Source organism: Callorhinus ursinus, unplaced genomic scaffold (genome assembly GCF_003265705.2).
Source record: "Callorhinus ursinus isolate GAN/ISIS: 27379988/994484 unplaced genomic scaffold, GSC_fseal_2.0 scaffold6, whole genome shotgun sequence".
Lineage (NCBI taxonomy): Eukaryota > Metazoa > Chordata > Mammalia > Carnivora > Otariidae > Callorhinus > Callorhinus ursinus.
This window is the reverse complement of record NW_027397068.1, coordinates 26,837,876-26,909,964: the sequence shown is the minus strand read 5'-3', so window position 1 is coordinate 26,909,964 and position 72,089 is coordinate 26,837,876. Positions and strand designations below refer to the sequence as shown.

At 42.4% G+C, this 72,089-nt stretch overlaps 1 pseudogene; it reads left to right on the top strand.

Annotated features, from left to right (window-relative positions):
• Positions 1–57,327: 57,327 nt before the first annotated feature.
• On the top strand, positions 57,328–71,357 carry LOC112816704 (prothymosin alpha pseudogene; annotated as a pseudogene).
• Positions 71,358–72,089: the final 732 nt, after the last annotated feature.

Genomic DNA, 72,089 nt, shown 5'->3' with positions numbered 1-72,089 from the left:
GGTAACTGTAGGCGGGCAGGGCATGCTACCGAAGAGAGTCGTGGAGGAGTCTTCCAAGGTGTTTGACATGTTCCATTTTTTACGCTGGGCTTGGGCCCAAGAATGTTCATTTTATTATTATTCCTCAAACTGCTTTTATCTTTAAACTTTATATTAAAAAATACTTTAGAAAGGGAAAGAAACACTGAATGATAATTTATGCTTTCATTACAGGAAGGCTTTCATGGAGCACTCTTATTTCATTGTGTCTCTGAGTAGTTGCAGTTTTATAACTACCAAAATATGACCTTCCACTTTTCTCACTTCAGCACGGTCATTGAATTCCCCTCCCCCACCAAGGTCACGTGTCCATATTCCTGTAATTGTTTCATAGGACCCACTGCATTGCACACAGAAACTATCCAGCTACAGGGTGCTTGGGTGGCTTAGTTGGTTAAGTGGCTGACTTACTCTCAGCTCAGGTCTTGATCTCATGGTCGTGAGTTGAGGCCTCCATGCTGGGTGGGGAGTCTACATTAAAAAAAAAAAAAAAAAAAAGGCTATCCAGCCAGGAAGACATATCAGAAACTTGGGAGGCTTTAGAAAATTCACTGCCCCTCCCCCACACCCTTCATTTGATAAGCTTCTCTGGGAGGAACAGAAAGGGACATGCCCTCCTGCTTTCTCATCCACCCTGGCAGAGAATCACTGCAGTGTGCTGAGGGGTGACCATTGTATTAGCTCTGTGTGAAAAAAAGAAAGTGTTGAAAGTGTTGAGGACCGGTGATCTAAAAGAAAGGATGACATTCTTTTCCCCTAAAGGTTTTCTTTTCTCTAACGGATTTTAGTTTGGAGCTGAGTCACAACCCTGCTGTAGAGAAATTTGATGTAGAACTTGAGGGCAGTTTCTCAGCCTGGAATATGAGAAGGGTTATGAGTCAATGCCCACAGGCAGAATCAGATAACGCATGGGGAGAAGAGGTTACTTTCCCTGTGGAGAAATCTCACAGTGTGTGGAGACAGGTGCACTAGAAGGGGCCGCTGGAGACTTTGTCTAGTGACCTGATGTCTGGATATTGCTTTGACTGCTCATAAGCAAGAGCTCCCCAAACACAGACAGTTCAAAACCCTTGTGTCCCTGTAGCAGCAATGATTCTATTCACAGCCAAGCACTCAGAGTCAACCGCATTGCCAGTGAGGCCATTAAAATATTGGAAAATAAATGCTAGCATTTATGGAATCTCTAGCCCAATCCCCAATATTATGTATTTCCTCCAGTTTGAAAATCCAACATTTTAAAAATGAAAACAAAACCAAGTACAGAAACATAAAAAAAACTCTATATTTTTATACTTAAACTTTATATAAAACCAAGGGTTTTTTTTTCTTTTTGCACCAAGACATAAATATTTTTTAGATTTAATCATGAGAATGGAAGATTGTTCAATTGTAGGGCGGCGTTGAGGAATGAATGGAATTTATTGAATTTATCTTCTGTATTATACTTTTATGCTGCTAGGTAAAGAACTGACAGGTTGAGAAAGTTATTAACTTCTCGTGTGTATTAAAACAACACTTGAAGGCAACTGACTTTAGATAAGACAGAAATAATCATTATAGCCTGTGATGTTACTTTAGTTTAAATCCAGGCTGCCCTGAAGCTCAAATAGAGATAAAGAGCAAGGGAAGGATGAATGTTTTCATTGAAGTCGTAACTTCAAATATTGAGAGGCTCTTGGGAGGTCATCCAGTCTATTCTCAGTCTTTGACAGGATTATAGTTAAATCAGCTCAAGCAGATGGCAATCCATCTTATTTCTAAAATTGCCCACTCAAGAAACTCCACATGATTCTCTCCATGGTTCTTTCTATAACCTTCCTTTTCTTTTGCTTTTTTAAATCATCCGTCACCATACAAAGCTAATGCAATATTACTGACTATATTGTCCATACTGAACATTATATACCCTTGATGTATTTATTTTATAACTGCAAGATTGTACTTCTTGCTCCCTTTCACCCCTGTTGCCCACCCTCCAACCCCTTGCCTCCTAAGGGCAGCAACCAATCTTTTCTCTGTTTGTATGGGTCTGGGTTTTGTTTTATTTGTTTTGTCAAATGCTTTTTCTGCATCTACTGAGATGAGCATATGGTATTTATCCTTCATTCTGTTAACGTGGTATATCACATTGATTGATTTGCGAATGTTGAGCCATCCTTGCATCCCCAGAATAAATCCCATTTGATCATTGTATATGATCGTTTTAATGTATTGTTGAATTCAGTTTGCTAATATTTTGTTGGGGATTTTTGCATTTATGTGGTTCAAGGATATTGACCTGTAGTTTCCTTTTTTTGTGGTATCCTTTTCTTATTGGTATCAGAGTAATGCTGGCCTCATAAAATGTGTTTGGAAGTACTCCCTTCTCTTCAGTTTTTTGGAAGTGTTTGAGGGTAGGTATTAAATCTTTGATGTTTGGTAGAATTCACCAGTGAAGTCATCTGGTCCTGGACTTTTTTGTTTGTTGGGAAAGTTAATCTCCTTACTAGTAATTGGTGTATTCAGATTTTCTATTTCTTCATAACTCAGTCTTAGAAGATTATAAGTTTCTAGGAATTTATCAATTTCTTCTAGGTTGTTTTCCGTTTATTGTCAGGTGCTTGTTTGTAGTCTCTTATGATCCTTGTATTTCTGTGTATCAGTTGTAACTTCTCTTTCATTCTGATTTTATTTCTTTGAGCTTTCTCTCTCTCTCTCCTTCTTTTCAAAGAACCTACTCTTAGTTTTATTGATCTTTTCTATTGTCTTTTTAGTCTCTATTTCATTTATTTCTGCTCTGATCTTTGTTATTTCCTTCCTTATACTAACATTAGGCTTTATTTGTTTTTCTTTTTCTAGTTCCTGTAGGTGTAAAGTTAGATCATTTATTTGAGATTTCTCTTATTTCTTCAGGTAAGCCTGTATTGCTATGAACTTTGCTCTCACAACCACTTTCACTGCATCCATAGATTTTGGTCTGTCATATTTCTGTTTTCATTGTCTCTAGGTATTTTTTAATTTCTCTTTTGATTTTTCTATGACTCAGTAGTTGTTCAATAATATGTTGTTTAATTTCCATGTATTTGTGGTTTTTCCGGTTTTCTTCTTGTGATTGATTTCTAGTTTTATACCATGGTGGTCAGAAAAGATGCCTGGTATGAAAGAAAATAAAAGAAAAGGAAAGAAAAGATGTTTGGTATGATTTTAGTCTTCCTGGGTTTATTGAGACTTATTTTGTGGCTCAACATGTGATCTATCCTGGAGAATGTTCCATATGCACTTGAGAAGAATGTGTATTCTGCTGCTTTTGTATGAAATGTTCTGTATATATCTATTAAGTCCATCAGGTCTAATGTATTGTTTAAGGCTGATGTTTCTTTATCGATTTTCTGTCTGGATAATCTATTCATTGATGCAAGTGGGGTATTAAAGTCCTCTAGTATTATTATATTGCTGTCAACTTCTCCCTTTAGGTCTGTTAATATTCGCTTTATAAATTTTGGTGCTCCTATGTTGGATACATAAATATTTATAAATGTTATCTCTTTTTGCTGTATTGACCCCTTTGCCATTGTGTAATGCCCATCTTTGTCTCTTATTACAGTCTTTTTTTTTTTTGAAGTCTATTTTGTCTGATACGAGTACTGCCACCCCATCTTTCTTTTGGTTTCCATTTGCATGACCCATCTTTTTCCATCCCTTCATTTTCAGTTTGTGTGTCCTTACTTCTGAAGTGAGTCTTTTGTAGGCAGCATATAAGTGGGTCTTGTTTTTTTTTTATCCCAACTTACTTTTCTTTTAGTCCTCAGGGGATAGGTGCGTATAATAAGGGAACATATAAGGCAGCATGCATATGTCCCCCACCACCACCATCACAAAGGGGACAGAATTATCTTTTGCTATCTGTGATGATTTGTAAACAATACCAAATCATATACCAATCCCTTGTTCTTCTGCATCCAACCTCACAAACATTCTGCCTGTCTAAGCAAACTCTTATCCCTGTTTCCCTCAATTGCTTCCTTTCCCTCCCATTCAGAATTTCCCAGGAGGGTTTGTAGAAGACTTTAATGCCTTGGGAATAGGAAAAGCAACCCTGCCTCAGCTCAGCCCATTGGGATTTGTCAGCACCACGGACAGTAACTCATAAAGCAAGCCTTTTAGTGAGGATACATCTTACCAGGTGAGCAACATCTTTGAAAGACTTTCTCAACATATTCTCCTTCTTTTCCTAGCCTTCTACTTTTTAAGGTCAATCACTTTAATTTCTTCAACGTCAGTAGAAGCAGAGGAATCCACAGCTCAGTCGTCTATGAGACTTACACGCCGAGGCTGACAAGAGATAGACTGATCTAGGCTCGCTCAGGTCAGGTCATCACTTGGCCCTTGGGTTCAGGGAACAAGTACAAAAGAAGCAGTGCAGAAGGACGGAGTAGGCAAGAAAGGTAACTCCTCCATTTTGTCTCTTGCAGATGCCTCTATTAATTATATTTCACAAGGGGTTAGTGTTCCCCCAAATATGCCATTCCTCATGGTTCCTGTTTTCTGGTTAGCAAACATTTGTTTTATCTTTAGATCTATCAAAAATTAGCTCTGCAGTCTTGGCTACGTCACCTAAAATTTTTTTTTTAAAGATTTTATTTATTTATTTGAGAGACAGAGAGAATGAGAGAGAAAGCACATGAGATGGGGGGAGGGTCAGAGGGAGAAGCAGACTCCCTGCTGAGCAGGGAGCCCGATGCGGGACTCGATCCAGGGACTCCAGGATCATGACCTGAGCCGAAGGCAGTCGCTTAACCAACTGAGCCACCCAGGCGCCCCGTCACCTAAAATTTCTGTCTAATCTTATGGATTTCACAATACTTCTCAAATTTTTAAATGCATGCCAACACGGAAATTATCCAACAGATATATTTGCACATGTGTGAATGACACATACATAAGGTTACTCATTAAAAACAGATTGGAAACAACATAAAAATCCATCACTACAAGGCTGTTCAAATAAATTATACATTTATACAATCAGATATTATGAAAATGTAAGAAAGAGGAAGTTCACTACATACTGGTATGAAAGATCTCCAGAATATATCATGAAATGAAAAAAAGGTTAGGTTCAGAACAACGTATTTGTGTAAAAAGGAAGAAAACTGTGTGTAGCTATGTATGCTTGTATAATCATACAATCTCTCCAGGGGGATATTATAGGAAACAGGGCAGTTGCCTCCAGGAAAGGAAACTGGGTAGCTGGGGGTGAGGGATGGAGGGGGGTTGCTTTCTGTGTACCTCTATGTGCCTTAAAAAAAATTTTTTTTAAGTAAACCCTATATGCCCAACATAAGTTTTGAACTCATGACCTTGAGATCAAGAATCACAGTCTCTACCAACTGAATCAGCCAGGCACCCTGCTTTATGTGCCTTTTGAATTGTGAGTAATATGAATATTTTAGCTATGTAGAAAAGAATACATTTAATAAAAATGAAACAAATTACCCATGACTCTGTTTCCTCATTTATGAAACGGACATAGCCATAGCCGTTTGATTGTACTGAGAATCAAATAGAATGATGTACGTAAAGGTGCTTTGAAAAATACAAATGTTCTTCACATATAATCTTTATTTTGAGTATTTTAATAATATATGGACACTTTAAATTCTCCATGTGCTTCTTAGATTTTGGAGTGCAGAACTGGACATAATACTGAAATAATGATGATATAAAGTAAATTAAATATTTGTGAAGCATTTTAGAGTTTATTAGTGTAGTACAGCTATTATATAAAAGGAACCTTATCCTCGGCTTCCTACTGCACTTTTTCTCTTCCTGCAGGTCAGGATAATTTTTGCCTGTATAATTGGTACTTCCGAGCTGCTTCAGCAGAGGGTGGAACAGCTCGGGTGGCTGGCAAGGTCCTAATGAGATCAGTGAGGAGCAGGTAGAAAACTGCCTCGTCGGAGAAAAGAAGGGAAACAGCTGGAGCATTAAAAAGCCCATGTAACCCACTGAGACACTGGACTGGAAATTCCGTTGTTTAATATTTAGAAGGAAGAAACACTATACGTTACTTTCTGGGAAAAAACATCCCCTGGGTCCTGTACAACACATTTTAAAAAGTAATAATAAAAGCCATTTTAGAGGGGTTTCTTGTCCGTCTTATAAAAAAGGAGATTTGAAAGGGGGGTAGCATATAGTATCCCAAAGAGATGTGTTAGAAAAGGAACCCCAGCTTTCCACATTCCAAAGGGGTCCCCTGAGACCTTCTACACCTTATTAAATATGTGAACAAGCACGAGACTCAGAACCTCTGTAGGGCCTCCTGGCCTTGACGGGGAGAAAAAAACGATGAGAGATTTGTAGGTCTTTGTGAAGTGGACCACAGTTTAACAGAAAATCAAAATAAAGCTCCTTGGGTGCTACCGAGGGAGAAGACTGTAAAAGAGGAAAATGAACCTCACACTTTCCGTTCAATTTTTTTCTCCTTGGGAATATATGTATATATTTTTTTCTGCAGTTTATGCCAAAACAGTTCATTTATTTTCCGAATGTCTCCTCTGTTTTTCATTCTTCTCTTCCTCTACTGTCTCTTCTTCTACCCCTACTTCTCTTCTTCCTCTTCCTCTTCTCCTTGTCCTGCTTCTGTACTAGGAGTTGGCATACTTTTTTTGGAAAGGGTCAGAAAGTTAAGTATTTTGGGCTTTGTGGGCCATGCAGGCTCTGTGTCAACTACCCAACTGACGTGGTCATGTGACAGTGGCCACGGACGATTCAGAAATGAATGGGTGCAGCTTTCATTGGGAATGGTGTTCTGTCACCCTTTCTTTACAAAAACCATAGGTTGTAGCTTCTCTGCCCCTGTTATGTGTTGTGATAGTTTAAATAAAGCTCACAGAAGACAGATGGTCATCAATACGTGTTTGGGACAACAGGAAGCTATCTGGAAGGAAATAAATAGGTATCCTTGCCTCACACTTCTTGAAAAAGATCAAAGATTTAAATGCTAAATAATACACAACACCAATAGTAGAAAAGAACGTGGGAAAATTATTTTAACACCTCAAAATAGGAAGGGTGAAAGCTTTCTAACTATTAAATAAAATTACTTTAAAATGATAGATTCAACTACATTAACATGTTTGCATAAAAACTACTATGAGTGAAGTCATAAGACAAGCTGGGAAAATATTTGCAACTCATGTCACAGACAATGGGATAATGTTCTTAACATATTGATTTCTACAAATCAATAAGAAAAATAAACAACCATCCACTAGAAAGATGGGGAAATGCTATCACTAGAATCCACAGAGAAGGTAACACAAAGAGTTGTTAAATATTTTTAAAGAGATGTTCTACATTATTCATAATAGAAGACACACAAATTCAAATTATACTTACATATGACTTCTCACATATCAGATAGGCAAATGTCCTTATATGTGATAAAAAATTGTGTTGGTAAGGCGTCTTTATATGGTTTGTGATAAATTAATACAACATCTGTAGAGGGCAATTTGGCAATAGCTGGCAAAATATGAAATGAATATATATATATATTTAAAAGATTTTATTTATTTATTTGTCAGAGAGAGAGAGAGAGAGAGAGAGAGCACAAGCAGGGGGAGTGGGAGAGAGAAGCAGGCTCCCCACTGAGCAGGGAGCCTGATGTGGGACTTGATCCCAGGACCCTGGGATCATGACCTGAGCCGAAGGCAGTCGCTTAACCGACTGAGCCACCCAGGCGCCCTAAATGAATATATTTTTTTAACACAACAATTCATTTAAAAGAGTTTAACCAATAGATATGCCTGGGCATATGCAAAATGATGTCTATACAATGTTAGTTATTGTTGTACTTCTTGTGACAGCAAGAAAAGGAAATGACCTATATGTTCACCCATAGGGGCCTTCCTAAATCTGTTATGGCATATCCAGAAGTGGTAGCTTTATAGCTACTATGGAGCTATAAAGATAAGAAACTCCTGGGGTACCTGACTGGTTCAACTGATAAAACATGTGACTCTTGATCTCAAGGTCACGAGTTCAAGCCCCACATTGGGTGTAGAGTTTACTTAAAAAAAAAAAAAAGAAACTATGTTCTGGTATGGACAAATCTAATAATATATTAGAAAAAAGAAAGCTGCAGGACAGTGTGCATGGTGTGCTTCTAATTGTATAAAAGGAGGGCAGGAATACATATTTGTATCTGTTTGCATAAAAAGTCTCTGGAAGGATACAGAAGAAACTAGTAATGGTGGCTCCCTGTTTGAAAGGGAGGTGGGGATACTCCGATGGATGAGCGAGGTAAAGAAGACTTTTCACTGTATGCCTTTTTATTCTTTCTGACTTTTAAACTATTCGACATCATTATTCTTTTTAACTTTTAAGATTTTATTTATTTATTTATTTGAGAGAGAGTGAGAGTGAGAGAGCACAAGCAGGGGGAGTGGCAGAGGGCGAGGGAGAAGCAGGCCCCCTGCCGAGCTGGGAGCCCAATGCGGGGCTCGATCCCAGGACCCTGGGACCCTGACCTGAGCCGCAGGGAGACGATTAACCAAATGAGACACCCAGGTGCCCCATTTGACATCATTATTAACATTAAAAGAAATAAAGTCAGTAAGAATCACCCAAATAACTTGGCTTACACACACACACACACACACACACACACACACACACACACACACACACACCTTCGTTACCAGTTTTAGATTCATAGTTACTTTGGTATTTTGGGTGTGCTAATAATAAAACCTGTAAGTAGTTAGTAAATCTTGAAAAAATTTTCTACTCATGTTAGAAAGATGATTAACCAGCAGGATAAACTGTTTTATTATATGGTCCCTAGCTAATCAATGAGAGTAGACACAAGAAGATATATTTATTTGTTAGCCTGGTATTAAGAGGGACTTGGCTGACTGGGGAAGCAGTGAGTTCCCCACCTCTGGGCTTGTTCAAACACGCACGGCGCAACAAGCTGGGGGCCTACCGTAGGAAGGGGAAAACTCTAAGTCACTTTCCTATTTCAATCCTGAGATTCTACAATCAGAAGAAAAAGAGTGATGTGAACACCATACATTTCTTCCTAAGTGGTAGCGTTCTTTGGAAGGCAGCTAGACTCACCACTATACCACCAACACAGTGCTGATATTCTTTGAAAAAAATAAATAAATAAAAAATAAAACAAACAAAAAAACCACCTTAGGGATTTATGCATTTTAGAAACTAGTTTGAGGATTACAAAGGCGAGCCCAGGATAGTCGGGGATGGAGTAGGCAGTGAGCCAAGCCAGGTTAGGACAGCCCAGTGCCAGGGACATGCAGAAATTCACATGAAGCTAAGTAGCCCTGGTCTTTGAGGGGGACTCAGGCAGCATTTCGCTGGCAGAACAGGGCACACCACAATGCACCACTTTCCAGAACACTATGCAATGTGCAGATGGGAAGTAATTTTTTTTAGGAAATGGCTAGAAATTATTGACATTGATTTTTCAAATCATTCCTGTTTGTTCAGCTGGTGAAACACCTGGTAGCTAATGCTTTGGAGCACTCTAATTATAAGTGTGCTTCAGCTGATGTTCATGCCCTAGCTGGATGTAGCATCTAATACAGTACAAGACAGTAAATTTTTGATGAGAATAATGCTGGATGAAATGCAGTGCTCTTACAGGGAGCATTTGGAAAGATGACAGAAGTATGGCAAATGAGTGCTTTGTAGCCCCTCCCCCACCTTCTTTCCTTTTCCTACTCCCATCTCTTTCCCCTTTTTAAAAAGTTGTATCTGTAGGCCTCCTGAAGAACAGACTGACCGGTCTGGGGAAAGTAATGCAATAGTAGTACTTAAAATTTTTTTAAAACTTCATATCGCTATATGTGTTGTTTCTTCCTTCTGCTCTCAGTGTGAGAAGAGTAATGGTATCCTTTACTCTGTTGATGCTGAGGGGCAAGCTGATAATCAGAGATGTTAAAGTTCCTTGCAGAGTTGCAAGTAGGTACCAGGTGCATTCCATGTAGTCAGGGGGCTAAAAGAGATTTTGAGGGGTTAATGTTATAATTAATTTTTTTATGTCAGCTTGGCTGGGCCATGGTGCCCAGATATTTGCTTGAACTTTATTCTGGATGATTCTGGGATGATGTTTTTGGGATAAGATTAATACTTAAATCAGTGGACTTTGAGTAGATTGCCCTCCATAATGTGGATGGGCCTCATCCAACCAGTGGAGGGCCTGAAGAAACAAAGACTGACCTCCCCCTGAGCAAGAAGGAATTCTGTCGGCTGATGGCCTTTGGAGTGAACTTGCAACATCAGCTCTTCCCTGGGTCTCCAGCTTGCCAGGCTGCTCTGCAGATTTTGGACATGCCAGCCTCCATAATCATGGGAGCCAATTCCTTAAAATAGATCTCTCTCTACATACACTTCCTATTGGTTCTGTTTCTCTGGAAAACCCTGACTAACACATTAATCATGCTCCTTTTTATTTTGGCATAAATATCAGTTGAAATTATATAATATCTTGCAAGTGAAACACTTAATGACTTAATTCTGTATTGGGAGAAGTTAGTCTGTGTTAGTGTCTGTTTCAATTTCCTCAGCTGTAAAATTATTAGCCACCCACTGAAATCCATTCTCTCCTTCTTTGTGGGCCTGTTATCCTACATTTCCCAGCTTCCTGGCAGTCAAGGTGGCCACGTGTCTGTGTTCTTTCTGAGGGAATGTGAGTGAAAGGGATGTGTGCCACTTTGGGCTTAGTTCTCAAAAGAGTGGGTGTGCTTCACCTGTGCCGCCTTCCCCTTTCTGCCAGGATGGATCTTTGGCCACTCACTTTGACCGTAAAAATGCCTGAAGGAGTGGGAGAGCTATACAACGGAAGGAATCAGAATCTCTGAATGACTATGTGGAGCAGAATTGTACCACCAATCTGCCCCGTTCACCTCAACACTGTCATGTGAATGCATTTCTTTAGACTTTAAGCCACTGTATTGTTAGTCTCTTAGTAATAGTAGCTTGGCCTTTGCCCTAAGTAACACACGACGTTTGTAGCAACTGTCTTACCTATTTCATGGGATTTTTGTATCATACGAAAGAAAATGGTAACACTTGGCACAAATATCTATCACTCTATCTTTACTTGATTATCAACATTAAGCTTCCTCTAGACCTTCATAGCATCTCTGTAAAAGGGGGGACACTCGACTCAATGGTATCTAGAAACTGCCCTGCAACTTCCCTGACTGGAAAGAGACTGCCTTGGGACAAGGAATTGCACGAGAAATACAGAATGCCTAGCAGATTTTGTTAATTACCACCAACCATATCTGGATCCTATTTAGGAACTAACGGCTAATACTAACAGTGGGAAATGAGTGGCTATTGAAAGCATCTGACACATCAGATAAACCTTAATTTTATAACCATTTCACAAGCTGGTGATGATTCCTGAAGTGCCTATGGGAGCTACAATATGTTAAGTGTCATGAGTTGTCTAGACTGTGCCAGAAAACCCGTTCAGAGTGACAGGATTATGGTTTCATACTCCTGTGAGGGCACAAAATCCACTAGACCACATTAGTCTGGTAAGAGCCAAGTATTACTCTTAGTGATTCTTACTTTACACAAAAACACTCCCATTTCCAAAGTATAATAAATCAATGTATACACATATAAAAATGTCTTCATAAGAGAACAAGTCCACATTTGAAATAGATATGAGCAGACGTTAAAAAGAAAAGTCACGGAAAGAAAATCATCAGTGGCTTTAAATGATGACTACATATGGCTCAGAACTTTTATTCAATTCCTTTGGGTTGAGAAAATGGGATCTTGCCTGCCCCTTCATTACAGGCAGCGCTAGGTCTGATGTGTCAGATGAAGTGGCTTATGAGGCCTTTGAAAAGAACTATTTTCATAATCTTATTGACACTGCTTTCATTTGGTTATCAAGACTTGGTTGGAAAGAGGGGCGCCTGGGCGGCTCAGTCAGTTAAGCGTCTGCCTTCGGCGCAAGCCGTGATCTCAGGTCCTGAGTCTGCTTCTCCCTTTCCCTTTCCCTCTCCCCCCCCCCCCCCCCGCTCATGCTCGTTCTCTTTCACTCTCTCTCTCCCTCTAAAAAAAAAAAGAAAGAAAAAAATGACTTAGTTGGAAAGAAAAACCACTGGGTTTTTTTAGTTCCCGTTAGGAAAAGCGATCCATTAGGAAAAACCCCAAGAGACACCTTCAGATTTGAACAGTGCCCTGGACTAAAATCCAGCGGTGAGTGTAGAATGATGAGACAGGGCATCTTGGAAAAATATGTAAAAATGTATGACTTGTAGCAGCTGAGCGTAATGCAAAGGCGTTTCTCTGGAATCACACACACTACCTATTGACTTCATTGAGCAAGTTCCAGGGCCTGTTTGTATTTGACCCTGGCAGCTGCTTCTCCAAGCAATGGCTTAACAGAAAACCAACAAGAATCATTTTGACAGGAAAGAAGGATCGTCTTAGGTGCTTAATGAGAGAAAAGATCGGAGCCTGTTTGTAACAAGAAGTACATATTAGCGGTTCAGAGCCTATTTGGGAATTTTCATCATGCTAATAAATGTCAAAGAGAAACATTCTTCCTTTATTATTAGACCTTAGACTAATTTACCCAAATACAAAGTTGTCTTTGTCCAATGAGAAAGAGAAAAATAAAACTAAATGAAGTGAGTAATTAAACAGAGGAAAGAAGAAGAAACTGTATTTTACATATGGCTCATGAGGTTCTCTTTGGGCCGAGGAGGATTAACTGTTAGGAAGATTTTACGCTGTGGGAGCTGATGGGATGGATTTGTGACAGAGGAGAGAAATGGAGATGAACATGTAGCTCATTCAAATGTTTCCAGTGTCTTGTTCACCATCTTGCTGAAGATGAGCGCATAAGGTAAGATATCATAGCAGAACTGAATCCCATAGCTCTGTATGAGAATCACAAAGTCTGTGATGAAATATACTTTCTTTTTTCTTAAAGACTATTTTAGAGAGAAGGAAAGCGAGCGCGTACACACATGTAAGTAGGATGGGGGGGTGAGTGCAAAGGGAGAGGGAGAGAGAAGGAATCCTCAAACTCCCCATGGAGCCCAATATGGGGCCTGATCCCGGGACCCTGAGATCATGACCTGCGCAGAAATCAAGAACCAGCTGCTTAACCAACTGAGCCACCCAGGCACCCCTGAAAAAGACCTTCATTTGGTCTTGCTTTGTGTTGATTTGATTTTTGCACATTTGAGTCCTTGTTTTAGTCAGGGTTCTCCAGAGAAACAGAAACCCACAGAGTGTGTGTGTGGGTGTGGGTATAGATATGTGGGTGTCTGGTATATGTGTGTGTGTATTGTTAAAAACCACAAGACCAAAATGGCATCACTTAGGCCAAGTCACCAAACCCGGGCTTAATACCTAACCTAATTGTATTTCAACCTTCTCCAGAAATGTAAGTCTTAACTGGTCAGTCAAGAATTTTCTGATCAGTAACTGAGATAATCTGTCACATGGGTTCTAAACATCTCCCAAAGGAAGATGAGGTAATACACCTAATAAGTCCCTTTGCCCTTCCACCTGAGGGAAGGTGACCTTGCCTGGAACAATTCTCTCTTTTCTTTTGCTAGTAACTTTCTGCCCCATTCTTCTTATGAAAACCTTTCTTTTTGTACAATTCCTTGGAGCTCCCCTTTACTTGCTAGATGGGATGCTATTCAATTTGTGGATCACTTAATAAGTCTAATTAGATTTTCAAATTTATTCAGTTGAATTTTTGTCCTTTAACAGCATGTATGTATTATAAGGAATTAGTTCACACAATTATGGGGTTGAGAAGTGCCAAGATCTACACGCTGGAAACCCAGATAGTCAATGGTTTAGTTCGTGCCTGTGTCTGAGTCTAGAGTCTGAAGGCAGAAGGAGACCAACGTCCCATGTAAAAGACAGGCAGAAAAAGTGAATTCTTTCTTACTCTGCCTCGGTGAATTGGAGGAGGCCCACCCACACCGAGGAAGGCCATCTGCTTTACTCAGTTCATGGATTCAATGCTAATCTTACCTGGAAATTCTTTCGAAGGCATACCCAGGATCATGTTTAAGCAAATATCTGGGCCCCGCATGGCCTGGTCAAGCTGACACATAAAATTAACCATTATAGTCACATTATGAAAAATTGAATGTAATATAATTTTAAGAACTCAGAACATGCTCTGTTGATGACATACGGCCTTCCATTTGCCCCTAAAACACTCCTTTGTGACATTAGCGTCGTTATATGACAAGGAGAAATAATGGCAGTTGTGGACAGATCAGACTTTTCACTTACCTGTACTCCTGGAATTGAAATATTTGATGGATTCTGCCTGAATAGTAAACTGCTTTATATCATGTGATTCTTTTTTCTGAACCCTCGCCACAGCTGATGGGACCAGGGTAGCAAGCAAATCCATAGGTTGACCAGCCATCTATGAGCTGGCGTGTTAAGATGTGTTGAGCCAATCAGAATAGAGCATGTGAAACAAGAACTACTGAAAAGCCTTGCCAAAGTAGCTGCGGAGGGCGAGGTGATGCTCTAAGGTAGGGCCAAGGTCAAGCACACAAAGGCATGTGAAAGAGCTTAACAGAGTAAAGGGGCCAGCCTATAAAAAGGAATAAGTCTGATATCTGCAGGCAGAAGCAGAGATACTGAGAGGGTCCTGTTCTCAGAGGTTCTGTGCTTTCTGGGATTTCCAATTCCAGTTCCTGGCCATGTGGGTCCTTACATTAATCCATTTCTCTTGAGGCCAGTCAGGTAGGTCTCTTTTATTTTGCACAGATGAGTTCTCTTCTATTTTACATTGTTTGTATGAGAGTCTGTATAAGGATTTCAATCAACTATGTTTGCTCACCTTTCCTTTTGCAAATTCAGAAACTGAAATACAGAAAAATCATTTGGCCTCAAAGGCCGTGGTAATGGCCGGGAACAAGCTTGACTCTATTAGTCACAACTTATTGCATATTCAGCGATGTATTCTTTTCAAGTTGGGCATAGGAATTACTTTTGATAAAGTCCATTTTCTTTTTCTTTTATGACCAGTGCTTTTGTATCCTATTTAAAAAATCTTTGCCTAACCCAAAGATACAAAGATTTTATCCTACATTTTCCTCTATTTCTTCTAGATGTTTTATAGTTGTAGCTCTTGCATTTTGGTCTATGATTCATTTTGAAATTTTATTTTGTTGTTTTTATATGTGGTTTGAAGGTTCATTTTTTTCTCTCATATGATTGTCCAATTGTTCTCATACCATTCATTGACAAGATGATCTTTTCTCCATTTAAATACATTGGCACCTTTGTGAAAGTCAAGAGGCTTTATACCTGTTGGTCTATTTCTGTTCTACTTATGTTCCATTGGTCTATATTGGGTTGACAAACTATGGCCTGAGGGCCAAATCTGGTTCACTATCTGTTTTGTAAATAAAGTTTTACTGGAACTCCGTCAGGCCCATGTATTCCTTTAAGTATTGTCTATTACTGTTTTCGTGCTATAAAGGCAGAGTTCAAACAGATTACAAAACCTAAAATATTTACAGTCTAGCCTTTTACAGAAAGTTTGCTGACTCCTGATCTACATGTTTATCCTTGTGCAATATCACACCATCTTGATTACTATAACTCTCCATAAGTCGTGAAATCAGGGTGTGTTTTCCAACTCTGTACTTTTTGGAAACTGTTTGGCTATTCTGTTTTGTTTTGTTTTGTTTTGTATTTCCAGACGAGTTTCAAATCAGCTTTTCAACAAAAAAGTCTTCTGGAATATTACTTGGGATTGCTTTGAATCTGTCGATTGATTTGGGGAGAATTAAAATCTTAACAATATTGAATCTTCTAATCCATGACATGGAATGTCTCTCCATTTATTTAGGTCATCCTTAATTTCTCACAGAAATGTTTTGAACTTTCAGTTTACATGTTTGCCATATTTTTGTTAAAGGTATCCATAGTATTTCACATTTTTGATGCTTTTTTACTTTATTGCTTTTTAATTTCATTTTCAATAGTTTATTACTATTATATAGAAATAGTTAATTTTTATGTATAAATCTTGTGTCTACCATCTTTGCTATATTTACTAATAGGTATGGGAAAAATCAGTCTCTTAGGATTTTCTACATAGATAATCATGTCATCTGCAATAAAGGCAGTGTTATTTTTTCCTTTCCAATCTCGATACATTTTATTTCTTTTTTCTTGCATTATTCCACTGGCAAGGACCTCCAATACAATGTTGAATATAAGTGATGAGAATGGACATTCTTGCCTTATTCCTGATCTTTGCAGTAAAGCATATTTAGTCTTTCATCCTTAAGTATGATGTTAGCTGTAGGTTTTTCTTAGATGCCCTTTGTCAGGTTGAGAAAGTTTACTTCTAATCCTAATTTGCTGAGAGATTTTGTCATGAATGGATGTTGAATTTTGTCAAATGTTTTCTCAGATCTATTGAGATGATCATTTGGTCCCTGCTCCCATGAGCTTTTTGTCTGTTGGTAAAGATAGACACCAAATAAGTGAAAACAAAGAAAAATGTGATGTGTGAAAGATAAGGAAAATCCAGGAGCCTAGCCCAGCCCAGGGCCAGAGAAAGTCTTTTTCAAGAAGTGAGGTTTAAATTGAGACTGAAAGAGGAGTAGGAAATTGGTAGGTGAAACGGGATAAAGAGCAAAACAGGAGTTGACATCCCGTGACCCAAGCTCCAAATCTGGTTCTGCTGTTTTCTGGTTAGGTGAGGGGGAGAGGATTCCTGCTGAAATGTTATCTGTAGGCTTTGCTTTGGAGTCATTTCTCCCAGCATGTGTAAGGAACACTCTGAGTTTTCCTCTAGATGATGATGTAGAGGTGGTGTCACAGTATCACTCTTGCCCCACTCCATGAAGCACCGTAGGAAAAAACCCACAAGAACTTGACCTCAGCAACTGCTTGTTTGCTTCTCTTCTCATGGACAATGACAATCAGGTAATCCATCTGATTTCCCTTTCCTCTCCAGGAGTCTGGGAACGCAGAGATGGTTCTAAGCCTGCCCTTAAGTAACTGAGTAGAACCTTATGTAGACATGTTCTGATTTTTCTCAGAGTCATGACTGCTTTTAAAAATTTACATTTTCTTGCTCCTCTCCTTATACTTTATTGCATATTTTCTATATCCTATTAGTTACTTAAATATTTTATGGAACAAAGTAGGTTACAAACAAACAAAAAATGTACAATGACACAAAAATAATGCTTTCAAGAAACCAGTCTTTTATTACTAAGGTTCTGGGACATCTAACAGCCCAAGCTGCTGTCCCCTGGTCCTTCTAGATAGCCACCTGCCCTCCCCCAAACTGCTCCACTCACCTTGTTCCTTCAGATTTCCTTCCTCTCTCAGGCTGCCTCACTCTGTGATCAACCGTTGCTCTCCCAGCAAACACAGTTTTGCTTTAAAGGTTTTAAAATTTGTGCTAATGGTAAGGATAACAGAAAGGTAAGAGAAGAAGCAAAGGTGAGGAAATTATTAAAGTTCTGGAAAGTTTCCAAGGTCTTACTAGTGCCTGGCCCCTGACCTATGCTTTCTTGACTTCTTTTCAGCATGTCATTTGGAAGTCCCTTCTGTTCAGTGTTTTCATTTCCTGGTGTGACACTTATAACTCTTCCCCATTAGAGAAACATAACCCCTGTGCAAGCTCGTCTTCCACCCCAGAGACCCAGAAGGACAGTCAGGGAAATACAGGGGGTGCCTCCCATTTTCATAGTAATCTGCTTTGATCAAGGCCTGAGGACTTGGGCTGCCCACACAGGAATGAACCCCACTGGGCATCTTCTAGCATCCTATACCTCTCCCTGTAACCTCTTTTCCTCCCCAGAGTCAAGGCCCTAGACTATAGGGGCAAAATGATTGTAGTTTTGTTGTGATGGCCTCTGAAAGCTCTGTCATCAGCAATGTAGCAGTAGTAGATGCTGGAGAGGTGAGCTGAAGTAGAACATCAGGTGGGGAGAATGATGCCTGCACTGCTGGGGCAGGTGAGCCCAGGGCCATGGTGCATATTTATATAGAGGATCTCTTCTACCAAGAATTCAGTGCCATGGGTGGAGTGGCTCTTTCTGGCCGGCCCCCTTTGCCTAGGACATGAGAGACTGTTCTTTGCCTGGGTCCCCTTCCCCAAATTAACCTGTACCTTTAAAGTAGCTTTAAAGCAGAAGTTTTATCCCAGACTTCCACGGATATATGACCAGTGACTCTACCCAAAGAAAGCAGATAGTCTTTCTCTGACAAATCTTCTTCACAGAACCTTATGTTTGCCCTTGAGTACCCCATCTCTGGAACACTAAATCTTTCCCATCATTTTCTTTCTTTCTTTTTTTTTTTTTAAGGATTTAAAAATTTATTTTAGAGAAGTGGGGGAGGAACAGATGGGGAGGGAGAGGGACAAGCAGACTCTGTGCTGAGCGCTAGTCAATTTGGGGCTCGATCTTATAACCCTGAGATCATGACCTGAGCTGAAACCAGAGTCCGATGCTCAACCAATTGAGCCACCCAGGTGCTCCTATCCTGTCAATTTTTAGATAATCTTTGTACTGCACGACACTTTAAATAAATAGAATATATTGCCAGTGGAAGTGAATTCCCCAGGGGAAGTCTGACTTTGCTATTCTATATGCTATGTTTCATTTTTTAAAAGACACCCAGTTCCTTTTCCTTGCCAACAAGTTCCCATCCCTTGTTTTTCAATAATGACCAAAGTTGAAACAAACTGGAGGGTCTGCCGCAGAGAAACCTTGTGGGTAAGATTCTCATTATATTAAGGTACCTTCCTTGCAGTCCCTCATTGAATATTTGTTGAGTACCGAATCACTAAGAAGGAGCATGTGTACCTTGGATTAGCAGCATCTGGTCTCTATTTACTTCCCTAAGATGTAGCTAGAGGGACTGGGGCCTCCTGGGGAGGGTGCAGTGCCCAAGACGAGTCATCCATGAGTGCCCTGGCTTCATATTTGTGTTCAAATGAAATTTGGTTAGAGTGAACACTTGGGGGGGGGGGGGGGGGGACGTTTTAAGAAGAAAAAAATGGAGATGTGACAAAAGCTCAATGGGCAGGCTTTTTCAGGGCGAAAAAAGGCCAGGTGATTTCCTTTCTTTTTGGCTATTGGTATTTATTTAAATACGAGGAAATGATGAAACAGGATTGTAAAATATTTACATTTAGCAGAGGAATGTTTTCACACATACAAACACCCTGCTGTATGTATAGTTTCATTTGACAACAGTGCCAAAAGCAGAACTGCATGGATGTGAGGTCAGGCAACCCTGCCTCCCCTTCTCTCCCCTCCCCCACCTCCTCATGCTGGCATCACCATAGAAGACTCTAGAAGGAGGACAGGGAGGATTTGGTGCAGTTTGGTTGCCTGGAAACCACACTATGGGTATAATCCAGATCCTCCCTCTCTCCTACCCCCACCTCAGCAGATTTCGTTTTTAACTTAGTTTTTTGAATAGGTAACAGATTCACATGTTTCAAACATTGAAAACTACAAAAAGCTATAAAACAAAAGACTCTCTCCTACCTTATCCCTCTTCATCTAGTTCCCATCCTCCTCAACAAATAAACACTATTTCTTTCTTGTTTATCCTTCCATATATATATATATATAATTAAAAAAAATTTTTTTTTGAGAGAGAGCAAGAGGGAGGAGGGAGAGGAATCTTAAGCAGGCTCCATGCCAGTGCTGAGCCCAACTCAGGGCTCCATCTCACAACCCTGAGATCATGATCTGAGCTGAAATCAGGAGTCAGATGCTTAACTGACTGAGTCACCCAGGTGCCCCCTCCTTCCAGATATTTTCTATGCATAAGTAAGTCATATAAACATATTTTACTCTCTGCGACCTTTTTTTTTTTACACGCATGACAGCCTGCTTTACACACAGGTATGGTGTGTGCATTTGTAGTTTTCTGTATGATTTTTCCATCTTGATTCATTAAGGGCTTCATCCTTTTCTACAGCTAAAGAATATTCCATTGCATAGATTTACCATAGCTGATTAATCAGCTTCCTTTTGATGAACATTTAGGTGGCTTCCAAGCTTTGGCTATTACAATGCGTCATACAAAACTCTTGTACAAGGTGTTATTTCCCATGTGTGAGCGTATCTGGAAGATAAATTCCCAGGGTCAAAGGGTATATATATTTTTAATTTGGACAGATACAAATTTCTCATCATAGAAATCAATCCCGCCAACAATGTATGAGATCAAGTTTTTGCTAGTCTGATTGGTGAAAAATGGTATTTCATTGTAATTTTAGTTTTCACTTCCTTTACAATGAGCATTATAAAAAAAATTTAAGAGCTACTCTTTATTTTCCTTCAACAAACTCTGCTAAGACATTTGCAACTTTTTCTGTTGGGTTGCGGATATTTCTTACTGATTTGTCGGGGGCATCTACTATATAATTTAGAGTGACACAAATTGTGAGTATTTTCCCCAATCTTTTGTCATTTATCTTCTGACTTTGTTTATGATCTTTTTTGGAGAGGAATGCACCTTTTTAACAAATTTTAATTTTTAGATAGTCACATATATCAGTCTTTTAAGGTTTTTGGATTTTGTGCAATACTTAGACCAAATCTATTATGAAAAATTCTTCCATATTCTATCCTAACATTCTTATAAATTCATATTTATATTGATATTATAGAGAAGGAAAACTACTTTTTCCTTTACCCTTCTGAATTCTTGGCTGAGACTCCTGTAGTAAAAAAAGATTAACAAGAGAAAAGCAAACGGAAGTTTATTAACATGTATATGTCATGTGTACATGGGAAAAATGAGCAACTCCCCAAAGTGGCTTAGAATTCAGAATTAAATATCATCTTAATAAGGGTGCCTGGGTGGCTCAGTCGTTAAGCGTCTGCCTTCGGCTCAGGTCATGATCCCGGGGTCCTGGGATCGAGCCCCGCATTGGGCTCCCTGCTCCGCGGGAAGCCTGCTTCTCCCTCTCCCTCTCCCACTCCCCCTGCTTGTGTTCCCTCTCTCGCTGTGTCTCTCTCTGTCAAATAAATAAATAAAATCTTTTTTTAAAAAATAAATATCATCTTAATAGGGAAAGAGTATATGGAATGTAGGCCTCTCAGGAGAGAGTAAGTGATTCTTAGGAAAGATAAATAGGCCCTCAGGAGAACAGATGGGAGGTATGACAGTTCGTGACAAAGTTTGGGTACAATGTCAATGTCTGTTCTCTCTTCTGACAAATGTCAATCTTCCAGGTTGATGAAACTCCTGGGAGGGGATGCAGGACAATGGAGTTCGTTTTGGAGGACCTGTCTTTAGACAGATAAGGGGAATTCAGAGAAAGCCTCTCCCTGCATTTGCTGTTTTTCAAGTGTCTACAGTTCAAAATAATTAAATAGCAAAGTGTTGTATTTTAACAAAACAGCATATTTGGGGTAGACTGTCCTAAACTCCTATAGTTTAGGGTAGCATCTTCTGCTGCCCTTCAGTGTTTTTAGTGACAGGGAGTTTGTTTATTCTGTGTCAGTTTGTTTCCAGATGGCTATCCAGTTGTCCTCAACCTTGACACCATGAGTTGATGAGTCCCTGTTTTTCCTTTAAGTGTCAGGGACACTTCCTCACCCATGCTGGCAATCTCGTTCCTGAGCAATGTGGGGGTGGGGGTGGAGTACCAAGCCTAGGTCCCAGGGCAATCTTCCCCTTTGCTGTGATAGCAGAGAGACTTCTCCCAGGTATGAAGGCCACTGGGACGCAGAGACCATCTATTGTTTAGGGATGTGCTCACAGGGAATCCTGAGTTGCCACCCAGCCCCCCACCCTCCCCCACCCGCCCAAATAGGGAGTGCAGCAGCTCAGAACCACTGCACTCAGGGGTGGAATTAGGCTTTGGGCCTGAATAAATAATTAGAAATTGGCTGCTGAGAGAATGTCCCTGGTGATTGCTTGCTCTGGAATTTTGCTGGGTGGCACAGAGAGTTTTATTACCCAATTAAAATACAGCAGATTAAATCGTGCAAAAGGAAGATGGAGTGAGCAATAAATCTGCTGTGGAATGGGCTGTGGAAGGCCCACCCCGAAAGGCTTGAAATGATGGTTCAGAGAGAACTGAGAAAAAGAGTAGTCTGGTTTTGCCAAAAGGAATCACTAGCCAAGCATATTCTTGAAAGGAGACAGAGTGTTTGCCTTGGGGAGGATGGGTGGTAGGTTTGGAAGCGTGGGCACTGGGCAAAGAGAGGTAAGTGTTTCGAGTTCCCAGGTTAGACCTTGGAAGGGAGGGAAATGGAGGGCGGGCGAAGGCAGCCAAAGGTAACACAAACAATCCTTCGCTGAGGTGACATTTTTTTTTTTTTTGTAACGTACAAACACTGGAGGAGATATTAGTGATACCGTGGCGTCCATTGCCCAGCACAACATAATGAATGATCAGGTTGTAACAAGTTCTGAAATGTTAGCAAAGTAAGAAGAGGCAGGATTATCGTATCCATTACACACTGAAATAGACATTTCTCGTGGTATTAGTTTGCTCGCACTGTGGTAATGAGGAACCACAACCCTGTGGCTTCAACAAGAGAAATCTACCGTCCCACAGTTCTGGAGGCTGGAAGTCTGACATCAGTGTGTCGGCAGGGCTGCTTCCCTCTGAACGAGACAAGGCAAGAATCTGTTCCAGGCCTGTCTCCTTGTTTTGTAGGTGGCCATCTTCTCCCTAGGCTTCTTCACATCGCCCTTCCTCCATGCATGTCTTGGGAGCAGGTTTCCCGTATGCAAGAACACCAGTCCTATTGGATGAGGGCCCACCCTAATGACTCATTTTAACTTGATTCCCTCTGCAAAGACCTTACCTCTAAATAAGGTTACATTCTGAGGTAGTGGGGGTTAGGACTTCAACATCTGAATTTTGGGCCCACGCACTTTAACCCATAGCACTTGACTATCTTGAAAAATAGCAATGTTCTTTATGCATATAGTGCCCCCTTCTTCCCAGCCCCAGGGCTTATTGATACATTTTTTTTCACGGTTCTCATGGAGCTGATTTGCAGTGCTGGCTTTCAGCTCGCTGGTGAAGCCCTGTAACTGCAGTACTAGGTACATTTGCTTCTGTTTGGCACTCGGTGAAGGGGGCAGACATTGCCTGTTCTTATCTTGATGGTGAGTGGGAAAACATTTCTCCTTGGGAAAGATGAAGAGACCTGTGAGTCTCCTGGCTAGCCTTTCTTTCCACCTTGCTTAGGGCTGCCAGATGTTGCATTTGAGACCAACTGGATAAAGTGTATCTGTACATGACTGACTGTACTATGACTCAAGATGTTAGTTGAAACCATCCAGCTGCCCTCATCTGGCCTGGAGCTTGGGCCTGCTACATGTCTGGCCATTGGATAAAATGACACATAGACCTGTAAGAATTGTCTTCACATTGTGTCAACATTAGCGTCCTTGCCTTTGTCTTGCTGCAAAGCAGACTGATAACAAAGATGAGAGTCTAAGTGCCAGAGAGCTGGGTGCCCTGGATGTTGACTTCTCACCCCAGCCTGTACCTGTCAGTAGGGGCAATTCTTGCTCCTCACTTCTAGCTCGTGAGGGCTGTGCCTGGCACTGGTAGGTGCCCATGTCTAGAGCTACCCTTGAATGCTTGTTGGTGTAAAGTTATTCCATTCAGTCATTCAGCAAACACTTATTGAATAGCTGTTCTGCACTAGTCACTTTTCCAGGTAATAGCGATAAAGTAGGGATACAAATAAAGACACCCATCCTCATGGACTCATGGAGTTTATAATCTGGTTAGGCTGAACATTTAGCAGCATAGATAAGGTGTTATATGCTAAAAACAATAAAGCAGGGTAAAAGGATCAGGAATGTGGGGCTCAAGACAACTGTAGTTTTGGAAAGGAGTAGGTCTCAGTAAGAAGGTGACATCTGAGGGGCACCTGGGTGGCTCAGTCGGTTAAGCATTTGTCAGTTAAGCATCTGACTCTTGATTTCGGCTCAGGGTCATGTGATCGAGCCCCACATCAGGCTCCCTACTCAGCGGGAAGCCTGCTTCTTCCTCTCCCTCTGCCTGCCACTCTCCCCGCTTAAGCTCTCTCTCTCTCTTAAATTAAAAAAAAAAAAATCTTAAAAAAAAAAGGTGACACCTGAGCTACGCCTTGAAGGAGGGTAGGAAGGTAGCCTTGTGGCTATGGAGTGAGTTTCAGCAGAGGGAGCAGCCAGGGTCCCTAAACTCCTAAGCTGGAGCGTGCCCAGTGAATGTGCAGAAGAGCAAGGAGGCCATTGTGGCTGAGGGGGAGTTATCCAAAGAAAGAATAGCAGATGAAGTGGGGTGGATGGGGCAGAACACATCCTCCTAGGCCTTTTAAAGGACTTTGGCTTTTATCTTAAGAAGAAAGCCATTGCAGCATTTTAAGCATAGGAAATAAATAAGCTGAATCCTTTTGTACCGTATTAGAAGGTGGATAAAGATCATTCTGGTTGCTCTGTTGAGAATAGATTGTAGGAAGGAAGGGTAGAAGCTGGGAGACAAGTGGGGAGGCCATTGCTGTAATTCCAGATAATGGATGCTCAAATTGGGAGGAGCAATGGTGGTGATAAGTGGTCAGATTCTGGATGTACTTGGAAAGTCAAGCCTAGAGGAGTTCTTGATGAGTTGGATGCTGGAATGAGAGGAAAGGAGTCATGGAGGACACCAAGGGTTTGGCCTGAGTGTCTGGAAGGATGGAGTTGCCATCAGCTAAGGAGTGCATTGTGGGTAGAGCAGATTGTGAGAAAAGGATAAGGAGTTCAGTGCTAGACATAGTGAGATGCCCATCAGTTCTCATCAGGACCAAGAAGAGGTGTCTGGGTATGCTGTGGCCTCATCATTCAGTCCAGGAATGGTGTCACATTTAAATAAGTATAGTTCCAAAAGGCGAAGTAGACAGATGTCTACTTCCTCCTTCTTTGGCTTCCGCATCACACCATGTCCAGGAAGAAATGTGGCCGGGGTGGCTTGTCCTCAGACTGGGGTACAGCTGGGGAGAAAAAAATTGGACCAGAAATGTTGGGATCCTCACTGGCAGATTAAGAGAGATATGTGCATGTGTGGCTGCGTGGCAGCCCTTGGCCTGGTGAGGCAGTCTCTGTGTCTGGGCCATCTCAGGCCACCATTTTTTATAGCCACATCTGGATAAGATCAGGAGAAGCACTCATAATGTTACATAATGTGAACTATTTTATGTACTTGCACTTAACAAATAATAGCTTTAAGCTCTCTAACTTCTACTCTCCACCAGAGATGAGTAATAATTCTCATTAATTCATCATTCCTTAGATTCATAGTTGAGTCCCATGGACCCTCATACAAGGCAAGGACGTGCAGTCCTGTTGCTATCAGCAAACAGTTCACTCACCAATTATTAAATTTATTAAATGGGCCAGGCCCTCAGCTAGACACCAAGACAACTAAGTGAATTGGACCTATTATCTCAGTTCTTGGGGTGGAGGTAGTGGGGACCAGATCACATCAATATTCCATAGTAAGGGCTATAATGGAAGGGTTCCATCCACAGCTGGAGGCTGTGCTCTTCCAGTCAAAGGATGGATCAGTAAGACTCACCTGGGAATTTGCATCTAAAAAATATAACCTCTGGTGCAGCCACTGTGGAAAACAGTATGGAGGTTCCTCAAGAAGTTAAAACTAGAACTACCCTATGCTCCAGCAATCGCATTACTAGGTATTTACCCAAAGAATACAAAAACACTGATCCAAAGAGAAAGAGAAAAACCAAGAAACAGTCTCTTAATTATGCAGAACAAACTGATGGTTACCAGACGGGAAGTGGGTGAGGGGATGGGTTAAATAGGTGATGGGGATTAAGCAGTGCCCCCTTGCTGTGATGAGCACAGGGTGTTGTATGGAAGTGTTGAAGCATTATATCGTACACCTGAAGCTTATGTTACACTGTAGGCTAACTGGAATTTAAATAAAAACTTAAAATATATAAGCTCATCAGGAGCTCTAAATAAGCTCATCAGGCCTTTGTCCAAAGAGGCCATCCACTACTCCCAGCTGCCCCTGTCTCTGATCTCAGGTTCCATGACTCCCCTAGTATAATCGCTCCTGACGGCCTGTTTCATTGCTGCCATTCCCCACAGCTTGCTAGCTTTAGAATGGCAAGGATGAGTTTGTCTTATTCATGAATGCTTGCCTAAGACCTCAGGGGGCTCAGGAATTGGATGCCTTGCTGAATGAATAGGTGGAGAGACAGATGAGTCCTCTATTAACAGAAACTACATGATTGTTTTGAGTTCATCTACAAGTTTTAAAAGTGCTACATAATCACTACTGAAAGTTTTCTTATTTAACTTTTTTAAAAACTTTAAAAAAAAGAATAATCTCTCGGGGCGCCTGGGTGGCCCAGTCATTAAGCGTCTGTCTTCAGCTCAGGTCATGATCCCAGGGTCCTGGGATCGAGCTCCTCGTTGGGCTCCCTGCTCCGCGGGAAGCCTGCTTCTCCCTCTCCCACTCCTCCTACTTGTGTTCCCTCTCTGGCTGTCTCTCTGTCAAATAAATAAAATCCTTAAAAAATAAAAATAAATAAAAATAAAAAATAAAAATAATCTCTCTGCCCAATGTGGGGCTCAAACTCATCACCCCAAGATCAAGTTGCATGCTCTACTGACTGAACCAGCCAGGAGCCCCCTTATTCAACCTTTTAATTTTTTTGTATTTTGTATTTTTATTATTTTATTATTTTTAAATATTTTTTTTATTCAACTTTTTAAAAGATCAGTTTAGTGAATAGATTTTTTTCAGGGGGACCACATCATTAATCTTATAGTGAGAGTTGATAGGAAATCAGATTTGCATTAGAAAAATATTTGTTTCCTTTTGTTTTTAGAGAAATATTTCTTACAGCTATTTTTGGGGAAAAGTGTTAAGCCAGGGCTACCTATTTTCACCTTGATCTAAAGATATGTAAAGTTTTTTTTTTTTTTTGAGATTTATTTATTTAGAGAGAGAGCATGGGGTTGAGGGGCAGAGGGAGAGAGAACTTAAGCTGACTTCCCACTGAGCACAGAGCCCAACGTGGGGCTCAATCCCACAGTCCTGAGATCCATGAGCCTGAGATCACGACCTAAGCTGTAACCAAGAGTCAGATGCTTAACCGACCACCCACCAGGGTGCCCAATAAAGATATGTATAAGATTTTTTAAAAAGAATGATAATGTTCTCTGTTCATTTAACAAAGTAATTACATTTCCCACTATGAATAATATAAAAATTCATGTAGAAAATCAAAAAGAAAAAACAGATTTTGATGCATTTTCTTCCAAAAATTTTTCCATGTCTGGTGTTTTTTTTTAATTTAAAAATTTTTTTACAACCATGCTCATTTTAAATAAAATTCTGAAGTGTGAAGAGTAACATCTTGGGAACCAGACTGATTGCCTTCTTAAGATTTTGAAAGATTTATCCAAATAAGAAAGTTAGGCTATATAATTAAATGGGCACAGTAACTGGGTCGATGCAGGGTGATAAAATCCTCCGCACAGTGAAAATAAAGCCTAAAGTGATACTCAACAAATAGAACATAAACTCAGGCAGTTATGGCTGATACAGAGAGGTGAAGAAGAACCTAGAAACCCCACTGGGCCTTTAAAGTGTATCAAAACCAAGAGCCACCCTTGCTAATCTGTGATAGTCAGCAAGATGCCCAGGCAATAAAGGGAAGCATCAGAGGAACAAAGGTATGGTGAAGGAGTTAATGATGTCTTTGCATCAAATTAATACATGAAAGTGAATTAGAATGAATTCTTGAGACTGGCAGCATTTATCTCTGTGTCAGTAAGGAATTGGGGAGCCAAGGATCTACATTGTTCCTCAAATTAAGTCATTTGTCATGGAAAACAGACTATGTTTATAAAAATGATCAGTTCTACACCTTCCTTTGTCAGCTGGTGTTGAGAATAAGCCAAGTAAGTGTATGGCTGCAGATCTGCTGGAAAAAAAAAAGGAAAATTCTGTTTTGGTGGCAGTAATCTTTAGAACCCTGCCTTCCCTCCCCCAGTGGACATTATTAGGGCTGCACAGGAGGCAAAACTTTTCCTTTACCCTCTTAGGAACTCTGCCTGGATCTGAGAATTAAGTTGACATAAGACAGATTAATAAAAGCAACAAATTTTATTTTTAGAAGTACATGAGAGCCTTCACAGGAAAATGAATACCCAAAAAGTAGAAGGCCCAAGTTTTTATATACTAGATTGAACAAAGGGTAGTAATTATGAAAAAGTAGCTAAAATGTCTGAGGAGACTAAAGGAAGATAAGGGTAACTTCTACCAAGTTTGTACAAATTCTTCCTGGCCTTGACTCCTTTTCTCTGGTGATGAGAATGTTCTTTTCCTCCAGGTACAGAGAGGGCCTGTTACATATGGGAGTTTTATCTCCTCTTTTCAGGAAGAAAAGGGGGAGTCAGAGCGCCTTTCTTATACCTGTTGTTTTTCAAGTGCCTTAGTTCAAAATAGTCAATATGTTAAACTGGCATATTTTGGGGTGGCATGATCTGAGCCCACTCACTAAGTCCTGCATTACCCTCAGTCTCACTCTGGGGAACCCAGGTGGGCTTTAGAGTGGCTGTATAAGGTGATGGTAGTGACCTGCTGTGGGACATGAGGAAGTCAAAATGTGCATAAGAATAAAACCCACTCAAAGCTCTATCCTTTGCACTGATGGTTGCCAGAGGGGAAGTGGGTGGGGGGATAGATGAAACAGGTGATGGGGGTTAAGAGCACACTTATGATGAGCCCTGAGTAATGTATGGAATTGTGGAATCACTATAGTGTACACCTGAAACTAATATAACCCTGTATGTTATCAATACTGGAATTAAAATTAAATACTTAATAAAAATAAATAAGTAAATAAGTAAGTAAGTAAATAAATAATATCTCCACCCTTTGCTCCTCTCCTGATTGGTTTGCCACAGGTGCCTCAAACACCTGACCTTCAGGCATCTGAGCCTGGAGGAAGTTCCCCTGGGCTCCACCAACTCTGGCTTCTATTGACAGGCATGACTATAGCCTTGATATATGTGGCCAACATCACCCAACCTTCCATTACATATAACTTGCCCATTCCCCCTTGTAAGAGAATACAAACTTTATTTACTTCACAACTTTAAAAAAGGGGGGAAAAAAGACTCCTGTAGATGTCATGGCAAAAGTGTTCAGAGAAGCCAATTTTTCTCCTGAAAAACAAGGATACTCCTTTGTAACCATAATATAACCATCAAAATCAGGAAATTCACAGTTGATATGTTATGCTGGGGGGTGCATTTTCTTCTATCATTTTACATTTGAAGAGGGGGAGCTGTGAATTAACTGACAATAGATTAACAGGAGATAGGTTTGTTTATGCATGTGGAAGGTTTCAGATGAAGAGGTAACTTGGGGATACCTGGGTGGCTCAGTCAGTTAAGCATCTGCCTTTGGCTCAGGTCGTGATCCCAGGGTCCTGTGATCGAGTTCCATGTTGGGCTCCTTGCTCAGGAGGGAGCCTGCTTCTCTCTCTGCCTGCCACTCCCCCAGCTTGTTCTCTCTCTCTGAAAAATGAATAAATAAAATCTTTATTAAAAAAAAGGAGTAACCTGACAGCTCAAGGTAGGGGTTTATACATCAACTTAATAAGGGGGCGGGTAGTTGTGTTTAGGGCTTTAAAGGATGGAAGGTTGGGATAAAGCTTGTTTACACAATTTTTTGGAATGTCCTGGTGCTCAAGATCAGGCCTCCCTGATTGGAGACTTCTCTGGAGGGGGCTGTAAGAGCTGACTCTCACAAAGCTTTGCTTTAGTCAGATAAGGGAAGTTCACATAGGAGTTCTTTGGGAATTTGCTATAGCTCAGATGTTTCCACTTTGAAGTGATCTGCATATCATTCATGTGTGCTATCAGTCCCATCATCAGTCACCTAATCCATTGTCTCCCTTCATGCTTTGTCAACTGCTCCACTAGCATCCTTTAGAGCAAAAGGATCCAATCCAGGGTCACCACTGCATTTAGTTGTCCTATCTCTTTGGTTTTCTTCAGTCTAGAAGAGTTCCTTAGGAACTCTTTCAGGATCTTGACGTCTTTGAAGATGATAGGCCAGTTATTTTGGCAAAATATATTACATTTGTTTTTATCTACCCATTCATTCATCTGTAAGGGAGGAAAAAAAATCCTTGCCCCTCTAGTCTTCTAAGTTCTTGGTTGGGACCTTTGTAACAAAAAGCAGATTAACAGAAGAAAAACAAACAAAAGCTCATTACCATGTACCTCTCATTTATACATGGGAGAAACTCAGAGTAACTCAAGGATGTGCTTTAGAACTCTGGCTTATGTAGCATCTTCCACAAAGAACAATAAATTTGTAGAGAAATGACAGGATAAAAGGAGGTGGTTTTAGGTTTCCAAGGGTGGCAAACTGTGGGAAGCTAAATATATGGCAGGAAACTAATGGAATAAGGTTTGTTTATGGATTCCTTCAGTGTCACCTGATAAGAGTCTGTCTTCAAAGAAGGAGAATTTATATCCTGCCTTTAGGCAGGGTAGGAGGAGGGCAGAGAGACCTTTCCTGCATTTGCTACTTTTTTTTTTTTTAAGATTTTATTTATTTATTTGAGAGAGCACATGAGAGGGGGGAGGGTCCGAGGGAGAAGCAGACTCCCTGCTGAGCAGGGAGCCTGATGCGGGACTCGATCCAGGGACTCCAGGATCATGACCTGAGCCGAAGGCAGTCGCTTAACCAACTGAGCCACCCAGGCGCCCCTGTATTTGCTACTTCTTAATTGCTTTCAGCACAAAATAATTTTTATGTCAAAAAGGCATATTTTGGGGTAACAAATTCTGGTTTTCTTCAACCCATTATTTAATTTGGGATAAGTAATTGATCAGCTACTATGGGCTGAGCCCTGTTGAGCACTGGGATACATATAGGGCACTAGATGGATGTGGATCTTTCCTTGGGAGAGGTCCTTTAGCCGCTATAGTAGTTAAGAAGACAGATTTTGAATTCAGGATTTCTGGGTCAGGTCCATCTCTATTACTTACTCCCATTAGAATCTTGGGTTTGTTACTTAAACTTTACACGCCTCACAGAAAGAGGGAAGGTGAATACAAATACCTACCCCATAAGATAGACATTTGTATGAAATGAGTTAATACTGGCATCTCTGTATATATCAGTAATCTGCATCTAAAAATTAGATTTTCTGTGTGAATATGCTCACTGGGTTCTATTTCACATTATTTTAAAAGGAAAAAAATATAATACATTACATATCAATCCAAAATCCCAACCAATTTCCTAAAGCACAACTAAAGTACACCAACTGAAGGGATCAGGGTATGCCACCCCAAAATATGCCACTTTGGCATAAGAATTATTTTGAACAATGGCATCTGAGATCCTAAGCAGTCTTAACTGCCTAAAAGCTGAGCCTTACAAAAGAGCTCAATAGTTATAAATACCATCCCTGGGAGCAACTCTAATATTCTCTTCTTGGAGATCAAAAGTCAGAAGTTGCATGACACCCAGATAGACATTGTCACAGACTGTCATATCTTCCATCTATTTTTCTAAAGGCATATTTATTTTTCAAAAAGGCATTTGCATGAGTGTCCTTTCTCCCCTCTTTCTAAGAAGTCATTTGTTCTCCCAATAGTGCTGCTCTGTTCCTCCCCATCCCCTATTAAGATGATATATAAACTCTAAATTCTGTCCCCTTGAGTCTCATTTTTCAGTGAACTCCCATATATATACATATATATGAATAAAAATTTGTCTTTTGTTAGTTTTTAATTTTTTAAAAATTTTAAAAAGATTTTATTTATTTATTTGAAAGAGAGAGAGACAGAGATAGCAACAGAGCTAGCGAGAGAGAGCAAGAGTGGGGAGGAGAGGGAGAAGCAGGCTCCCCACCGAGCAAGGAGTCCAACATGGGGCTGGATCCCAGGAGCCTGGGATCATGACCTGACCTGAAGGTAGGCACCCAATCAACTGAGCCACCCAAGCACCTGGCACTTGTCATTTTATTTTGTCATTTATTGTCATTTTATTTTGCAGTTTCCCAAGACATAACCTAAGAGCGTAGAGAAAGGTTTTTTCCCCCCTTAACACATCTATGTATTAGTAACAATGGTCACACTATGATGCAAAATGTTTAAAATATTATCACTAAAGAATTAAAACAGTTGCTTTATGTACAGTAACATCTCTTCTATTGTAATTACTATTTTTATTCCTTTAATTTCTTATCTACCCTTCTCTTCAAAACTTTCTGAACTTTTCTGGTACTCATTGTACAGCTCTCAGCAAAAACAATGGCTCAATATGGAAAGCACTGGTAAACGCATTCAGGACAAGTGCCAGTGACAGAGCATGACTCACTCTGAGCATGACACTCTGAGGTCACTCTGAGCATCAGCAACATCTAAAGACTACACGCCCTCTGTGGATACTCCCTGCGCTTTTCAAAATGTCTATGATTGTTGCTGCTGTTCTACCACTTGAATTTGGAAGGTAACTGGAAAACTTTACTTCTCATTGTTTTTGCTAAACCATATTGAACTTTTGGAGATACAAATTATGAAATTTTCCATCAGCTTAAAACAAACTCTGTATTGAGAGATACATTCTGTGAAATTTGGGTATTAAAAAAACAAAAGGTGTTGTTTCTGGGAGATATTTGGCAGACAGTGCGTGCCTATATAAAGCACTTAAGGTAGAGCCTGGCACAAAGAAATTATTAGCTATTATTATTTACCTCTATGAACACAACATTCTAGTGGGGATGGCAGGCAAGCAAACACAGGATGAATAAGATTTCTGCAGACTGTGGTATGGTTTCTGAGTAGATTGAATAACATGCTAGAGAATAACGGGGGAAAGACCTACTTCGTGAAGGTGATCAGGGTAGCCTCCCTGGGGTGATGAAAACTAAAAATAAACCTGAGGGATGAAAAGAAGCCAGCCATGAAGGCAGCCAGGGTGAAGCATTCCAGGTAGAGGCAAGAGCAAATCCCAAGGCAAAGGTGAGATAGAGCTGCCAGAAGGACTCTCAGTGGAGCTGGGACAAGTCTATGAGATGAGGCTAGAGAGATGGGCAGGCACAGGTCATGTAGAATCTTGGAGACCATAGAACAGAGTTTGGATCCTATTCTAAGTACAATAAGAAACTATTATGAATTTTAAGTGAAAGGATGAAATGATCTGATTTATGTTTTTAGATCACCTTGCTGAGGAGATTGGGGTAATAGAAGTTTCAGGTGGAAGCTGGGAGACCAAGTTAAGAAGATACTCATTAATTCAGGTAAGAGATGAGATGACATTGAAGATGGATAGGAGAGGTCAGAGATGAGGATTATTTTGGAGGAAGAATTATTGGACTTGCTGTCGGGTGAAGGAAACAGATGACTCAGGAATGACTCTCAGATTTCTGGCTTTGATAACTGGGTAGGCAGTGATGTTACTGACAGAGGGAGGGAAGACTAGCTATAAGAATGTTTGCAAAGTTATCTCTAAAGTTTGGGCATGTCCACACACAGACACATGGAAAATGATATACCCCATGTCTCTTGGGATGCACTGTTATCTACGAATGGCAGCATGCTGCAAAATAGACAAGATGGCATAAAGGTTCCATATGACATGGCATAGGAGAAGCCTGAATTATGATTTGCTTCAGTTCCTTTTGATAGCATCTGGTGACTTCTGCTTTGGTACTTCCTTACAGTACTTGTTTTAATATATGGCTTTTTGTTTGTTTTGCCTTATTGGGTGGAAGCATGAAACTTGTAGCTATTCTGGTTGTATAAACTAAACATCAGAAAGGTCTGCTGTTGCTCCCCAGTGGGAATCTCTACCTCTTCTTGTACATTAAACAGAGTTATGGTGATTAATTACATATGACCTTTCTGAAAAGGTAAAGTGTAGGATAATTGCTGATGAATGGTCCAGTAAAAATTGTAGACCACTACTGAAGGGTAGCAGACTATGTCACCCCAAAATGTACCACTTTGGAATTAGAATTATTTGAGCTGAAGGCAATTGAGAAAAGGCAGATACAGAGAAGAGCTCTCTGCCCTCCCCGTATTACCTAAAAGCAGGACATAAATTTGAGAGGTGTCCCCTGCTCCCCTCTCTATCAGGAAGGACAGAAGATAACCACTGGAGACAACTCTAGACCCTTATTAGCCCAAAGATGGCACCAGAGGCATCTACATAACAAATTGTACTAATTAGCCTTTATCTTCCACTAGTTTCTCAGTGTTTGCCTTCCCATGATTTGCTGCCCTAGCAACTTAAAGTCCTTTTCCTTTGTCTTGCCCCTTCTCTAAAAATTCTTTGTTCTTTTGCTAAGATGGTCTATAAGCCCAAGTTCTAACTACCTCTTTGAGTTACTCCTCTCTAAGTGCTCCCATGTGTATGCACAATGCACATATTAAAAAACTCCTGTTTTTTTTTCCTCTTGTTTATTTGTCTTTTGTCAGTCTAACTTAAAAGACTCCAGTCAGGGATCCAAGGAGGGTGGAGGGAAAAAGGTTTTTTCCACTTCCTACACAACAAAGAACAGAAAGTGTATACTGAGAGCCCCAGGAACAGGGTATTTCTGGTAGGGAGAGGACAGAGAGCTGGCTGCCTCATTTACCAGTTATGCTTGCTTAGCCAGACCACAGGCTTCAGTGAGCCCTGGTTTCTCCATCTGTGAAATGTTGTTTTGGGAGATGGGGGAGTAGAACAAGAATGAAATAAGGTGGAATATGGGGGCACCTGGGTGGCTTAGTCGGTTAAGCAGCTGCCTTTGGCTCAGGTCATGATCACAGGGTCCTGGGATTGAGTCCAGCATCAGGCTCCCTGCTCAGTGGGGAGTCTGCTTCTCCTTCTCCCTCTGTCTCTCTCCCCGCCCATGGTCCCCCACCTTTCAAATAAATAAATAAATAAATAAATAAATAAATAAATAAATAAATAAAATCTTCAAAAGAAAAGGTAGAACATGGTAATGGAATATCCTGGATTATGTTATAAAAACAGCTCTTGAAACTCTATGGCTTTGTGGCTTAGCACAATCAAAGTAGATTCAGATGTTGGTCATCAGGGGTTTTCTTTCTGGAGACTCTGGGATCCATAGTTCTATCATTTTGTGATGTAGCCTCCAAGAGTGTTGAAAAAAGGGAAGAGAGGATATAAAACTGCAGGATATATTTTAATGTTCAGACCTGGTAGTGACTTATGTCAGTTTTACCCATCCCCCACTAGCCAGTACTGAGTCATATGGTCCCAATAAAACTGCAAGGTAAGCTGAAAAATGTAGTGCCCAGTAAGAGAAAAATAAAATAAAATTTGGTGAAATAATGGCATTGTCTCTATCACATTTAGGTGAATGTGTTTTATAAAATATTATCTCCAGCTTTTCTCTGGTAATGATGCTTGAAATGACTTAAACAGGAAAAGAAGTTAGTAAGTAAAGGGTATAAATGAGCCACAGATGGATACGCCCCTCTGAATAACAGGGAGATTATTGCCCTTTTTTGAGGGGACAGAAAAGGGGCCTGAGGAGTAAGAGAGTGGCAGTGGAAGGTGGCTGCATGAGGGACTGGGGCTTGCAAAGAGGAAATGTCTTAGTTGGTAAAGTTCTTAATTGGGATGAATGTATGGCTGGAGAAGAAAATTTTATGCCCGAATCAAAAACAAATGTCATTTTTAAGAGTCAACAGTTTGGTAGACAACAGAAAGGTAAAGTTTACAACGTTCATCTGAGGGCAGGAAGTTCCAAAATGATCTTTTATGCAAATAAGAAGGAAGAACTATCACTGGAAAGCATTTCCAAGTTAAATGTTAAGATAGGAGGTGGCAATAAATGGAAATTTGTACGGTGATTTATGCAAGTTAGAAAAATTAAACCATGTCTCATCTTCTGATGTTCAAAGACATGGGACAAGCACTCTGGGGAACAGGGCTCTGCTGAGAGACGTGTCATCTTTCCAAGATAAAACCCGTCTCCACAAGAAGTCTTTAAGAAGGGGAAATTGGGACGGGGGTTGGGCGTGGGAGTGCCTGGCTGGCTCAGTGAGTGGAGCGTGGGACTCTTGACTTCAGGGTTGTAAGTTTGAGTCCCACATTGTGTGTGGAGATTACTTAAAAATAACATCTTAAAAAAAAGAAGGGGAAATTGGGGTCCTTATGTAGGAGAGGAAAGAGAATTCCCCTTCTATCCTCCTTAGTTCTTGGCTGAGGCCCTATAACACAAGATTTACAAGAGAAAAACACAACTTTGAAAGGAGGGGAAACACCAAGGGAAAAAATGAGGAACCTGAGTAGAACTACAGTTGAAATGCCATCTTCAGCTGACCAAAAAAGAGTGTGAGGAGGCCAGTTCTGGGGAGGTTACCAAGACAAGCTCGGTCATACAAAAGGGTAAGGTTTGTTGCGCAGCATTAAGTGATGACTTCTCCATCAGTAAGTCTCTGGTGATTTAGATTTTCTGCCACAGAGAGGGTGACCACGCTTACAAATGGAGATCTTTTTTTTTTTTTTAAGATTTTATTTATTTAACAGAGAGAGAAAGAGAGAGAGAGAGAGAGAGAGAGAGCAGGAACACAAGCAGGGGGCGTGGGAGAGGGAGAAGGCTTCCTGCAGGGAAGAGCAGGGAGCCCGATGTGGAGCTCGATCCCAGGACCCTGGGATCATGACCTGAGCTGAAGGCAGACGCTTAACGACTGAGACACCCAGGCGCCCCTGGAGATCTTCTTTATAAATGTGAATGCCCCTTACAGCAGGGTGGCTTTTACTCTGTTTTCAGAGCTTCTCCTGTGTCTGCTGTTCTTAAAATAATTAACTCAAAATAATCCTTATGCCCAAGAGGCATATTTTGGGGTGGCGCATTCTGCTCTTCCATAATCTCGCTCCACCGCTCTGAGCTTCTCTCTTACCACTGTCCTTCTCACCGCACAACAGCGACACTGGATGTTCGCTGTTCCTCAGATCCTGTGGCTGTGCTCCAGCCTCCCAGCATCTGCTCGGGCTCTTCCCTCAGCCCAGAAACCTTTTCCCCCAAGATGTCTGCTCTCAGCTTATCAGTGATGCCTACCTGTCCATTCTCTTTTATATCTTCAAACATACTGCATAGTTCACTTTTTATGTTTATTGTTTTTCTTCTCCTATTTGAATGTAAGCTCCCCAAGTCCGGAGATTCTTTTTTCTTTTTTTAATATTTTATTTATTTATTTGACAGCGAGAGAGGGAACACAAGCAGGGGGAGTGGGAGAGGGAGAAACAGGCTTCCTGAGGAGGAGGGAGCCCGACGCGGGGCTCGATCCCAGGACCCTGGGATCATGACCTGAGCTGAAGGCAGACGCTTAACCGACTGAGCCACCCAGGTGTCCCTAGGGATTCTTAATTATTGTTTTCCTCACTGATATATCCCAAGCACCTAACAGATGCACAAAAAAATGTGTTGAATTGAATGGGTCACACAAATTACTAACTAGCTCCTAATGGGTTAATTGGTGTAGGGGTTTGTTTTTCTCTAAAACAACTGCTGTGAACAGAGATTGCTTGTGTTGCTCTAAAAGATGAGGGAGGGGTGCAGCAGGGGAAGCCAAAATTAGGGGGAAATTTAGTGTGAACGCTTAAAGGGTCTTTTTGTGTTGCTGATTTTATATTTTAGGCTCTGACCAATAGTGATAGCATTATTTAAACCATAATTTTTAGTTTTTTAGGTAATTTCTTTGGAATGTTTTTCTTTCCCTCTAAAACAAGTGAACCCTGTAAAGAACATAAGCTTCAGTTCAGCTTAAGAGAAAAGCCTGTAGGTGAAGATAAAATGGAAACCAGCACCTCCACTGGATCTTTCACTACCTGGTCTGTTTGAAGAGCAGACATGTTTGGACAGTGGTACGTAATGAGATCATTTCTGTTACTGTTTGTGAAGGGCTTAGCTTTGCCTTGTTCTCCTCCTCTGGGGTTTAAGAACTTGGACATTTTAGTATGCTTTTTAAAAATTAAATACAGGGTTTCAGTTGCTTTGATGAGGTACAAGGGGACAGCAAAAAAGGCCATTGAAATGAATTTTAGAACTATATGTGAACACTTACTGAATCCTTGTGAAAACACAAATGTGTATTGAGTCAACATTTTATACATAAACTACATTTTATACAAAATTACATTTAAAAAATTGAGGTATAGGTGACATACAATATTATATTCATTTCAGGTGTACAACATAGTGATTTGGCCTTTGTATACATTACGAAATGCTTTCCACAAAATTATATTTTGATGACTTGGGGCGGGGAGGGGACTGGGGGTTGTTTTGAAACATTATCTCTGCTCTAGAAACATTTAAACCTTCCCTTGAATGAACGTCCAAAGTCTCACCTTTGCTGCGTGGCTAGCTAGCCTTGGCATTTAGGGTGGAATCTGCATTTGTTTAGCAATCCCTTAAATTTCTCAGCATGAAAAAGAGTCCTTTTATCCTCTAAGTAGCGGTGTGATGGACAATTTTGCCTCATTCAGTTACATTCCAGAAGATTTGGGGGAGATGAGCTAGGACATAAATTTTAGGCACAATCTTCAGGTGCCTCAGGCTCTAAGTTCTTGAGCCAACTGTCTTCGCTGTTTAGGGTTTAGCTAGTCAGCCCACACTCTACGTTGGGCATTATATCAAAATTAATTGCACTGCTAGGCTCTCAACATTAATTTTAGTATATTCAAACCTCTGTAAGAGCAGTGGGGCACTTATTTACAATTTTACTTCAACTTGTAATTCTTTACCCAATAACATTGGTAGATTTGTCCCCTGCTGCTGCTTTATTGGAGTGTCAGCTGTAATGAATAGCTCCTCCCCTATATAATTGCTTTGTCAGGACCATCAGAATTTTAGTAAGCAAATTGGTACAAATGAGACTGAGGTCCTTCATCTTATGCTGAGTCTGATTATTTTACTCCACAGCTGTGGGTAGAATTGCCTTTTTCTTCAACAATGCTACTGGTAGTCCTAAATATACAGTTGACCCTTAAACAAGGTGGGTTTGAATTGCATGGGTCCACTTTATACATGGATTGTTTTCATTAAATACAGTACTGTAAATGTGCTTTCTTTTTTTTCTATGAACTTCTTAATAACATTTTCTTTTAATAACATTTCTAACAAAATATTCTGTGTATATTCTTAGTAAGGCTTCTGGTCAACAGTAGACTATTAGTAGTTAAGTTTGGGGGGAGTCAAAAGTTCTATGTGTGGATTTTTGACTGCATGGGGTTTGGCGCCCCTACCCCCCACATTGTTCAAGGGTTTACCGTGTTCTATAACCCTGGGAACAACAAGCCTAAAGGTTTTCCCTTGAGGGGAAAGACCTAGGGTTGGCTATTTGTGATGGGAGAGTTACCTTGCATTTTGGCTCCAATCAGATGAGTCCCCGGCTCATCCCCAGAAACGGATCCCTCAGACAGAAGTCTCCTGACCTGTTTTGCTCAGAATTTAGTCAGGGCAGTACTTGAACCAACCTGTTTGTCCTGAAAGAGGATTATTTCTGAAGGACCTCCAAGGAAGGAAATACCTACTTTTCTTTGAGTCACGCACTCCTGTGCTAATATGGACTGCAGCTTAAGATTCTCAGATATAAGAGAAGGCCGTACTCTGCTTCCCACCTGGGCTGGCTGAGAGGCCTGGAGTGACAGGTGGCTCATGGCTCCCATGACGGGAAACTGTCAGTCCACTCGAGGAGAACTGTGAACAGGGTAAGACGAGGGGGGTGGGGGGGGAAACAAAATCAAAGTAATATGAAAAGCAATTTAAAGGTTAAATTGCCTGAAAAAAAGAAATTATAATTTCTAAGGTCCAGTAGAAAGTACTTCCCAATCCCAAAGATGTCTAAAAACATATCTTTTAAAATTTTCAAATTTTAAATGGCCAAGAAGCCAGAACATGTGACAATTCAGGAGTATTTATTATTAATAGATACAAAGGTTTTGTTCTTACAGATTTGTCAGCTACCTGGAAGAAGTATTTGGTAATAGGCAAAGAAAAATCTATAGGGGTTTGAACTACTCTTCCTTTTTCAGCCACCACCATGCTAAACATCATGTTACTATAATATCTTTATCTAGTTTATGATAGAAAAGGTAGGGCAGACTATAAAAAAAAGGCTAAGAATTAATGATGTCTGTCAGTATGTGGTCTTCTTCAGCACTCTTTGATGACCCCAGGACTGGGCTGGCCCATTCTTGGGTTTTGGGTAGCTGTCCAATGGGACCCAGGGTGTAGCTGGGCCCTCTCATCTGGGATCATTAAACTCCACCCAGCTGAGGGAAAGAGAGAGATTTTGGAAAGGGTAAATGATTTGATATACAAATATAAAAGTGATGATGTAGTCATCATAAGAAATAAAATATTTTTAACTCTCCAACATCTGCTTTATAATTTTAATTTTATTTCGAATTATGTGGGTTCACCTTTTAGATGAACCTTCTAGGTCTTGCCGATCCATGGCCCAATCAGATGGGATCCATTACAGCAGATTTTATAGGTGCCTCCTATAAAGACTAAAAGGGGTTATTTTCTTTTATTCCACTATGCCTGATAGAAAGAGGCTCACACAGTCAAGAGAGTGAGTGATCAGGGTGCCTGGGTGACTCAGTTGGTTAAGTGTCCCATTCCTGATTTCAGCTCAGGTCATGATCTCAGGGTCCTGGCATGGAGTCCCACGTCGGGGTCCCCACTCAGTGGGGAGTCTGCTTGAGATTGTCTCTCTCCCTCTCTGTTTGCCCCTACCCCTGCACACATGCTCTCTCTCTCTAATAAATAAATAAATCTTAAAAAAAAAAAAAAAAAAGGAGAGCGAGTGCTCAAACACAGTTCCTGGGACTTATATTTGGCAACCGTGAAAAGCCAACAAATGGGTAAAACCTACTTGACAAGTTCATCCTGTTTCCACAAGGTAATCAGGGCAAATGTGAGCCTGTGAAGGAGAGGAGGTATTTCAGATCTCTCTTTTGGAATCACCACTTCTTGGGCCTCTAGTACTTACGTTATTTTGTTGGTCTTTCTGAACCTTCTGTGCATGCGTGCGTGTGTGCGTGCACGGGATCCTGCCCATACGGCCTCTTGTGGTGGTCTGGGCTGTGTTAGATAACACCGTCAATTTGTCTGATGTAGTCTAGAGCAGAGCCAATATGGAAAATGATGACTTATTGGTAAAATGTAACCGTATTCCTTTTCAGCTCTCTTAGACTGGATGTATTACTTCTTTTTGTGTGCGGTGTTCATGGGCTGATGAAAAACAGCTGGTCCCTCTGATCATCAGGCACAGCGTTTCCTGACCCCATGAGAGGAAGAAATGGCGACTGGGAAATACCCCACACATCACCGAGCTTGGAGCTCTCTGAGAATTTAAATCTCTTTCCAGTCTCCAGATTTTTTCAGGATGCTTTATTCTATGCTCTGCAGACACTGGGGCAGCTTTTATTTCCTGGGCCAGTGCTGTAGCTGCTGGTAGTCGATTCTCTTTAGGACTTGAATTGTCAGGTTGTTTGGGGATTCTTGGGTTTGTTTGGCTTTCTTCCTAGGGCCTCGGGGATTTTGATACAGAGCTTTCCTTTTCTTCAGTTTTCAGACGAACAGAGAAGACTCTTTCACAGGGAGGGGAAATATAGAAAACACATTGATTTAGAAAAATAAATGGACTTTTTTTTTTTTTTTTTTAGAGAATGAGAAGACAAGCCACAGGCTAGGAGAAAATAAGCCACAGGCTAGGAGAAAATATTTGCAAAAGACACATTTGATAAAGGGCTGGTATTCAAAAAATACAAAGAAGTCTTAAAACTCAGCAATAAGGAAACAACTCAATTAAAAAAATGGGCAAAAGATCTAAACAGACACCTCACCAAAGAAGATGAATAGATGGCAAATGAGCATATGAAAAGATGCTCAACATCATGTATCATTAGGGGGTTGCAAACTAAAGTAACAACAAGATACCACTGCACAGCTGTTAGAATGGTTAAAATCCAAAACACTGACAATACCAAATGCTGACAAAGCTGTGAAGCAATAGGAACTTTCATTCATTACTAGTGGGAATACAAAATGGTACAACCACTTTGAAAGACAGCTTGGCAGTTTCTTACAAAACTAAACATACTCTTACCACATGATCCAGCAATCACACTTCTCGGTATGAAAAGTTATGTCCACAAAAAACAAAAAACAAACAGAACCTGCACATAGATATTTATAGCAGCTTTATTCATAGTTGTTGAAACTTGGAAGCAACCAAGATATCCTTCTGTAGGTGAATGTATAAATAAGCTGAAGGACATCTAGATAATAGAATATTACTCAGCACTAAAAAGAAATGAGCTATCAGACCATGAAAAGACAGGGAGGAATCTTAAATGTACATTGCTAGGTGAAAGATGTCAATCTGAAAAGTCTATATACTGTATGATTCCAACTATGTCACATTCTGGAAAAGGCAAAGTTATGGAGATACTAAAGAGATCAGGGGTTGCCAGGGTTTGGGGAGGAACTGTGAACAGGTAGAACACAGGATTTTCAGGACAGTGAATCTACTCTGTATGGTATTGTACTGTTGGATATATGTCATTATGCATTTGTCAAAACCCACAGAATATACAACACAAAGAGTGAACCCTAGTGGAAACTATGGACTTTTGATGATAATAATGTATCAATATTTGTCATCAGCTGTAACCAAAGTACCACACTGACACAAGGTGTTACAAATAGGGGCCAGGGGGAGGGCATATACGGGAACTCTATACTTTTCCCTCAGTTTTTCTGCAAACATAAAACTTTTTTTTTTAAGATTTTATTTATTCATTTGACAGAGAGCACACGTGCGCGAGAGAGCGAGCACAAGCAGGGTAGCGGCAGGCAGAGGGAGAGGGAGAAGCAGGTTCCCCACTGAGCAGGGAGCCCGATGCAGGGCTCCATCCCAGGACCCTGAGATCATGACCTGAGCCGAAGGCAGACGCTTAACCGACTGAGCCACCCAGGTGCCCCCATAAAACCGTTTACAAAAATAAAGTCTAGGGGCGCCCTGATGGTTCAGTCAGTTGGGTGTCCGACTCTTGATTTTGGCTCAGGTTATGATCTCAGGGTCGTGGGAGCCCAACAAGGGCTCAGCACAATGTCTGCTTGTTCTTCTCTCTCTCCTGCTGCCCCTCCCCCTGCTCACACATGCGCTTCCGCACACAAATGTGCTCCCTTTCCCCCTCAAATAAATAAATAAAATCTTAAAAAGATAAAGTCTACCATTTAAAAGGAAACAAGAAGGATCAGAAAAGAGTGTGGGAAGAAGGATGCCACTAAGGGGGTCAAGGAAAGTATGGCCAACACTGATCTGAGTTTTTCTGAGCCACCACAAGGGCAGACCTCTGAGGTGGGGTTTTCATCACCAGGAGTCCAGCTGGTAGATTTAAGTTCCTGGTCGATTGAACAGCAAGAACACTACTATGCACCATCTTAGAACTCCTAATGCTATCATAGACCTCTATCTCAGGGAGGTAAGGGGAAAAGAAAAGGACTTTTCAACTGAATTTAAAGGCAAGAGCCGGTAACATCTGAAAATCTCTTGAAATAAACTGTCTTAAGTTCTGGACTTGTAGCAACCTTGAAATAGGATGATTATGAGCTCTGATGTGGGAGTTTGTGCTGCATGCACAATACTTACCCTGTGTGTGTGTGTGTGTGTGTGTGTGTGTGTGTGATGAGAGAAAGTACCTGCCTGAGAGCCAGAGAGACCAAAAGGAGGGATCTTCATGTTCTGTAATTTCTTATAACAGCAGAGTCATACCTGATCTTGTTCTTCTTTTATATTTATTTCATGCAACTACCCACATTTCTTAATCAGTATGCCTTTGTACTTAACATTTCTTGAGGCCACTTCCTGCTTTTTCCTTTTTCCACCGCGCCACATTTTTTTAAAAAACAAAGTGTTGTTAATGCATTCAAAATCTTTCCTTTGTTGTCACATTATTGTTACATTGCTTATTAAAATTTGTTCCTTCCCTCTTAACAGTATATCTATCCTCCTTAGGATAGATGGTGTCCACTTTGTCCTCTGTCCTTGCTCCTTACTGGTTCGGAAACACAGGTCTTGGTGTTTAATTGGCCTCAGTTTAAGATGACCCAAATATCTTAAGGGGAGTCAAAACAATAGGGTGATCAATTTCACAACTTTGTACTTGACAGTTTTAGAAGGCAAATGCTACTTTCTGAACAGAGAGTACATGAACATTGTCTTACGTTCTCTTACAGAGCACCAGAAGGCTAGGGGGTACACCTGCTTCTTATCCCAGGCAAATGTATGACCTTGAGAAAAATACTCCACCTGGCTGAATCTCAAGGGCTTTATAAGCAAATTAAAGATATTTTTCCTGCTGAAAGGCAGGGGACAGACCTTTGTTTTCCCGAGGTCTTGTCCAAATCTAAGGTTCTTTGAGTATTAGAACATAAAAAGCACTATTCACCTGGACCACTAGATTTTAAACTTTTCCAAGATGAGTGGGTCATATTTCCCTTGAATACCCCACAGCATATGGCATGCTATTAGTAATCTGAACAGCTACCTTTTACTGAACAATTTATCAGCCACTTACCTGCCTGGGGACTCAAACTTGTTGAGCAGTGGTTATTCTGGGGGAGAGATGGAGGAAGTGGGCCATAGCGTGGCGCCAGCAGCCCACCCAGGGACTCCAGCTTCCGAGTAAGCGACTCTCCTGGGTTAGCACTCTCCCCAGGAGCTGAAGGAGAGTGGGAGGTGAAGTCTTGAAGACCTTTATCTCTCCTCCTGCCACCCCTCTGAGTCCACACATACATAGTTTCAGGGCAGAGGCAGCTGTGACCTGGAAAATTAAATGTCATTGGAAAAAAAATTAAGTATTCACATTTCCTCTACTGAATGTTCAAAGCTGAGCTGCTGGGCTGTGATGAGCTGCTTGGGTTACTGGAGGAGCGAAGCATCACATTATTATCCACACATGAATGAAAAATGCAAGTAAGAGGGGGAAACAGAGGTAGAGGAGGAGCCTAGGGAGGTTTCGGGGAGCAGCTGCTTTTATGAGAGGCCTTGGGGAGACAGTTGTCTGAGAGGATTGAGGGTGTTTTCCTGTGTGTTGACCAAGTATCCTTTCTCCTCCCAAGCTGCCACCCCCCCCACCCTACCCCGCCACCCGCCCCAGCCTTCAGGACATTTAAAATTACTCATTAAGATGTTGTACATTCAGATTGTTTTCACTGCTACCTGGTGCTGAGATGGGCCTATAGGCCTGGGTTTAGGTTGGATTGGCAAGAAGCTTTTCTCTGCAGCCAGAATCAAGCAGCTCTTCAGATAGCCTCAGTCTTCCAGAGACCTTGCTAATGGGAAGGATGACGCATAGAGATGCGCCAAGAGTTAATAGCAACAAAGACTTGCTGAATGTTTGAAACGCAGGCCCAGCAGGTCTTTGCTGATAATCACAATGCATATCTCTAATGGCTAAGAGTTTACAAAGCACTTTCCCATCCATCATTTCATCTATATTCCCATGCTAACCTACTCAACCAAGCCTAATAAACTAGTGTGATCCCCACTTAGTAGAGAGGAAATCAGATCAGTGACCTGCCCACTTCCCAGAAGCTAAGAAGAGCAGAGCCTATGCAAGAATCTGGTTCGTCTGACTCAACTTGTCTTCATTCTTCCAGGCTCCCTGCATTCCCAGTGTGTTGGCTCCCAGCAGCACCCTCTCATTCTACCTCCCTTACCCCTCCCATCCCCCTTAGCATCCTAGACTTGAATATGAAATTTGAGTTTATCAGGTCGAGGTGCAACAGAAAAAACACCGCTGCTAGAAAAGCCCAAGAGCCTTTTTGGATTTTGTATATAGCTTATTGAGAGATGTACAGTCTATTATTATTTATAGGACCTGTACTCAATAGATAGGAGGTATGGCTTTCCTATGCATGATAAAATCCAGGAAATAAACCACAAGACAAATACTTCACCCTCCTCCCTCTGCCAGTCCTTATGATCAAGTCATCATGGCAAAATAACTGGAAATGAGGGGTTAGTTAGCTGAATACATAGGACATTATCTTGATATTTCTTCCTGCCTATATAAAACAAAATCCTTCATAACTATAAAAGCATATTTGGAGCTCCCCAAGCATGTTCAAGGTAAATATTTGGCTCAGGCCTACTTAGTATTTCTATCAGCAACTTAAAGAGTAATGTAGAAGGAATGTTCACAGATTGTTCTGATGACAAAAACTGGGAGGAATGGCTAACGTGCTGGGCATAGTCAGCGACATGAAGCAGCCCTGTCAGGAAGGGCAGCCTCAGTAGCTTGACCAGCTTCTGTGTCCAAGCAGACAACCCGCACAACAGCTGCAGCCCTCTGATCCTGGGCTTACCTGCTTCCCAGGAGTTTCATCTTCTTCAGTATCTCAGCCACGTTCTGGACGCTGCTAATACTCAGAACTGCTCCGCCTTGTATGCTCCTAGCATTGCACTCGCTAAGTCCTGTCTTTCATAATTCCAGTTCTTACCTTCTGCCTCTCCCACTCCATCTGTTCTGAACTCAAACTCTTCTTGTTCCTATCCACTTCATTTTTATGGAGGCTTCATTATGTAGGCATGGTTGATTAAATCATTGCCCATTGGTGATTGACCAATCTCTAGAGATCGGTTCTTCTCTAAACACTCTCCTCTCCCAGGAGGCAAGGGGTGGGACTGAAAGTTCCACCCCTCACATCACATGGTTGGTTCCCCTGGCAACCAGCCCCCCTCCTTACATGCCCTCTAAAAGTCACCCTATTGGGGCTCCTGGGTGGCTCAGTGGGTTAAGAGTCTGACTTGTGATTTCGGCTCAGGTCATGAGGTGGAACCCTGTGTTGGGCTCTGGGCTCAGCAGGGAGTCTGCTTGAGATTCTCTCTCTCTCTCCCTCCTTCCACTCTCTGTCTCTCTCTCTTTCTCCCCCTCTCTCACTCTCTCAATCTGTCTCTCCCTCTCTCTCTGTGAAATAAATCAAGAAATCTTTAAAAGTCACCTTATTAACACAACAAAAGACACCTTTATAGCTCTCTTCACTTAGAAAATTCCAAAGGTTTTAGAGACTCTGCCAGAAATGGGATGAAGACCAAATATATATTTCTTATTATAAATCACAATATTACAAAACCTTCTAAAATGATTCTTATCTATCATTAGTTTCCCCCATATATTCATCTTCCTACAGTTTACTGCCTCAAAAGCCCAAACCCCTTTTCCTTTGTCTTGCCATTTCTCCACAAATTTATTGTCCTTTGTCTTTTGCTCTTCACTCAACGGCCGTTCTTTGCATTGGTCATACCAGAGAGGTTTTTCCTTCTCTTTTTCTCCTGTAGAGGATAAATTCAGGCAGCAGGACTTCCCTTATTTATTGTGTATCCCCAGAACCTATATATGTATATACCAAATATAGGCTTCATAAATATATGGTGACTTAATAAATGTTTGAAACACTGTCGTGTAAATAAGATCGAGTAAACTGAGTGTAATTGAATTGTATTAGCAGGACAGGAACTTAGAATTTATCCAGTCCTGGGGATATTTGGCCCGGAGAAAAGAAGGTTTAGGGAGGATGTGAAAAGTGTCCTCAAATATTTGAAGAGCTGCCTGGTGGAGGGAGGGAGATGCATTCCCTGGTGCTCCTGAGCACGGAGTCTCAGCAGTGGTTTGGGAAAGGAGCTGGGAGAGAATGTGTGTAGTACGAAATAAGCTGCAGAGCAAACAGCAGAAAATAACTCAGCAAATCTTTTGTCTGTTGAGAATAAGTAAGTAACAGAGTGAAAAAGGAAGGTTTGGAAAAACTGAGTCACAGGAAGGCTGATCACAGCTGACAATACAGAAGAACTACGGCATTTTCTAGAGAAAGGGTCCTCTACAGAAGGGTGGCTTGTGGGGAGAGTCCAATGCGGGGTTGTGGGGTCGGACCATAGGTCCCTGAAGTCTCTTCAAGCTCTCAGAGCCTCATCTTTCTTTTCTGTTCACTCTGCCCTTCCCTGCTTCCGGTTCTCTCTCCAGAGTCCTTAAAGAAACTGACCCCTGTCTCTGGGTCCCTATGCCCTTTCCAAGCTCAGACAAAATGGCCGCCAGTAATGGGTGCTGTGGGGTTCCACCCAGCTCTCCTTTCTAGCTCAGCTGCCAGTAGTGTTGGAGGCTGATGGCTCCCAGCTGAGTCCGTCTCTGGAACCTGCCCTCAGCAGAAGGAAGCTGTCTCGGCCAAGGTTCCAATCCTTCCTGGCGTCAGCCTTGATCCAGTGATAATTGTACACTGGGGACACAAAGGTCCTTTGCCTCCCCTGGGGGCATTTCTACAGGGTCTTCCCAACACTAGAGTTCCTGGGGGCTGAGGCCACTTCTGCACTGGCATGCAAGTCCAAGGCCTCCTTAGGCAGTCCTGCCTCCCTCGCCCCCTCCCCTGTGCAGCTCCTCAGGGCACTCCCCAGCTCTATGTGTTTCCTATAGCCGCCATAAAAAGTATGGCAAACAGGGTGGCTTACATGTAACAAGAGAAGTTTTTTCCCTCACAGTTCTGGAGGGCCCCTGCTCCCTCCTCAGGGCTCTAGGGGAGAATCTTTTCCAAGCTCCTTCCTTAGCTGCCGGCGTTGCCAGCAATCCTTGGCGTTCCCTGTGGACGCGTCCTCCTCATCCCCCCTGTCATGGCCACGTGGCGCTCTCCCTGTCTGCGCCCAAATTGCCCTCTTCTTCTGAGGACACCAGCCACCTTAGGTTCAGGACCCACCCTAATCCAGTATGATCTCATCTTAACCAATTACATCTGCGAAGATCCTATTTCCTAATGAGGTCACATGCTTAAGTGTGGGGGTTAAGTCTTCAACTTATCTTTTTGGGGGACAAATTCAGCCCCCAACATCAACAAATTACATGCTTGCAAATCTCTATCTCAGAATCTGTTTTCCAGGGACTCTGATCCGTGACGCCACCCACACCGGTTCTCTTACAGTTCTGAATTTCAGAACCCTAGCATTCTCCCCGAGTTTCAGGGCTGATCTTTACCTTTCCCCTCTTTCATACCCTCCCATCCAGGGGCATTCCACTCCTTCCAGGATGTTGAAATCTCCTTCCACCACTGCATGCCTTTTCCCTTTCACGTGTTAGCCAGGTGATAACTGCTCAGTGCGATTTCTGGGCTGATGGCACCGCCCACTATGAGTCAGCAGCGCCCCCCACCCCCTGATTTACATACTGTGTGCTTCATTGGTATTTACATGGTCACTTATACATATATTTTATATTCACTCTGTCTACTGCAGTGGGGTAGAAGAGCCCACGCATGCACATACTCTTGGGTGAAGTTTAGGGTGGAGACTGGCAAGGGAAAAAACACTTTAAGGTTGCCAAAGTGGAGAGGAGAGAAAAAACTATTTTATTTAAAGTCTCAAGTTGTTTTTTTTTTAAATCATACAAGCAATTCATCTTTATTAAAGGAAATGTGGAAAATTCAGAATAGGTAGGAAAATAATTCTACCCCCAAACACAATTATTTCAAACATTTTATATTTTCTTTTTCCCTATTTTTAAATTTCTATATAGCTGAGAGCATCAATTTTGTATTCTGTTTTCATTTAGCATTATCTCAAAATTTTTGAGAACTTCAATGACTATGTAATCCTCAACAGTGGATATGTTCAATCTCTGTAACCACTCAGTAGTGTTGAACATTTAGGTTGCTTCTATGTTTTTATTTTTTCACTATTATTAATGATGCCGCTATGAATATCAGTATGCCTAAAATTTTTTTCTTCATACAGAATTCTACTAAGATTGATGCCTGCAAATGTTAAAGGATATGAACTGTTTTCCCAAAATAGCCTTTTTTTCCCTTATTATTAAATAATACATGATCATCATGAACATTTGGGGTGGGACAGTTGACTTTCTTTTTATTTCCAGAAGCTGCCAGACTCCTTCCTGCCTCAGGGCCTTTGCTTAACTGTGTCTTCCACTGGGCATACTCTTCTCCCTGATTCTCCAATGGCTAGATCCTTCTAGACTTTCAGACTTAGCTGTTACCACCTTAGAGGGGTCTTCTTTGATGGTTAATGCAGAGGAGACAGCAGTCTACTCTCTATCAAATTATCCTACTTAAAATTTCTTATGATGCTTAACATCTGAATTTTTAACATCTGAATTTTTTCTTACTTATTTGCCTATTTTTTGTCTTTCCCCAAGGCAGTCAGCAGAAATCTACTCTGTTTTGTTCAGCAGCCTCAGCCCCTGGCATAGTGCCTGGCACATGGTAGCACGTAGTAGATGCTCCATAAATATTTACAGGATGAGTGAGCTCAGGTTCCACATCCACAGGCTATTCACTAGAAGATCTTCCTCCTCCCTTCTTTCTTGGTGGGAGCCAAAGAACTTACTGGTGTCAAGGCTAAGTCTTACCTCTCCTTACCCACCTTCTCTGAGCTTGCTTTGGCCACACAGAAGCTGACTCACTGTGGCTACAGGAGGACGAGTCCTGGATTTTCAAAATTTCACCTGCTGAAAAAGCAATGTAGGATATGAGGAATCGTTCAAGGTATTAGATTACTGTGGGTGTACTGACATACTTGGCACGTGCGTCAAGATTAATTAAAAATTGAGCTGCAATTTTTTTTACTTTAAATTTTTTATTCTTATGTTAATCACCATACATTACATCATTAGTTTTTGATGTAGGGTTCCATGATTCATTGTTTGTGCATAACACCCAGTGCTCCACGCAGAATGTGCCCTCTTTAATACCCATCACCAGGCTAACCCATCCCCCCGCCCCCCTCCCCTCTAGAACCCTCAGTTTGTTTCTCAGAGTCCATAGTCTCTCATGGTTCGTCTCCCCTTCTGATTTACTCCCCTTCATTCTTCCCCTCCTGCTATCTTCTTCTTTTTTTTTTCCTTAACATACATCGCATTATTTGTTTCAGAGGTACAGATCTGTGATTCAACAGTCTTGCACAATTCACATGAACTGCAATTTTTATTTAAGGTTGACTAGTTTCTTCCAACAAGGGTTGGAGTTGGTGGGGTCACTAATAAACAGACTTCCTGGCTCTTGTACAGGCTGGCTCCTCTTTGTGCAACTGCTTTGGTCCCATACGTTGCCAAGTATTGAATGACTTTTGCTCAAGCCAACTAAATATAAGTTCTGAATTCTGCTATGCTTATCTGTGCTGGACCTGGTCTGTTCAAAGATAAATACTAAATGAGGTAAAGACTCAATTTTAACTGCTTAATAAATGTTTAAGCACTATAATGGCATAACATTTACTAAAAATGGCAAATATTGACTAAAGCTAAGGTAAATATCACTTAAATTGGCAGTAGAAGTGGGCAGTCATCAGAGCTGAATAAAATAGATGGTAATTATAGAAAGATGAAGGAGTATATAAGAAATGTAATAAACCTCCAAATTGAGAATTGAAGTCCGGAATTTTTTAAAATCTCTTTTTGGAGGACCGCGTTTCATTCCTGGTTTTCTTTACTGGAAGGAGAACTTTAGGGACGCTTTAGTGCAATGACGGATTTCCTCTCAAAACCTTCGGATGGCATTAGATATGGTAATTCCATACGTTCAGTACTTGCATATTTATAAAATTAGATGACTTTTTATGTGCATTTTTGGGGTCCCTTAATAAAAAACTTGCTTCCTTATTCAAAGTATGCGTTTAAAGAGTTTTCATACTGGGGCCGTTTAAAGAAATCAGTCAAGTGAACTACAAGTTGACAGTAAATTGGAAAGTCGAATTGACCATTGCTGTCATCAAAGACGAAGCCTTGGTTTGTCTTGAGGTTTCATGAATTATGCCCACACTTGGCATAGCATTGCAAACACAGTAAGCATTCAAAAGCACGTGTTTAATGACGAAATACTATTTATATGCACAGCTGTTGATCTCTGGCATGTGGAATCATGCTGTATTTTAAGATTTTCATTTTTACAAGTCACTGCCATGCCACTTCTTCTCTACCAAATCGCTTCCTTTAGGTCATACACTGTCCACGGTTCTCCAGACACCCAGGCACATTTGCCCTCCATCTCCTTGCTCATGCTGGGCCCTCTTCCTAGAATCCTCTCCTCTCTGCTTACCTTAATCTTATCCATCTTTCAAGATGGTAGGTCAGACTCGAGATGAAACACTCCTCTGCCTATGGTGATTTACACTATTTATCCCTACCTTTCTTGCTTTGCATTCCCTTGCTGGCTTCCCTACATTGATCAGGAGAATCATGTACCATCAATGCCGATCGCGCTTCCAATCACCCAGAAGCTTCTACAAAAAGTGGCTGTGTGAATTTTCTAGGCGGCCGTATCAAGCTGGGTCGGGGGTGGTGGTGTAAATAGAAATGTATCATCGGGTGGTTCTGGAGGCTAGAAGTCTGAGATGAAGGTGTTGGCGGGGCTGGTTCCTTCTGAGAGCTGTGAAGCAGGATCTGTTCCAGGCCTCTCTCTTGGCTTCGGATGGCTTGCTGGTAATCTTTGGTGTGCCTTGGCTTGTGGATGCCCCAGTCTCTGCTTTTATGCTCATGTTGTGTTCCCTCTGTATTCACATCTGTCCCTGTGTCTAAATTTCCCCTTTTTATGAGGACCTAGGCATATTGGCGTAGAGCCCACCCTAATAACATCATTTTAACTTAATTATATCTGTAAAGACCCTATTTCCAAATTAGGTCACATTCTGAGGTACTAGAGGTTAGGACTTGAACGTATCTTCTTTTGGGGGAAACAGTTCAACCCATTCGGTGGCCCATGTGAAAAACGGTTCCATCACAAATTTGCATCAGAGCCTTTGCCCTCATGGTTTTGGTTTGGGGTTCAAGGGTAAAAAAAAACACTATAGGTTTCTCTCTCTATGGCTTCTTAGTACCCATGGCCTGGTAACTGCTCTGACAGTGGTTTCATATTTCAGCTGCTTTAGAGGATGAAAACTTATAGCTTTGATCTGGATGCCCCAAAAGTGATTTTGTGTCTACTTAAATGAGTATATTACCATTTTAATTTCGTTTATAAAAATTAATCAGTATTAGTTGATAAGCCATAGAATATAAAAGCTAAAAGTGTTGGGGCGCCTGGGTGGCTCAGTCAGGTAAGCTGCTAACTCTTGATTTCGGGGTCCTGGGATGGAGCTCCATGTCGGTGCTCATCAGGGAGTCTGTTTCAGGATTCTCTCTCTTCTTCTCCCTCTGCCCCTCCCCCACTTGCTTGCACTATCTCTCTCTCTCAAATAAATAAATAAATCTTAAAAAAAAAACAACAACTAAAACTGTGGATTCTGGAGCCAGAGAGCCTGAGTTCAAATCCTTGGTCTGCTCTTATTAGGTGTGCAATTTCAGGCAAATTCCTTGATATTTCTGTGCCTCAGTAACCCCATCTATGCAATGGAGATATTAATAGCCCTAACCTCATAAAATTCTCACGACAGTTAAAAAACTGAGTAGACATAAAGCTTCTGGCAGAGTGTGTGGCCCATGGATACATAGGTAGCGCTCAATAGGTGGCAGCTACCGGTACCGTCACTTCTATGTGACCCTCCCCGTGCTTAGCGCTGGGTCTACGAAGTTGAAGACACACAGTCCCTGTCCTTCCGGGCGTAAGGTCTCCAGGAGAGGTGGCTGCTCCATTGTCACATGGTAGGAACTGAATATTCTAACTCTTCCATTACTGGCACTTAGATGGTTGGTTTTGAAGTTGCTCACAGGTGAGGGCCTGCTGGGAAGAGCTGGGGTGAAAGGTCCAGCACAGGACCTCAGCCAGGGCCCTGTCCAGGTTCAGGAGCACCCCGGGAGCTGAGTCATCATCCCCTGCCTGTTGCCAGCCTCCCCTTGCCTGTGGCAGGGCCTCTGCCGGATGGTCCCCCCTCCCCCACTGGTGCCAGAGAGAACACATTTGACAGCATCTGGCACCTCACCCACTGCTGCCCAGGAGGATCGATGCCTAACAAGCTTCTGACTCCAATTCGAAAGTTAGGGGCCACAAGGGTGAGGGTGGGTGGCGGGGATGGGGATGGTCTCCCCACCCCAACAAGCAATTTTTTAACACTGGCAGGGTGTCCTACAGTTTAACTTTCTCTGACAGCATCTACCTGGAGATAGCATCAGATCTGTAGGATCTGAAGGCCCCCCCCACCACCACCACTTCAGATGCCAAATGTAAGCCCAGGTTGTCACCTGTGCTCCTGACTGAAAATTTGATCAGATGTGCCTGGGCCCCCATCCTTGGGTATGATTAATTTGCTAGAGTGGTTGACAGAACTCAGAGGAACATTTTACTTGCTAGATTGCCAGTTTATTATGAAAGCATACAACTCAGGAACAGCCAGAAGGAAGAGACGCACAGGGCAAGGCATGTGGGGAGGGCGCGGGGAGCCTCCATGCCCTTCTCCAGGCACACCACTGTCCCATACCTCCATGTGCTCACTAGCCCAGAAGCTCTCTGAACCCTATAATGTGGGTTTTTGCGGAGGCTTCAGTACATAGGCATGGTAGATTAAATCATTGGACTTTGGCAATTGATTCAACCTCCAGCCCTTCTCCCCTCCCTGGAAAGGAAGGGGGGTGGGTGGGGACTGAAAGTTCCAACCCTCTAATCACATGGTTGTTTCTCAGCAGTCCCCATCCTTAGATGTAGTCCAAATGTCACCTCATTCACATAACAAAAGACACTTTATGACTTTGATCACTTTGGAAATTCCAAGGGTGTTAGGGGCCCGAGTGCCAAACAAGAGGGGACAAAGACCAAATATACATTTCTTATTATAAATCACAATATTACAATGCCTGTCTGTGTCCAAGAGTTGGTTTAGGGTCTGAGTGATTACTCTGACACCTCTTGGTGTCCTCCCGGTACGCAGAAGCTCCCCTGAAGCAGGGTAGGGGCCTTGTACTCTTAGTGGAGGTGAGTTCTGTTAGGTGTAGTTGCTGACAGCTTTGTGAGGAAGAGGTAGTGTGGAGGCCCAGGCTTGGTCTAGAGGTGGCCGCAGAGAGGGACTGGGCAAGGCAGCCAAGGGTACAGGCACACAAGATGTTAAATACAGCCTGAATGTTTGTGTGCCTCTGGAACTTCATGTGTGGAAACCCTAGTCCCAGTGTGATGGTGTTTGAAGATAGGCTTTTGGGAAGTAATTAGGCCACGAGGGTGGAGCCCTCCCGATGGAATTGGTGCCCATATAAGAACTTGTTCTCTTTTTGTCTTTTATGGGAACAAACAGAGAGAAGGCAGCTATCTATACTCTGGAAAGCAGGTTCTCACCAGACACCTGATCTGCTGGCTCCTTGATCTCGGACTGCTACCCTTCAGAACTGTTGAGCAATCAATGTTTAGTGTTTAAGGCACCCGGTCTATGGTATTTCTGTTACAGCAGCCCCAACAGACTGAGACAGAAGGCTTCCCAGAGAAAGTTCTTGAACTGAGCCTTAAAGAGAGAAGGCGTTTGACAGGCAGATGGTGGGGAGAACAGAGGCTCAATCTTAGGAGAATGGTAAGCACTTCATTATGGGCAAATGCTAGAGAGAAGAATGGCCAGAGGTGAGGCTAAGCAGGGACCAGAGTATTGGCCTGGTGGGCTTTACTAAGAGCTTTGCGATTTGTCTTCTATCACTGGGCCTTATTGAAAAAGTTCTGAAGTGATGAAAAACTTTTATATTTTTGACAGGTCGTGCAGGTTTCTGGGTTTTGGATGGATTCATGGGAGGGGAGGGGGAGTGGGCAGAATAGAGAACCCAAAGTGGAGGTAAAGAGATCATTTAGGAGGTGTTTGTAACATCCAGACATGAAATATTAAGAAGCTGAGCTAAAGTAGTGTCCCTGGGATTGGAGAAGAGGGAGTCTATTTCAGAGATATTTAAGGTGTAGCCCTGGCAGGTCTTAATGAATGATTAAATGTAGAAGAAAAAAGAAGACTAAAGTGCCTGCAGATTTCAGGCTCAGACGACAGCGCATGTGGTGATGTGTACAACCAGGACAAGGTATATGGGGGAAAGGAACTAGTTTCAAGAACAGGGAGGGAGAGAAGAACAGGCAAAGACAATGGATTTTCTATTGGAGTTCTGACAGTGTCTGTTAGGGTTCAGTTGTGTTTCCCTGAAATTCATATATTGAATAACCTCCAATACATCAGAATGGGAACTTTTTTTGGAAATAGGGCCTTTGCATCAAGTTAAGATGAGGTCATTAGGGAGGGCCCTAATCCAATATGCCTGGGTCCTTGGACACAGAGACAGACATGTGCACAAGAACATCATGTGAAGATGAAGGCAGAGGTTGGGGTGATGCATCCACAAGCCAGGGAACTACCAGAAGCTAGAAGAGAGTCCTGGAACAGATTCTTCCCAACACCTTCAGAGGGAACACGGCTCTGTCAGTACTTTGATTTTGGACTTCTGGCCTCCAGAATTGTGAGACAATACATCTTATTGTTCTAAGACACCCTGGTTTTGGTACTTTGATACGGTAGCCCTAGCAAACTAATATAGTGACCAATGACTATCCAACTGGAGATGTCTGGGAGCCGGTTGGTGCCTGGGAGTCAGTTGATGGATAGGTCTGGAGTTCAGGAGGTAGCATTAGGCCAGTGACGGAGTCATCCTGCCCTACCAGTGTGGCAGACATGTGACATTTATATGTGATCGTTATCCTTTCCTTTTAGAGAGACTTCTCCACTACTCCTTGTGGTCTCAGTGGAACCGACATCATGGGGCCATCTACCCCAGCTTGCAGGCCTGGTCTATCTGTAGCAGGAAAAGAATGCAGCAAACACTCAAAGAGAAACCAAAGCATGCAGATACAACAAGTGGTCAGAGATAAAATGTCCTGATAGAGTTGAGCCCTGGATTCTAGTCCCTGGGGCCCGAATTCTTACAGATCTAGGAATTCTATGAGCTACCCCAGCCATATCCTTTCCAGCTATTTGAGGCAATTCTTCATTTGCTTCTGAGAGTTTAAGTTGTCACCTGCCTTCAAAAGAATACAGTTGTCCAGCCCACTGGCTGCTCTGAAAAGCCATCTTGGCATCGCTCCCGAGTCCCGCTCCCGGTTCGCCGCAACCACCCCCGCCACCGCGGACTCCCGCAGCTTTCCCGCCGGAGTCCTTGAACTACTCGGCTGCGTTGGCTCCCCCGGCGCGCCCCATCATGTCGCACGCGGCCGTGGACACCAGCTCCGTTGGCTCCCCCGGCGCGCCCCATCGTGTCGCACGCGGCCGTGGACACCAGCTCCGTTGGCTCCCCCGGCGCGCCCCATCATGTCGCACGCGGCCGTGGACACCAGCTCCGAGATCACCACCGAGGACCGAAAGGAGAAGAAGGAAGTTGTGCCGGAGGCAGAGACGGGAAGAGACGGCGCCTGCTGATGGGAACGCTAAGGAGGAAAATGAGGAGCAGGAGGCCGACAAGGAGGTAGATGGAGAAGAGGAAGAAGGGGGAGGAAGAGGAGGAGGAGGAGGAAGGCGACGGTGAGGAAGAGAGGACGGAGAGGAAGTGAGGAGGCCGAGGCAGTTACGGGCAAACGGGCGGCTGAAGATGAGGATGACGGTGTTGACACCAAGAAGCGGAAGACTGTTGAGCATGACTAGAGAGCAAAAAAGGAAGAGATAACTTAACACACAAAAAAGGCCACCGTGACCTATTCACCCTCCACTTCCCGTCTCAGAATCTAAACGCGGTCACCTTCGAGTAGAGGGTCCCGCGCAGCGCCACCCGCAGGTGACACATACTCTCCGCCATCCAACCAAAACCACAGCGTGAATCTGCAACAGGCGAGGAGAAAAGAACCAAAACTTCCAAGACCCTGCTTTTTTCTTAAAAGTACTTTAAAAAGGAAAATTGGTTTGTATTTTTTATTTACATTTTATATTTTTGTACATGTTGTTAGGGGTCAGCCATTTTTAATGATCTCGGATGACCAAACCAGCCTTCGGAGCGTTCTCTGTCCTACTTCTGACTTTACTTGTGGTGTGGCCATGTTCATTATAATCTCAAAGGAGAAAAAAAACCCTGTAAAAAAAGCAAAAACAACAACAAAAAAAACAATTTTATTCCGAGCATTCCAGTAACTTTTTTTGTGTATGAACTTAGCTGTACTATAAGTAGTTGGTTTTTATGGGATGGTTAAGAAGGCCAAAGATAAAGGTTCCTTTTTTTCCTTTTTTGTCTATGAAGTTGCTGTTTATTTTTTTTTTTTGGCCTGTTTGTATGTGTGAAACAATGTTGTCCAACAAAAAACTGGAATTTTATTTTGTTGAGTTGTTCTAAAAAAAAAAAAAGAATACAGTTGTTCATCACAATCATGAGAGTGCATGAGGCAGTGCACGTAGAATGAGAAAAGAATCAAAGCCGAATTCTGGGAACCCCAGAGAGGAGGAGGCCAAGAAAGGATGATGAGAGGTGGGACTACACAGAAGATAAGGGAGAAGAACAGTCCTTCGTGGTTCCAAAAGGGAATATGAAAAAAGAAAAGGAGGTGTTATACATAGTAGAATTTGAGTCAAGTAAAGGATAAAAACATAATCATGGGGTCTGTCCTCTAGGAAGCTGTATTAGTTTACCATTACTGTATAATGAATCACCCCCAAATTTTGCAGCTTAAAACAGCAAACATTTATTATTTTGCAGTTTCTGAGGGTCAGGAATCCAGAAGCAGCTTAGCTAGGTGGTTCTGGCTCAGAGTCTGTTGTGAATTTGAGGTCAAGTTGTCAGGCAGGGCTGCAGTCTCTAGAGGTTTGACTGGGACTAGAGGGTCAACTTCCAAGATGGCCACTCACATGACTGTTGGTTGGAGGCTTTAGGTCCTTCCCTGTGGGCCTCTCTAAGGGATTGCTCAAGACGTAGTTTTCTCCATAGCAAATGATCCAAGAGCTGAGGTCTTTTTATAACCTAATCTTGGAAGTGATATAACCAACCATTTGTGCCATATTCTGCTCACCTGAAGCACATCTCTAAGGAAAAACCATGGCCAAGAGAAGGGACATTATACTCCCCTTCTTTAGAGGAGAAGTATCAAAGAATTTGTGGATATATATTCAAAACTACTTTGGAACCCTTGGGTGATTTCTGCTGGAGCTTGTCAGGGAAGTGGATAGAAACTGTGTGAGGTGAAGTCAATATCACTCTTTCTAGAAATTGACTATAAAGAAAGAATAACTTCATAGTTGAAGGAGGACGATTTTTTTTTTAAGATTTATTTATTTATTTATTTGACAGAGAAAGAGAGAGAGACAGCAAGAGAGGGAACACAAGCAGGGGGAGCGGGAAGGAGAGAAGCAGGCTCCTGGCTGAGCAGGGAGCCCGACACGGGGCTCGATCCCAGGACCCTGGGATCGTGACCTGAGCCGAAGGCAGACGCTTAGTGACTGAGCCACCCAGACGCCCGGTAGGAGGAAGCATTTTTAAACCTCCTATATTATCTCTTTGTTAGCACAGGGACTGTATTTTTATATATTTATAGGCCCCCAAATATTAACAGGCTGAATTCAACATGGGTTAAATAGGTTTCGATTTGGGAATGCACTTTCCCCCAGAAATGCCTTCCATAGGAAATGGGGCAACCACACAAAAACCTATTTAACCCATGTTCTAGTTACGGTGCTATGTGGTGCCAGTGCTATCAGAGAATCTGCTCACTGTTGTATAGGATCTGTCACCGGGTAGGACCTGCTGTCCACTTCTGCAAGGATCTCCAAGGGCACCACTCTGGGAATGCCAGATACAGAGCCCTTTGCCGGTAGACTGCAATGTTATATAGAGTCTGCTAACATCTTTCTGTAAGAAAATGTCCTCTTGGCAATCCAATTTGCCATCAACTGGAGCACTTCTCTGTCTCCAGGGCTCCAAGCAATACTTCCTGGGCTTGGGTCCTTGGTGGGATTGGGCCTTTGCAGTGAGGAAGAGGGAAGAAGGCATAATGTAAGAAGAAGGAAAGGAAGTAAGGGATGTAGGGTTGATGTGAATCAAAAACTTTATGTACCTGTTACTTGGATTCTCACAATCATCTGGAGAAGTGGGTCTTCTTTTATCATGTTTAAAAACAAAGTTATTGGAGCGCTTGGATGGCTTTGTCGGTTAAGCATTCTGATTTTTTTTTTTTAAGATTTTATTTATTTATTTGACAGAGAGAGACACAGCGAGAGAGGGAACACAAGCAGGGGGAGTGGGAGAGGGAGAAGCAGGCTTCCCGCTGAGCAGGGAGCCCGATGTGGGGCTCGATCCCAGGACCCGGGGGGCTCGATCCCAGGACCCCGACCTAAGGCAGATGCTTAACGACTGAGCCACCCAGGTGCCCCAAGCACCTGACTCTTGATCTTGGCTCAGGTCTTGAGCCAGGACTCACCAGGATCTTGAGCTCAAGTCTGGTGTTGGGCTCCACACTGGGTGTGGAGCCTGCTTAAATAAATAAGTAAATAAGTAAGTAAATAAATAAATAAAAATGAAGAAACTGAGACATAGCTGTAAAATATTGGCCAATTATAGAGCTACATACCAAAATAATGATAAATTATAATGAAAGTATTACAGTTAGTGGTGTGAGGAAGCCTGCTCAAAGCTGCTGATTGTGCACATCCATTTCCTGACTCTGTATTCAGTGACATCATATTGGTAGCTTGAAATCAGCCATAGTGGGAGTATTTACACCATGGAAATGGACAAATCTTACAGATTCTTTTTTTCCCATAGAGCCAGCTGCTAAACATTTACCAGTACACTTCTGGTTGGTCCAAAAGTGAGGTGAAATGTTAATTAAATCTAATTGCTCATTGAAGAAATGGTGGCAACTCAGTTGGTGGAGAGGGGCAGTGGGGGTGGTGTGGAATTCCAGGAGCCAAATCAGGCAATGAAATCTAAGTCCCTCAGTGCAACTGCAAGGTGTGTAATTTCCTCTTTCATCTCTATTTCCTGCCTATTTTCTGCACACGCAGGTCAAGTTGGGTTGTGAGATTTGTAACTGCCTTAGGGTGACATTGAGGAAGTGGACTGTTTGGGGAAGAGGTGGGGGCATCTTTTCTTCGGAGGAGCTAAGGGGGTTGCTTGCTTGGAGATTGAGAGCTGCCGTCTCCATTGGGAAGACTGAAGTGGGATCATTGTCCTAGGAAGAGACTGTGAATAAGAAATTGACAAATTCTTCTCCCCATTTAGGGTCTAGACTTACAAAGTTTTTATACCCATTTCTCTTATGAGAAAGAGAAACTCCAGTCTCTCTTCAGCTGGATTCGGGCCCTTGAGATTTCTGTGGTTTTCTAGAGGGTGGAGAGGTAGGTGAGTATTTGTTCAGAGCCCTCTGCCCTCACCAGCCTGTCTGATTGCTCTGGTCTAAGCTGAGGAGCTCACAGCAGAGAGAAAGGGTTTCAAGACTTGTCTGTTCAGCGGCTCTGAGGGGAGAGCAACGTAGGGTGAGCTGGGAGGAAGATGTGGGTTTCCATTACTAATAGCTTTCAGGCCTTTTGCTTAAGACTTGACTCTGCTTTTCAAAGACTTTACTGTTTCTAGTGCAAGTTACTCAAGAGGCTCTTCTTATATCACTGTAAACACCAGCAACTTGACGCTTAACCTCCTTTGTTTTCTCTGGGAGTGTACTTGCCGGCTCTTTGTTGCTTCTTTTTTTTTTTTTTTTTTTTTAAAGTTTATTTGAGAGAGAGAGAGAGAGAGAGAAAAGGAGTGGGGCAGGGAGAGGCAAAAGAAGAGGGAGAAGCAGATCTCCCCGCGGAGCAGGGAGCCTGACGTGGGGCTCGATCCCAGGACCCTGGGATCAGGACCTCAGCCAAAGGTAGACATTTAACCGACTGAGCCACCCAGGCGCCCCAAACCATATGGTTTCCTCACAACCATGCCATCCCCTGGCCACCTCTCCAGTCATGATCACCTTCATCCTGAATTCATCATTTTCCTGCTTTCTTTCATACAGAGTTTTATTGCAGCAAATGGATTCCTAAGGATTGTATTTTTTTTTTATTGTAGTTGTCTTAAATTTTATGAAAAGGGAGGAATGTTTTATGTAAAAGTTGGGCACTTATGTTTTCCAGTTACTATTTACTAAATTGTTGAGATTCAGCCAAATGTTTGGTTCATTCATTTTGCTTGTTGTCTAAATATTTTGTATATTTTTAGTAACAACTAGTTTAAATCTTAAAATAATTTAATTATCAAAAGGAATATCATGTGTATTAGCAGATTAAACAATAATTTGATATAATCTGTCAGTGGGCAGTAACAGAGTTGCACCTCCTCCAAATGCACACTGCACAGCCTTTTCAGATCCTGGATTTTCGGTGTCTAGTCTTTACCCCTTAATCCACCCTTTTTCTCTTGTCCTGCTTTCTAATCAAGAAGTCAAGCTTAATATGGGTATTATGTAAAATGTAACGCATCAGGAATAGCTTGAAGGGCAGCGTAAAAACATTGATTTGTATGATTTGTATAAAGTTTACATTTTAAAGATACCAAGCAATCTTGCAACTTTCCACTTGCTTACGCCTTGCAGAGTATTATCCATTCTTAGAGTAGGTAAGTGTTAGCATTTTCTCTCCTCTTAATCTACCTTAGACCCTTGCCAGAAAAGAAAAAAACTTTCCCTCTAAACTCTTAGGTTTGTTCTTAGAGGACTGTGAATTAAACTGACACAGTTAGCAAGAGACAAGACAAAATTTAATCACGCATTTGTATCAACATACGTACAGGCTTTCACCGAAAAATGTGACTCAGAGGGGTGGTTAAAATTTGGGACTTATATCTCGTCTTAATGGGGAAGAGAAGGAGGAGAAGGACACTTAAGGGAAAACAAAAGGGTTTTCTGGAGAGATGAATGAGACCTCAGGCCCACATGAGATAAGACAGCTTTGTGACAAATGTCTATCTAGGTGTGGTGTAGGTACTTCTCACCTCTAGCTGTCCCAAGGAGTGGATTTATGATAACTGATGTTCTTTGAATTCTTTGAGGAGGCTCTGCTTTTAGGCAGGTAAGAGACTTCAAGAACTCAAATGTCTTCTGCTCAAAATAGTTTTTATGCCACAGCGGTGTATTCTAGACCTTTTCTCCGCAATCTGTAGTAATAAATTATAGTCATAAACTGTTGGCAAAATTGTCACAAAAATTTCTAAATTATCTCAACTCTTTGCCATTTTTAACATGTGTATTTGGTAAGGTATAGGGAAATGCTTTTCTTCATTTGTAATTCTAAATAGCATTTGACAAAGTCTTATGCAGATCCATGCTGAAGAAATTATTTCTGATATCTATGGCAACAGTGGGGGGAACTGTCTACAAAGACTTTCTAGGGCCTCAAGGCTTTCTCCAGGAACCTGTCACCTTTGCCCAGGGGACAGCCTGAGGCCTCCACACCCACAGGAGTGAGCACCTCCCCAAGGAGGCACATCTGTGACCCTGAGACTCTCCGGTAAAATGCTCAAAGGTGAAAGTTGGCTTTCTTCCCTTGGAGGAGGCATTGGGGGACGGCAAGAGATAAGAAGTTTCTAGGAAGAAAAGAATGTAAGGGAACAGTGAGAGGATAAAAGTCTTCAGATAAGAGGCAAACGAGGAAAGCATTTTCTGCCAACATTGTGGGAAGTGAAAGAAATAAAAGCAAGCTTGCTTTCGGGCAGGACTAAAAACAACTGGGCAAAAAGAGACTTCATTTCTGAGGCGGGGGGGGGGGGGGTTCGTAACAATGAGGGGAAACCCAAGGGTCGTCCAAACGTTGGTCCAGGATTGCCTAGAACGTGGTCTGCTGTAGATGACCAGACAGGACAGCCAGCCCTGAGGGAGGATTTCAGAGCCACCAGGGAAGCTCCCCGATGCACCGCCCCCTGCAACTCCATGCCTCCATTATTCTCTCCACACAAAGGCCTGGGCCTGTAGGAGAGAGTGGGGCAGCACCCCAGCCTGCCCAAAGGGCTGCTTTCTGCAGCAAGAGGGAGGGAATCTTTACGGTGGGAGATTGTGTGTGTCCACAGGAGGTGTCTTTTTCTAGAAGCTCCCCAATTCTTGAAAGTCCATAAGGAAAGGGTCATCCCACCCTATAAGGTGCCTTTTTGCAGAGCAGAAGGTGGCCCCTCTGCAGGTAGGCTGGCGTGGCAGATACACTGTGAAGGTAATGGCGCAGCAGGTGAAGGTTGGGGCTTTGTGGGCCGGAGTGTTCCTCAGAGGGGCACCTTTCCGCAGGACTTTCAGATTCACTGCTGCGGTCTGGCGGGTTAATCCCCGCTTAAGAAGAGAGGTTCAACCTGAGGCTGCCGATCATTTCCACCCCTGCATGAACCAGCTTCGGGATCCGTCCTCTGCACAGGCTTTGGGCGAGGGCCGGGGCAGAACCAGGAGATGAGGTCCCCGCAGGGGAGCTCAGACGGGTTGCTCGCAGTTTTGCCCAGGGCCTGCCTGAGCCTGGAGCTGGGAAACAAGGAGCGACTAGGAAGCAGCAGCCTCCAGGCTGCAAGGCCGGGCCAGCTTGGATGCTCATGGGTTGGCTTTCTTCTGGAAGATGGGAAGACACAAGTGAGGAGGAGATCTGACTGAAGCTGACCGTGGATCACTGCTGAGAATGGACCGGACCAAGGCCTGGGAAGGAGCCGACTGTAGGCATGTGGGCCCAGCACCTCCCAAGCCAGTCTGAACTTCTTGTTCTCTGTGTTTGTCCTTTTGCTCTCTCTAACGTTCAGTCAAGCTTTGTCTCCTGGTTTCAGCTTACCAGAGCAATGAGAAATGGGGGGACTGGGTCGGGGGGAAGGCAAGGGAAGAGAGAACAAATCAGGGCTTGTTCACCTTACCAGCTTTCCCTGCCTGTAGATGCTTCTCCGGCATTATTTCTGCCAGGGAAGACATCATTCCAGTTCACTCCTCACACCAGGGAATGCTTTTCTCAGTGCTCCAGGGTGCTGGGCCACCTAGAACCTCCGACCCAGGATAAACACTGAGCAGTGATTTCCCTCAAAGGTGCTGGGGAAAAAAATACATTATTTTTTTAGGCAAGCAGATACATTGTAGAGGACAAAATTCATATAAATTTTAGATATTCCACACAAATTTTAAAAATAAATTTTTATTTTTATTTTTAAAGATTTTATTTATTTATTTGACAGAGAGAGACAAAGCAAGAGAAGGAACACAAGCAGGGGGAGTGGGAGAGGGAGAAGCAGGCTTCCCGCTGAGCAGGGAGCCTGATGCTGCGACGTGAGGCTTGATCCCAGGACCCTGAGATCATGACCTGAGCTGAAGTCAGATGCTGACCCAACTGAGCAATGCAGGCACCCCCAAAAATAAATTTCTAAAAAAAAAAAAAAATTAAAATAAAAAAATTTTAAATAATTGCTTAGCCTCTGGAAAGCAGCCCCTAGAACTGCTCCCAGGCTTCCTTGTAATAGTCATTTACTCTCTTCTGCTTTTGGGGGTATTTCAGCAGAAAAGTTTGAGAAATAGGCTTTAGTAGAACCAAATGAGAGGACAAAGCAGTGAGAATCATAGAGGAAGAAGTTCTCAGACTTGGGTGGGTTGTCCCGAAAGGGCCCGGATTGTTGGCAACAACTGGCTGAGAAGACTGACAGGAGTGAGTTTGGAATTTAGATGAGTAATTATAATGCTGGTGTACCTTTAAGGACTTCACTGTGAGGCCTGGAGCTCTTAGAGTGAGAGAGGGCCTTATGTTCCATCAGGTCCAGCCTCCTCTTCTTTCTGGGAAAGCCCCAGAGCCCAGAGAAGTGAAATCATTTGCCTGAGGTCACAGAGTTATTATTGGCAAAGATGGAACCAGAACCAAGATCTCCTGCCTCCTAATGCCCTAATTGTGATAATAGGAAGCGAAGCTCTGTCTCTTATTTTACTAATCTCTAGGTTTGAAGATAAATGTGTTCTTAATTCCATTTACTCGCAGGTTAACATAAACCCTCCAGGGCTAAAAGTTTCTTTGGAGTTGTGATTAGGGGCATTCCAAGAATGGAGACATGCGATCTTCACTCTTGGCTCATTGAACCAGTCCTTCGAGGAGTATTAATTGCTTGCCAGTTGCAGGCCAGACACCGTGTAGGTGTGGGCAATATGGAGATGAATTGTTTTCTGCCCTCAAGAAGTATGGAGATTGGACTGGGCGATCCCCAGCCTGATGGGGTCGGTGGCGACCCATCACAGCACATCACAATGAATGCGGGACAGCCGTATGGAGCGTTCCAGGGAAACACGAAAGGAGGTTGTCTAGCCCAGACAGGGATGGGGTCAGGGAAATTCTTTCAGAGGTGTCAATTTATAAAATAGTTGGGATGTGGTTGGTAGGCTGGAATGAACCTTTTGATAATAAAGTTTACTCCGCCAGAGTTCTTGAAATATTTGGAGACACTTGACAGCGTGTCATCCTTGTATGTGTCCTGTCACCAAGTGTTAGATTTGTTGGCCTCTAGCGGGCCACAGGATGGAAACAGCTTATAACCATCAGACGTTGTGCCATCATACAGGGCCACAGGTCATTTGCCACAATTTATTTCTTACATCAGTCTCCCCAGGTTCATGCTGTTCTAACCACACAAGCCTCTGCGCTGTGACTCAGACATGCCGAGCACACTCACCTCAGGGCCCCTGGACTTGTTCCTCCCTCTGGTCACTTGCCTAGGTCTCTCCACGTGCTCCTCACTGTATTCGGGTCTCGGCTCCCATGTCCCTTCCGTAGGGACGGCTCAACTTTCCTGACCACAGCATGAGAAAGAGTAACAGCAACCCGTAGTGGTTGAATCGTGACCTCTCGAAAGGATGTGATTCCATTCCGAGCCCCAGAACCTGTGAATGTGACCTTATTTGGAAAATGGGTCCTTGCTGATGTAATGAAGTGAAGGATTTTGAAAGGAGGCTATCATCCTGGATTATTTGGGGTGGACCCTAAATCTCATGACAAGTGTCCTTATGAGAGAAAGAGGGCGAGTCGGGACGGACAGGAGAGGAGGCGACGTGTAGACGTAGGCAGAGGTTGGTGTGATGAAGCCCCACAGAATGCTGGCAGCCACCAGGAGCTGAAGAGGCAAGCAAGGGAATGTCCCTGACGGTTGTTGGAGGAAGGGAGGCCCTACTGATCATGTTGACTTTACACTCTTGCCTCCAGATGGAGAGAATAAGTTTGTTATTGTAAGCCATCAAGATAGCGATAACTTGTTATGGCAGCCACAGAAAACGGATGTAAACCACCACCCCGGCCACTCTCTGTTCCCTTACGCTTACTCGCTTACTCTTTGTTATCAGTACCTGACATGTTCGTTCTTTCTTTCTTTCTTTCTTTCTTTCTTTCTTTCTTTCTTTCTTTCTTTCTTTCTTTCTTTCTTTCTTTCTTTCTTTCATCTATCTATCTATCTATCTATCTATCTATCTATCTATCTACCCATTCATCCAAACATACACACAGAGATACGCACACACTTATAATTTCTTTATTCTTTATCTTGAATGCAAGCGCTCTGTTTTTGTTCACTATTATATCACCAGCATCTAGAATAGTGCCTGGCACATAGTAGGTGCTTAGTGGATATTGAATGAACGGATGGATGAGATGTTGGATTCTGAGGCTCTGCGGGCACTTGGAGTGACCTTTTCATCCTGTGTGTAACTGAGCGGACAGAAGGATCCCAGTTCTGGTGATGCAGAACTTTGAGTGCTGGGGAGGGTCCGGGATGGAGAGATCTGGATTTAAATTGTGGCTCTGCCACTTGTTAGCTGATGACTTTGGGCTCTGAACCTCAGTTTCATCAACAGCCAAATAAATACTTACTGTTGCTGTAGGGCTACAGGGAATATTGAAAGAGTGGCCCGCTCAGTGCCTGGTGAGCAGTGCTCAGTCTGGTTCTCCTTTCTCTCCCATTCACGGCCCTGAAACTCACAGTAGAGATAGGAAGGCTTTCCTCACTGTGGTCATTTCCTCCTGCGTTGGCTGCAGAGGTTCCTGAACACTTGACATCCCCCTAGGGCTAGAGCTTGCCATTCTTTTTTAAAGGTAGGATTTGCTTAATTGAACATAGCAAACCTGATGATTCTCTATTGTGAGATGATGGGCTCCATGCACCTTGAATTTCCACCTCTGGACACGAACTCTTGCAATCACTTCATCTTATCAGCCTTTGTACTATGAAGAGACAAAAGTAGAGGCCATTTTTACACCTGCACCATTATGACGGTTGCTGGCATCCATCAGTGTTAGAGAGAAGGAACAGCCGCTTCCAGTTGGCCTTGTGGGGATAGCCCTTTAACTGTATGTTTATATCTGGTAGATCCTAATATTGTTTAAAGAAGATTACACACACATACGTGTGCAGTTCTAGTTCTCTTTCTTAAAAATATTGGCTAAACACCTGAAATATTAGAAATATGAGCAGTTATTACTTCTAGGCTCCTGGGTTGTTGGATAAAACATGGTTTTAATCTTTTTCTTGATGCTTTTCTTCATTTTCCAAAATGTAAATTGAAGATGTTTCTAATTCATTTTTCCATCAGATAAAACTGCAGGTTTTGCTTTTGAGATTTCATTCCTAGGACTGGCTCAGAATATAAATGCTATGGTTAACTTCAGTGCCAGTGACTGGGGATTTTCTCTAGTCTCTGGATCATCATGTAGAAGCTGTGTTTCTCATTTCTTTTCTTTTCTGAAGCCATCATACAGACACAGGCTTTCATGGCAAGGAGCAATAACAGCGACTATTGTCTGTCAAGGAGTTTAGCCGTGATTTCCTCGATCTGCTCCTCATCTTTGTGATTTCCCTGGTTCCCTTGATGAGAACTTTTCCTGAGGTCTTATGCAGACTTACTGTAAAGTAGTGATTTTATCACATTTTTTAAGCTTCTGGTTAAAAATAGACTATCTCATAGAATTCCCAAGGAAAATCAGTTCTGTCAAATCTCATTGTTAATTCATAAAGGACATTTGGCTGTGCAAATAGAAGAGCGTGGAATCCAATGGATGTTTCCAAAGTTATCGTTTCTTACAGGAGTTTAATACATCATCGTTGTCAACTCTGTGGGCCTGAACCAGTTAAACTTCATCCAATGGAGATAAATTTGATTTTGCATGAATTAGGGCAGCATTTGCAAAAAGGTCTTGGCAGAATATTTCATTCATATTCACTTCCAGCATCTTGTGCTTTTCCTTAAAGTTGGGAAGAGAAAGGTTTCCACCACTCATTGTAGGCAAATGTGTTCTGTGCTTTAGAGTGGAGGGAGCATAAATTGTTATTATGATAATGTTAATAACACTTTTCATGTACTACATTTTGGTTGACATTTCATCCTAATTGAGAAAAATCTAAAATTAATCTTTGTAAGAAACAAGACCAGGGTGGCTAATCAGGTTTGGAACTGGGACGAATTATACCATAATCAGATTGAAGGGCTGTTAAATATCTGATGTGAAAACCATATCATGAAATGATAAAGAAAGAATCTGTGCAGAAATCCCCTTGAATTTTCCCCTTGTCTTTTATTTCGCAGTTTGTTCAAAAGGCTTATTACATCAGCGTCAAAGCACAGATCTAAGATCTCTACCATCTGGTAACTTTTATTTTTTAATCAACTCAACTTTCCTGAGAGTTGCAATAAATAGATAAGTAAGTAAGTAGATAAGTAAGTAAGTACATAAGTAAGTAAATCTTTATCGTCTGTTTGTCCAGGATAAGATGCTACAATGACACTAGTTTGGGGGAACTGAAGCTGTTGCTGATTCTGATGTTTTTAAAGTAATTTTCAAGTGTGCTTATGGTTAAATTGTTGCTCATATGGGGTGTGGCCGATTGAGACAAGCAGACGTGGGAGACCAGGAACTTGGCAGAATGGGATAGGTCTGAGCAGCAACTATTCGGTCTTTCCCCAAGGTTAAGTCCTTCCCCTCATCCCTAGGGTGTGGTAGTCCATCTGGTCTGGGCCATTGGTACTCAGAATTCTGCAGACTCATTTGAGTTCCGTGGGGGGTGATTTGGGGCATAAAACATGAGTTCGACTTTTGCTTTTCTCCTGTAAGCAGCAGAAGTCAGAGGTGGGTATGTTATGGAAGGATGCCATGAATCTATATTAGAGACCATCTAAAGATCCACAGGCCACCTAAACCCATGTAGGAGGATGTTCATCAGTCTGATGGCACTGATGAGGTCAACAGCCACGTGCTCACTGCTCCAGGGTCTTTGTTTCAGAGCCGCTTGTTGAAGTAGAAGTGTTGTGCCTTCAGATTCAGTTTCAAAATGACACTGAGGGATTGGGTATCAAGTTCCAGCGCTATCTAAAATATCCAGGCTCGAGATTTGAATAGGAGATTTGAGGCTGAAGCTGGTGGAAGCAGCAAAAGGACTCGGAGACGGACTTGGGCAGGCAGCAGAAAACGCTGGAAAGTCTACCTCAGAGGATTTTGTGTGTGTGTGTGTGTGTGTGTGTGTATGTGCAAAATGTATACCCTCAAAACGTCCAAAGAGGATGTCACTTTTATTTGGGGGGAGGGGAGAAAGGCACTGGTTATTCCTATAGGACTTAAAGCACATAAATCCCACTCCCCTCTACCACCCCCATTCCCCCAGGAAGTGAAAGATTGCGTGAAGAGCGCACTTTAACCCAGAGTTTTGAAAAGAGTTTTAATGAACTGAGAAATAAAACAAAACAACCCCAACACCCATTAGCCGAGCAGCAGGGCTCTTGTGAATACTGTTCAGTCTCCCAGTCACTGGAGTTAGATTTGTCTGGTTCTCTTCACCTTAAGTCGCTCTGTGCAAGGGCCCTTGGCAAGACTTCATTACTTTTCTTTCTTAGCCAGAGATCTGCTGCGCTTCTTGGGCCTCCTGGCGGGGCAGCCCTCCTGTCGGTCCAGCTCTCCTCCCAGCCCCGTGGCTTCTCACTGGCCCAGAGCCAGCTCCCAGCGCCCACCGGGCAGGTTGGGATGCTCAGGACCTGCCTCGTTCTACAAGGTATGGTTTTCTGCCTTGAAAGTGCTTCACGTTGCAGAGTCTGGTCTAAGACAGACGTGGAGAATCCCAGCAAATTGCGGTGTCTCCAGCTCTGACCTCGCTGACCTGGTTGGCTCTCTCACCCTCAGAAGGCCCACCTTCCACACTTGCCCTTCTGGCCTCCCACTCTCACTTCAGCCCCAAGGGCAGGTGGGCAAAGGAGCTCCATTCACAAATGATCTGTGTAGAAGAGGGGAGAAGAGGGCTGACACAAATGCACAGGGTGGCTTCAGCAGACACCAGAAGCTTAGCGAACTGGCCAAACCCTTCTCACCAGTGCGGTGTCCCTGCACCTGTTTGCTTCATGGAGGCACATGACTCAGTGAGCTCTTTTTTTTTTTTTTTAAGATTTTATTTATTTATTTGACAGAGACACAGTGAGAGAGGGAACACAAGCAGGGGAGTGGGAGAGGGAGAAGCAGGCTTCCCGTGGAGCAGGGAGCCCGATGCGGGGCTCGATCCCAGGACCCTGGGATCAAGACCTGAGCCGAAGGCAGACGCTTAACCGACTGAGCCACCCAGGCGCCCCTCAGTGAGCTCTTTAACAGTGTTTTTTGGAAATATTACAGGGAATAAATATCTGTTATAAAAAAGAAGACACCTGAAAGTAAAGTAAAAACTGAAAGTTTCCGTTCACCGTGGTCTTCCCTCACCCCATCTCCTCCCTGGAGGGAAACATTGCTGTCCTTTGAAATGAATTCTTGCAGGCCTTTCCTTCTGTGCAATATGAGTGAATAACAACTAAGCCTTTGAGTGCTGAATTGTTATGTCCACAAACACGGAAACCGGAAGCTTCTTGGGCAACCAGAATACGCCATCAGGTTATTAATACCAAGGCCTGTAGGCGTACCTTGATTCTTTTCATTTTGTTTTCTTTTACTTCTTTATCCTATCTAAGAATGTAAAGTCCTACTAAGGTTGTATATCAATTATACCTCAATAAAAAAAATGTGAAGTCTTAAAGAATAGGTCTGAAGGGAATCTTCACTTGCTCTGAAGCTCACACACATCAAAATTCCTAGTATTTCACACCGTCCACCCCCCCTCTGCAATCGCGTCTATCTGTGCA